This window comes from Perca fluviatilis, chromosome 18, assembly GCF_010015445.1.
Source record: "Perca fluviatilis chromosome 18, GENO_Pfluv_1.0, whole genome shotgun sequence".
Taxonomy (NCBI): Eukaryota; Metazoa; Chordata; class Actinopteri; order Perciformes; family Percidae; genus Perca; species Perca fluviatilis.
The window spans coordinates 13249406-13321494 of record NC_053129.1 but is presented as its reverse complement, the minus strand read 5'-3'; the positions used below and the strand labels follow the sequence as shown (position 1 = coordinate 13321494).

At 42.1% G+C, this 72089-nt stretch overlaps 1 protein-coding gene across 4 annotated transcripts; it reads left to right on the top strand.

Annotated features, from left to right (window-relative positions):
• Positions 1-17710: 17710 nt before the first annotated feature.
• Positions 17711-65610, top strand: runx2b (RUNX family transcription factor 2b). Of its 4 annotated transcripts, none has more exons than XM_039782555.1 (8): positions 17715-18796; positions 19015-19138; positions 36805-37067; positions 38582-38738; positions 40722-40826; positions 55998-56165; positions 58343-58504; positions 62289-65610. In XM_039782555.1, exons 2-8 carry the CDS (start codon positions 19081-19083, stop codon positions 62765-62767), a joined length of 1392 nt encoding a protein of 463 aa, XP_039638489.1. In that variant the 5' UTR covers positions 17715-18796; positions 19015-19080; the 3' UTR covers positions 62768-65610. The 4 variants fall into 4 exon arrangements, with proteins under 4 accessions (XP_039638492.1, XP_039638489.1, XP_039638490.1 ...); XM_039782556.1 differs by having other exon boundaries at positions 17715-18800; XM_039782558.1 differs by lacking the exon at positions 55998-56165 and having other exon boundaries at positions 17711-18796.
• Positions 65611-72089: the final 6479 nt, after the last annotated feature.

Below are 72089 nucleotides of genomic sequence, written 5' to 3'. Positions count from 1 at the left end.
AGATACACTGGTAAGAATTGGTTTACATTGATAATACAGACTTAAAAACAGTTATGAAATTTAAAATAATTGAATTTCAATCATCTGATGAAACGTGATTAATCGCGATTAACTATTAAAATTCAGCGATGAATCGCGATTAAGAATTTTTTTTCATTTGACAGCCCTAATGTCTTAATTTGATAGTGACAGTAGACAGGAAATGACAAGAAAGATGACATGCAGCAAAGGCCCTTAACCGGACACGAACCAGGGGCATAACTCAAAGGTCACCAGGGTGCCCTACACTGCATCTATATATTATAATATTTGTCAAAAGAGGATAAAACTGTCTATGGACATATTTATGGAAACAGCATCTAAGCCACAAAAATGACATTTTCAGACGGTGAGCTACAGGTCCTGATAGAAGAGGTGCAGAGGCATTCCTCAAAACTTCAGGCAAGGGATTCAAACGTGACAGAGAAAAACCTTACTTGGGATTTAGTACTCTGTTAGTTGTGCTGTTGATATGCTTCTGTTACCACCAACTCTCTGAAGATGCTAATACTTTCACTGTAACTGCATGTGGCTATTAGCACTGATCTTTGTGATTTGGACTGTTTTCGGCAATGAGGCTCCTTTGCATAGAATTTAGTGCCAAATGTATGCATGTTACTTCATTTAAATATGTGGAAATAGCACCGGAGCACCGTGACGCTATTTGGCAGTGCAGTAAGGGGTGCATTTTACCCTTTGCAGGTGCTTTGAGAATTAGGGCTAATTTACACTCCCTTTACATAAAAAAAAAGTCCATAAAATACGTCCATTTCAAATGACATGCATGCATCTTTTACGTTGGCATGGGGGTTTCCCTTCTCCTCCCAGCTTTTCTGTTCATCCCAGTGCCCAGTCGAAGTACTTGCTAAGCATCTCCTCAAAAAGTTCCACCATTTAAAAATAAAATGTGGTCGCGTCTCGCTTGAACTATTAGCTACACTGCTCCTGAGATTTCCAGTGGTACTGCTTTGTTTCGTCCGTATCCGTAAGCTTTCAAAAAACGTGCACAAATTTGGACAAAATGAACGCAGAGTATGGACAGAAGGCTCAGTCCATATCTTTATACGTATCTAACGTTGAGCATAAATGAGCCTTTACACGTCTGTCAAAAGACTGTCAAAACTCACAGTAACAGTAGTCATGTACTATAATCTCAGCACTCTGTACATTATCCCTGGATTTACATCTTGACACAGAGCAACGTAGGCCTACAAAGTCAGTGAACGTACTGTTTACTTCTGGAGTAAACAGTATCTTACAAAAGTGAGTACACCCCTCACATTTTAGTAAATATTTCATTATATCTTTTATTGGGACAATACTGAAGAAATTACACAATGTAAAGTATTAAGTGTACAGCTTGTATAACAGTGTAAATGTGCTGTCCCCTCAAAATAACTCAACACACAGCCATTAATGTCTAAACCGCTGGCAACAAAAGTAAGTACAACCCTATGTTAAATTCCCATAGAGGCAGGCAGATTTTTATTTTTAAAGGCCAGTTATTTCATGGATCCAGGATACTATGCATCCTGATAACGTTCCCTTGGCCTTTGGAATTAAAATAGCCCCACATCATCACATGCCCTTCACCATACCTAGAGATTGGCATGGTTTTATGTCGGTTAGCCTAATTGCTGGTTTGATTTGCATTGAGGGATGATTTTATGGAAAGTACCCCATGCCAATCTCTAGGTATGGTGAAGGGCATGTGATGATGTGGGGCTATTTTAATTCCAAAGGCCAAGGGAACTTTATCAGGATGCATAGTATCCTGGATCCATGAAATAACTGGCCTTTAAAAATACAAATCTAAATCTACATAGGGGTGTACTGACTTTTGTTGCCAGCGGTTTAGACATTAATGGCTGTGTGTTGAGTTATTTTGAGGGGACAGCACATTTACACTGTTATACAAGCTGTACACTTAATACTTTACATTGTAAAAAAGTGTAATTTCTTCAGTGTTGTCCCATTTAAAGATATAATGAAATATTTACTAAAATGTGAGGGGTGTACTCACTTTTGTGAGATACTGTATGTACAAACAAATCTTCAACTTCAGTTGAACTGAAATTACATTGCATTTGTCTGCTACAGCACATACAGGGCTAGATTTATCAAGCCGTTTGCGCCTGTTTGCAGGCGCTAATTGGTCGCAAAGACGGACGTAACCGATGCGGGCTATTTACGAACAGGGCGCACTTGGGTAAAATCGCAGATTGTCTGCCACATGAGCGAGAAGAGACAAGTTGCGCTTTCAATATGCGTTCGTGGGAGGGTCGTGGGGGAAAGTGGGAGTTCCACCCAAAAGGTTGGAGGATAAGCGCCAAAGTGCACCTAATTATATATTCTGTGGTATTTACAAAGACTGTCAGTAAGAGCGCGCCTCTATTCTGGGGGGAGAAATTCTGCGCCTCTTAAAAAGCAGGTCTAAACCAGCCGCTAATCGAAGTTTCCTCGTAGACCTTTATGCCGCTGGTGAAATGGCAACAGTAATTTGAGCAAGACGACGACATAAGGCGCGAGGCTGAAAATATTTTTAACACAAGAATCACACTTTGTCAGTGAACACAACATCATTTAGCGTTACAGATCAAGCAGCCATGCAATATTAGAGTTACTGGAAGAAATCAAAGATGAAATTGAATCTCCCACTCAGCGTTCACATCCCATTCCAGCAGTTGTTAAACTCCTCGCTACATTACAAATATTGGCATTAGGATCATTTCAAACAGTCATAGCATCAGCAGTGGGAATATCGCAGTCTGCACTCAGCCGTATCATAGCACCAGTACCGCTTTGCTACAGCGCAATTTACGGTATAGTGGGCGGAGAAAGACGCTGATTGCCTGATGGGTGTCAGGGTTGATAAATACTACGCAAAATGTGGAAGCATAGCGTGCGCTATTACCGAACTCGCATAAACAGACGCAGCGCAAACTGCGCTAGTGTTAGTAAATTAGGCCGACAGTATCTGCTCCTACGCTTGTTGAACGAGCGACCAAACAAACGAGGTAAAAGTGCACTGCTAATGGCAGTTTGCATTCTAGGTAGCTAATTAGTTGCTCAGCTGCAGCACATTAAACAGCATGTAAACGTACCAGAAAATGTCACTTCAGTCCAGTTAGATACTGGTGTGCTCCTTACTCTTCAATATCACTAACGACACGCTGTCTAACTATGACATGTAGTCTTTACCGCAGGTTTATTTACTTTCCCTGTCGTTCTGCAGTGTAATACCTAATAATAGACATGGCTCTCCAGCCAGCTGAGACTGATATTTACCCAAAAATCATTTCTCTCTTATTGTTATAGAGAAGATACTATATACAGTGCAACATTGCAATGTCAGTTATAACAAGACATCTTTCTATTAACCCCATCCCACCCACAACAAACCCTTGTGCTGAAGAAAGGACAGATAAAGAAACAAAGAAAAAACAACAAAAAAAAAACAACACCTCTCTTCTATTATTCATGATAGCAAAATAGTGTAATCAGTGTGCTTTACAATTCCTAGCAGTTATTAAGAGGGAAGTGCAGTAAGTCTTTCAAAGTAAGCCAGTAAAGGGTCCTGATTTTTGTAAAATTTTCTGGTTGATCCTCTAAGAAAGTATTTGATTTTTTTCTATTTTTAGAAACATCATAATATCAGAATGCAAAAGCAACAACGCTTTCCTTACTATTGGGCATTACAAAATCACCCCCTTGTAGCCCAAACACGGCCATCGTAGGGCTAGGTTGTAGATCCAAATCAAAGGCTTCATTTAAGACCTTAAATATTGATGCCCAGAACTCTCTCAACCTGGAACATGACCAAGACATGTGAAGTGAATCTGCTCTGTCCATTCTACATCTGTCACAGATGTTTTTTTCCCTCTCTTTTAATGATAAAAAATATTAACAATGACTTTTTTTAAACATGTTGACACATTTTTTTAACCTAAAAACGGATGACTAAATTGGATTTGAATGGGACTTTTACGCAGGTTAGAAGAAAATTTAACAAGATACGTAGTCAGTTATTTCCTCTTTGTGTCAATTATAATTTTGACCAAATATATCAAACAAAGGATATTTTGGGGGGGAAAATCACAATTTCAGTCCAGCTTTAAAAGTTGAACCATAAAAAAATGAAATACCCTATACTGTAACTGTCAGTTGTTTGTCTCTCTATCATTTTCCTGTCTCCTTCAGCCGCTCCCCCAGCTCTGTGCCTGTTCCAGATTACTCAGATGAGCCGATGAGTCGTAAGGTTTAATGGGCCTCTGCTCTCTTTCATCAGCAGAGAGCCCAGTCATCACTACTGAGTGGAAAGCCTATGTGGGCTTGGCTGCTCGGGGAATAGGAGCGGGATTAAGTGATATCATATTGTTTAGCAGGGGATATCCCTTTCTTGGCAACAGCCCTGAGAGTCAGTCATGCCTTCAATAGGTGGGTAGTCATCGTGTCTTCTGATTCGGCTCTGTGAGCGGTGATATCTGCATTGGTGATATTTTATCTCACAGCTGTCATGACAATAAATTGAAGTTAAAATGAAGGCATTTGTTAGAAAGGGATGAGTCACTTGTATATCACAGAGTCACATTCATCCAGTTATATTACACACACAGAGCATCTGCGACAGTCTGTCTTTCTTCTCTCTCCAGCTGAGAAAGTGAGTGGGTGGGACAACTCAGCCAATTCTCTTGAGGCCTGTTTTTGCATGGAGAGTGGGCTATCTGATGAAACGAAGTTTTGTGAAGCGGTAGTTATGGTTTATATATTTTCTGTGTAAACCATTTAGCCTTGTTCGGCAGAAAGACACTTGGCCCTGTGAAGTTTCTTAAAAGCATTTTGCACTGAGATCATGTTGACACATCAGCTTACAGTGAAACCTAGATGTAAATTACTGAAGCGCAAAGATGCTTTAGGGAAACCTGGCCCTGGTTATAAGAGAAGGTCAGGGCAGATAACTGCTGCTGCTTAGATACTTTGTAGAAGCAGCACTAGGCCTCAGGTGGCTCCCCTGTGGCTTTTTAGCTCTCATGACAAAAGTTAGTCCATTTTTAGAGCCTTAATAGGATGTAACCTGAACATCCCAACGTCTTGCAGTATTTTGCAGAATTAAAGCGCCTAAAATAAATTTGTCTTGTTGAATTTGACTTTGTGCTTGAATAGTGCGACATGTATATCCTCATTAATTTTGAGGTATGCTAAAATTTATGAAATGAATAGATACTGTACCTGAAACAACACAAAAGTATTGCGGTTGCTTTGGAGGAAAGGATATTTGTGAATCTGGTCTGGTGGTTTGTGCCTGTGAATAAGCAGAGCCTTCCATCCACCATTCCACTCTAATTAGGTGCAACAGATTCAATATAAACGTCAAAGCGTTTCATATAATCCTGCCTATTAAAATAAGAACCACCATTAGGGAACACTGATGTAATGACTGTTTTGAATGCAAGCAGTTCTACATGTCATATGTCATTTATCATGGCCACCCACGTGTTTCCTGTGTCATGAAACCTTTAGGAACCTTTACAGAGGATTATCAGAATACCAAGTCAGTTATTTTATTGACCAAATACACAAGCCTAGACATGGTAAAAGTGGAACTATTAAAGGGAATAAAACAACACATTTCTTAAATTTGGTAGTAATAGTGTCTATTTTGGTTTTCTAAACCAAGCAAACCCAGAATATCAATGTCACCCCATATGCAGGTCAATTCAGCAATACATCTCCATGGATAGGGTTACTGTAAAACTGATTCAGATTGCCACCTCTGGAATATGTGTTCGAAGAAGAACTCACGTTAACTTAAAAACGGTGGCATTTGCTATATACTCTCTTAAGGAGGCAAATGTATGTTTTCTTTGTAAAATAGTCAGTAGCAATCTCCACAAAATGATATGCTTATTCTACATAAATATAAAACAATATTCAATTAAATGAATCATTTCTTATTTTATTTGGCATTTTTGTAGTATAAAGATATGCAAAGATGATTGCTGAGTAATATGTATGTTGATGTTGTCCAATGTCAAGTCTATTTGATCATATGACAAGATGATATAATACACGGTGGCTAGTTTGGGCGCAAATTCTGTCAAGACAGCATCTGCAAGCTGAGCGAGCAGTCATGCCTTTCAAACATAATAGGGCCCCCTCATTATAGTGTGCACTGGGGCCCCTCATAACTACCTTACGCCACTGTGCCTGCACATGTAATTTTCCAGCACCATACTTTTTAGCTAGACAGCAGTTGAGTTCTGACACAGCTAACGCTAGTGGATAATAAAAAAAGAGTCTGAATACTTCATTTATTTTTAAGCTCATCACATTTTAATCACGTTAATCAGGATCTTCAACAAAAACTGAACATTATAATATTCCTAAATGTGGAATTGGTGGCAGACCTGTTGTATTGGATTGCATTGAATTGAATAGTTATACGTAATACAGTGGCTAGGGGGGTGTATGTCTATTATACAGTAATATGTCAAACATCAATTCACATATACTTTTAATATAACTTTTTTTATAGCACTCAACTGGTGTATTACAGTTTTGCTCTTTGTCCCCCTTGATGGAGGAATTACCCCATAGAAAATGATTTATGGGCCCATTTGACCTCCTCCTTAAAAATCCTTGCTCAAACTCATTTCATTCATAACAATAACCCTCAAAATACATCCACATAGCTCATTGTCCTCTTTGGAACGACACAGAAATACGGTATGTTACTGACAACATATTTTAACATCTCGTTTTCTGTTTACTCTGTGTTGATGAGTAACATACAGTACATGTGTGTTTTGTACAGTGTGTGCATGTGTTTTCTGCAGTAAATTACTACAGATTGACTCTGCATTATTAGTTAATGAATAGCTTGTTATTCATGAAGGAATTTACAAGTACTTCCAACGCTTTTAAACCAGGAGTTGTATAGTGATTAAGTGTTACGACTTTTTTAAGTGAAAAAGCAGAACTCGGGTGTATTGATTGATTCCCCTCATGCTGTAACTTTAGTAGTGCCTTCTGGAAGTATCTATTCCTGTGTCTGGTTATCCAAAGGACAACACAAAGGACACTTTAGAACATTTCATCAAATTTCATGACAGGGAAAAAAATACAACAAGACAAATGTTATTTTTAAGATTATGACAGTTGACGTTAATGGTGATATATGAAGTGCAATGTGTAAGTTAGAAACTTTTTCTGTTCTCAAATATGGCAAGGAATCATCCAGAGGAAATAGCTTTAAGGATGAAATGTTCCTTCAATCTATTTTGAGTGAAAGTTGGTTCATTAAATATACTGGAAAATTACATTTTCTACGCTGGTCCGCAGTATAAAAGTCGAAGAGCGGAAGATTTAGAATTCCAAATAAAGACTGAGACAGATGTTTTCTTTAATGTCTCGTTTTCTGTTATTTCAGTTGGATCAAATGGTTATACTGTACTTTGCTTAAGCAGCAGTCAGTAAACAGTACAGCAAATATGTAAGTTGGACTGGATGGAATACTTCTGAATTTTAAATGTAAGTTTTGATTAACTTCTTACTCTTGAATAATCTCCTCCAGTGAAGACAAACTTACAGTTTATTGTGTAGTCATGATATCTGTGCACACATAAAAATGTTGCTTCCCCACCCTGACTCTTTAGGGAAAACACCAAGGGGAAAAACTGTAAATCTATCATATGCAAGACTCTCAACAATTTAGTCACCCTTTGAAATGTGCCTTGATGAGCAGTAATTGCCATCCAGGCCCTTCCATCTTCTACACACTTTCATGTCCCCTCAGTGGGTCTTGAATCATGGCATCCCGTGGTCTCCTAAACGACCCTTCAGGTGTCTGATCTCTGAGAGAAGACCACCAAAATTGCAAAATGTTGGCACCCAAGAGGGCTCTTTGGTGTGCCCATTAAATCATCTTACCCTATTCCCATCTCAATATAGCCACGTATTTCTGAACAAGATAAATATTTGACTAATACATACTGTAGGTGCAGGACTGAGCTCAGGTCAAAAACACCACTATCAAAACACAAGTGAAAGAGGAGCATTCACAAGTCGCTGATTATTGCAGATGCAGCGTTTGCACATCTCTGATAAGCCAGGGTCTTGTTTTTCTCACAGTGATTCAAATCAAAATTGCACATCCTAAATAAAACATCTAAAATTGACCTAAAGCCACAAAGTCAATCTTTGTATTTTGACTATTTATGGATACAAATTAGTTCCTTGCAAATAATATACCAACATCCAAAAACTATGCCTCTTACTTGCCCTCTTGATATCTGTTGGCCAAAGGACACATTTTTAATCAAATAGAAAAATAATTGCAGGCAAAATGTTCTTGGTTTCAAAAGAAACGTTGTCTACATTCAGAGCAGTTCCTTCAATTACAAACTGTTTCAAAAATATCAGATATAATGTGGAAAAAATAAACACTGATAATTTGTTGAGAGACAATTTTGAAATGTTTACGGTATCTCAGTTACATAATGCCTTTCGGGTTGTAGTCCAATTCAAGAGACACTGCTGGCTTTCATTAGCAGCAGGCATTTTTCTCCATCATATTGAGCGATGCTGCCAGAAGTCTGTGCTTCTGAAAACATTGCAGGGCCCTGCCAACAAGTCCCCCTCCTCTAAGGGCAGCCAGAGCGGGGCCAGATTGCTGAAAGGCAGCACAGGCAGCGTGGCCCTTCTCCAAGCCTGGCCACTTTGGAAATCGCCACACGCAAGTGCTGGCCTCCCTGTCGGTGGCGTGATGGGGTCACCTCTGGGGCCTGGGGTGGGTAAACACACATGACCCAAGACAAACTTTCACAATTCCGCCAGGTGTGCAAACAGGAGGCCGCAAAAATACCCGGAAAAGTCTGACCGTGCAAAAACAATATAACTGCCTCTGATGAACTCCTACGAATGCAGAGGTAGAGGCAGAAAGGCCGACCCGCGGCGAGGGCATGTTAGCATTGCGCATAGAAATTTCTCACGTCTTAGAGAACGAGTGGGTTTGATTGGTTTGGATGGGAAACTCACCTGTTCTTATTGGTCTCTAGTATGGATCGCATCCAGCCCAACTGGTCAGCTGAGAAAACTCAAAACTTCATGGAGGAATCGAATGAGAAACAGGAACAGGAGACCTTTTTTAACAGTATAGATTAAATCTGAGCAGGCCTGCATTTTGCTTGGTCTAGAATTCTAGCTCAATAAAGCTCTCCACGTGGCCAACGGTCTATTTAATGTCTCTCCAGTGTTCGTTTCATGGCCTGCACCAGCGATCCATTGTCTCTTGGGCCGGTGAGTCCTGAAGCTGACCCCTGTGGGGAGTCTTCCAGGCACCACATGTTGGTTTTGTGTCCATATGAACTCTTCTTGCTTGAGCATTTGGGCCTATGGCACCAAGTCTGAAGGACACAGCAAAACAAGGATTTAACTACAACCAGATGCACTGTCCTCCCAAATCATCCGTTATGCTTTGTGTTAGATGCGCCTCAGATAGTCATTCTGCCAGGGAAAGGGGATGCCTGTTTGTTTGTTCACGAGGGACAATCAAAGCGCTTGCGATATATTCACAAATGTGTTTTAATTCAGGCTGCCAGCTAATGCCATGACAAAGACTGAACATCTGGCTTTGCACTTTTGCAAATGTTATTTCCATTTGTGATTTCAGAATTATTCATGGTTGATAATTAGTGGATAATCTGACACACAGTGTAACGGCAAACAGATAATTCTTTTTAAACTGCTGTAAATCTTTCATCATAACAACATGCAATTTGAGCCACCAGATTTCTGCTTTATAATGATATCATTGTTTCAGCTTACCTCTGCTCACCCCTACTGCCAGACATTGAGTACGCACGTAGTAGCCTGCTGGTTATACTATTAGCAATACAGATGAGAGATGTCTGCATGTCTGTAAAGACAACCTGTAATTATCATGGCTGTATATCCCCGGGCGAGAGACTAAGTCAGATTTATAGATTTATTCTGTCTTCAAATTAGCATCATGCCTCAGATTCCAGCATTTCATCTCGCAGGCTGGAGGAATGTTTTGCGAGTAAAAAAGGAGTCATTGTAATTCACAAATACACATCCCAAAACCACCATCTGTAAAATAATGTTGGAGAGGAACAATATGTGTGCTGTTCAAATGAGACACATTAGAAACCTCATTTAAGTGCAGCTATACTCCTTTCATATTTGGAACAGTTGTGTTTGACTGTTTTGATAAAAAGGGCACCAAAGTATCTCCTTCTGTTCATTATTATAAGACTGGGCTCCGACCAAAGAGAGGCATGCTGCTGGACTTTTTTTGCTGATTTTTTTTCTGCTGCATTTAAATGCGTTGCAGCACAGTTCAGTGCACCCTCATTCACAAATGGCCCCAACTTTCCAGCTTAAAGATGTGCACCAAATGAATTACCGTATGTGATACATTTCTTTATTCTTATCTTTAGTTATTATAACACTTATAATGACAGTGACAATTATGACACATTTGTATTTATTTTAGTATTTCTGAATATTCATTTTATTTCACAATGTTATGATTGTGCGTGTGAGTGTGTTATTAAACCCTTAGGACTTACTCTAGTACATGAAATATAAATTGCATTGAATGTAGGTAGAGTACATTTAAAATTATATATTCCATTCTTGGACTGATTAAGCTGCTGTTGGTTTAATTTTATTTACAGATTACTTTTATTTTGTTATGTGTTGTTGCTACTGTGATAGTCCATATGTATTTAATATTTAGCTGGAAAATAAAAAAAAACACTGCAAAGACAAGATGATGAGACAAAGGAACCTAGTGCTTGCATATACTTTTACTCAAGCAGTGTAATAAAGTACAAATTTCAGGTACTACTACCTGAGTTTTATACTACCGTACACTTCTATTTCACTACATTTTACTCCGCTACATTTGTTTGACAAATTATAACTTAGTTGGTTTGCACCAATGATCATCTTATAAAATATGACAGGTTAAAGTATCTAACAGCATACAAAGCGGTTACAGTAAACTTCACCTCGACCAGCTACAACAGTGAAATGCTGCTAGGTGTAAGGTTTTGTGATGATTTTAAAAGTCTAAACCTGTACTATTATTGAAAGTTTAACTGTTTATTATCAATAAAAAAATGTATTTCAATAAACAAAACAGAAAAGAAAATGGTGAAATGCTGCTTACACATTGATGCACTGGTATCTGTAATCCAATATTACAATATACCACTCACACAGGCTATCCTTCTGCACAGTGAGTAGTTTTACTTTTGTTAATTATAGCACAACGTTATTTTACTTTACTAACATTTCAGTTCTGGACTTTTACTTGCAATAGGGTATTTTTTTTATACAATGGCATTACTACTTTTATTTAAAAAAACGGATCTGAATCCTTCTAACGGCAATGAAGAAACCCCTGATGTGGAAAACCACACATTGGCATGAAAATGTATTTCAGGTATGCATGTAAACTCCGGTTTTCTCCTGTGCCACATTTTATAACAACATAGAACACCCACCTCTGTTTAACTGGGCTTTTGAGTTTCTTGTTTTCACTTTAAAAAAATACTTCCAGTAGCACAGTAAGCCTTTTTTTTATTATTATTATTTTTTTTTTTACAAGCATATTTAATCTGCATGCGTGTTTTAACGGCACAAACTGGAATGCAATTTAATTTTAAGAATGTGTTTACAAGTGCTCCCTTACCCAGCCATACTATAATATATGCATTCCTATCTGTCAATATGCTGTTGGATTAGTCAAATTCCAGCATACATTATAATGTGATTTGTGCTCTCTGTTTGAAGTTAAGTGTTTTTTCCCATGAGGAGTAAATACATTCTTCGGCTGGCCTGTCTCGGGTTGATCTCTGCTGACTCAGAAGAAAGATTGCATACCTACCAAGCATCTAATAGACAATGCCGCAGGGTTTCTTCTGTGCACGTACAGTACATGTGCAGACGGCTTTGTGTGGATAACAATTTTTACAGTTCAACCCAGTCCTTGGGGTAGCAACACAGACTCTCATTTACATTCTGCAGACTGTAGTATACTGCTGTCAGCAAGAAAGAAACATTCATCTTGAAAGAGCTTCAGGTGATAAATATGAGCTTATAAATCCTTATACAAAACCGCTTTAAATATACTGGGTATACAAATTAGATATAAATGTCAGATGTAATATAGCTGTACAATTCTACACAGTATGGTAACTTCCTTTTTTATCCAGTATAAATCTGGGTTTGCTCTGGAGTATTCCCATCTGATTTGAATTTGATATTAAGACAGCAATAAGATATGAAGCCATAAACCATGGTACAGTTGTGTGAGCACTTTTAAATGATTATCCTAAGACAATACAGCCAGTGAACTCTATAAGCTGGCCTGCCTGCCTGTGCTGCAGGCTATATTATGACTGGTTCAAGTCAGCGTCCTGCTGATACATCTTTCTAAAATTATACACCACAATGAAGAAAAGCGGCCACTTCTAAACAATGTCAAAAATTCAGATTTAGATCCCCCCCCCCCCCTTTTTTATCTTGTTATTGTGTTACACAGGGACTGAAAGACGAGTCACAGCCCTTATGAAATCATGTGAGGAGGGCAATTATCCATCACAAAAGCCCCACAGAAAAAAAGAAAATAACCCACCAACTGGAGGAGACAACAGAGCCTTTTGTTTGCCCCATTGTCAGTGACACAGTGCCGAACTCCTCCTCATAATGGCTTGTTTCTCCAGTGAGCCGTCTGCCTTCATCAGGCATACTTTGTTCTCGACAGCAAGTAAACTTGAGTTTCTGAGACACATAATAGGCAGCTTATGTATAAGCTCATTCAGGTTGCGATTGGCTGTCGTGACCCCCAGATTTGAGTCACGGCCAGCGCAGAGTTAACGTATTCCTCCTCACACTCGCTGTATGCATGACACACAGTCATTTCTGTTATTGACATTTGCCTAGAGTGACGGCATCTTGTGACTACGGGCATCATGTGACCTTGCAGTGGAGTTGTATCATCAGTGCGATGTAATTATAATGCTGACTTAGCAGTTCAGACGCTTGAACTCTGTCGACCTCGGCCTCGCAGCTATTGTAAAATCTCTCAGCTGTTGACAACTGACCACACAATGACAGGGTTTCCAGTGGCTGCAACTATACTGTACCAACCTCAGAGAGGAGTTAGAGTAGAAGCAGGAGCATCACGAGGTCCTCAGTCATGGTCAGCTTGTCTTTGGTATGAAGAAGCCGCTGTAAGTCTCGGCTGGACCTGTCCTCACCTTTAACACAGCATGGCATATGTAAACCAGACAGCAGGACTCATGGAGGACCCGTATTGCTTTTCATAAAGTACCATAAAGTTTCACAGAGGTGGAGAAATAGCGGGAGAGTGGTATGTGTGCCAAGTGGGAAAGATATATATATATATATAAGTCCACCTCCAAGTCCATCTACTTAGCACACAAATTAAACCAAGTTGTCAGTGAACATTTAGAAATCATCGCTTGGGTCTCAGCGGGCCTCGCTGTTTGAACTGCAGTGTAGGTAGGCACTGTTTATACTGGACTGGGCCCTTGATTAAAATGAGGAATGGAGGAAAAAAAAAAATGGCCCAGTCTCTCGGTGGTCAGCCACAGCCTCCTCATCGCAGCCTTTACCAATGATCTAACTTACCCCCTTTTTGCAATTTTATGTAATCACAACTCCAAGAGCTATTTTTAATGTGTGTTTAGGTTGTGCGTGCGCCATTTGATATTAAACATTTCCCCTTATTACTTAAAGGCCGACTTTATTTTCCCTCGAAGCTGTGACTCCAAAAACAGCTGTCCAGACACCACAATAAAGGGCCTTAAGTCACTGGAAGCTGTAGATACCACTGCTGGACTCCAAAAGAAAAATATCTACTTTTCATTAAGATTATACTATAGCGTACTTTACCAAACAATTCACACAGAACATCAACATCCTCTTGGCGACGCGGCTTCGTAGATTAAGTTTCTGCACTTCCATGAGTTTTGGACCATGTTGAAGTGAACCCCTCCGTGACTCTTGCTTCAGTCTATGGGTCCAGGTCACCGTCCCGCCTCAGCAGCGCCGTAAGGAGATATTTACGTTCACACCAGCGGTGCAGCGGCCAACAGAAGCTGATTGCAAGTGGTGTTTGTTTCCAATGAAAGCACGTTAATTCGGGCTTGGCCGCAGTGTAAACTACCTTGGCGTTTTACAGATGTCGCCTGTTAAAGTGAATCACTGTACCTGCCTGTTTGCCCGGACGGGCCGTTCTGATGCCTCGCCAGAGAGACTACACAGCACGAGCCAAAAGGGCTATTAATAAGCCCTTCCTTTTCTAATACTGTAATACCTCCACGTGTGTAATGTCTGCTCTGGGCTAATTATGTCACATCCCTTTTAGCTTTCGCGAGAGACAAATACAGACAGCCTCAGTCGGAGTTAATTTTAACTCATCTTAGGTATCATTATTCCCCAATATTTTTCCAGAAATACTGTTGTAAGAAATAATTTGCTATGAAAACAGCCCACTGCAATGTCTGCTGCGACAAAGCGAGGAAAGAAGCAACACTGCATTACACACACACACACACACACACACACACACACACACTGTCTTAATAGCATGTGTAATTTTAAAGCATGTTCTAACACATGATACCTCTATTATGTTTCTGTGAGAGCTTGTGATAACAAAGCGAGTCCATTTGAAGGTGTGTGGTCCTGAGTGGTAGGAGAGAGAAAGTGTCTGGCAGGGTGGGCCATCGACCACAGTCCTCAGGGCAGACCTTGGCCAGAGCTCAGAGTATGGCCAGGCTCTTCTGCTCCGCACACACACAAGCATAGCAAGCGTAGTATACGGCCACCAGTGGAGAACCAGTAATGAATGAAATATTATATTCCACAGCATATTCTAGCCCTTAACATGATTACCTTCACATAAAAGATTTTTTTTTTGACAGCAAGGAGTACATATATTACAAAATTGTCCGTACAGCAAAATGAAGACAAGCTGGCAGTGTCTTGTATTGAACTCGCTCCACTGCTTCTACTGTACACATACACAGTATGATTGGATATGTTAAATCCATTAAAACACAGATCACTGGCTCCTCTTACAATACAATTGTTAAAATCCTTCCAATCAGGCAGGATCAATTCAATAAATACCTTATTTTCCAAATGTCCCAAAAACGTTATACTTTTCAAAACAAAATCAAGACTTTTAATTTGCATTTTTTGTGGATTAGCTCAGGGGTGAGTTGAGTTAAAATCGTTAGACTTGCTTATAGACAAGTAGAGGTTGTGGTCAAGGTTTCAGTGATGGAATCGATTTGTTGTGGTTTTCTTAAGGTGGGTGAACCGCTGACCTGACCAAAAGTTGGACAAGTAAAACAATATTTGGCTGACTTTAACTAAACTTTGTTACTGTGTCAGGGGAAAACATCATCCATTCCTTGTCCTTCCAATCCTTGCAGTTCGTAAAGAATTCATGCAGAGATATCTGAGACGACATCATCATAGTTCAGATTTTCACCATCAAGGTTGTTTATCACATGCCATGCCACCCAAGAAGTTATTTTTTCTGCCATACGAAAGTTGGGTTTGACATTTATGCTTTTTTTTTTTCATTCAGGATTTTAGATTCAATCATGATGTGCAAATTAGATTCCCATCACACTGCGTGTAATTTACTGTGGCTCGGCAGAGCTCACGGCGGTGCTGCACTCTGTCCTAAAGTTGAATGCTTCTGACAGCAAATCATCTATTCACAATAACCTTAAAAAGGTTTATACATGGCATGAAATAGTATTATCTAAGTATGAAGTACCAAACTAATCCTTATGAGCAGCTTGTCTTTGCTATTGCACTGGTGATCCAAACATATAGCCTGATAATCATTAAGGAAGACTGTTGATGAATAGTATATTAGGCATCAAGGTAAACTGCATGCATGTTGTGAGCGATTAAATCTGTAAATGGAAATAGGTACTGTGTACGTTCTGGCATAGTCAGTGTGTGCGCAGCATCTGAATAGGCCTTCCCTAAGGATTCTGTAACATGCGCTGCAACTCAAGAGGCATGTTCTTGTTTTAGACAGCAAATATTTACAAAGCACCAAGCCAAGGAAAATGTTTCACTGCACAAAAATAGGGTAAGTGGCAAAGACTTGTGGAACTGCTGTTGTGCCGTAGAATTTCTGGGGATTGTTTGTATTTCATGTTTGTTCACTACTTTATTAAAGGTCATTTGGATTTGAAGTAAATATTAAACCTTGATTTACTTTATTACTCACACAGATGTTTTTATTAGTCATATCTTTAGCTCAAATGTCTTTACATTGTGCAAACTTGAGGTAGAGTTACTAATTTGTTCATTGACCTCACTTGGATATAATGCAATAAAATCAAAAATCATTGATTTACATTGATTAAATATGTTATCTCGGGGCTGTGATGGAGTACTTGCTTCTTAAACAATTTAAATCATCAGACTTACTGTAACATTTCTTTACCATATACTTTAAGACAAATGATCAAATGTTACTTTTAGACACGCTAAATGTATTTCAAATAGTACACCCAAACAATGTCCTTATTCTGCTTGATTTCATAATGTAACAGTTGACCCTTTAACAGTTCAAACAAATGACAAAACTAAACATTTTATCACTTACCTCTTGTGGTATCTAGCCTCGAAAAGGTTTCGGTTTTGAGATATACGTCTCTGAGATTTCTGCTGCCACCCCAATGCAATAGAGGTAAAAGTAAGTTTATTTGTGATGCTCACAGCAATAAAGAAATAATTATTTTTTTTTAAATGCAGCAACACTTTTCTTATTATTTACTATTTCTATTATAGAAAGTAGTTCCAATTAAACCTGTGCATAGTACTGGTGCCATTGTTTCTAGAAAGTCGTATTTTAATTCTGTCAGCAACAGAAACGGAATTCTGTTCACCTCCGTTCAAGAGGGATATCTCGAAAACATGGCCCATAAAACATGCCATTCTTTATTTGGATGGACCAGCCCTTTTAAATTACAGGCTATGATTAAATCGTGATAGATGCAAATGACTTGATTAAAAGGTAGTTTCCACTAGCAATAACAAATCATGAGAAAAGTGCCCGAGGCATTGTTCTCTTCTTTACTGCTTAGTCATACTGGCCAGTGACACGACGACTTTCGAATCTGACTGAACCCCCAGCTTCATTCCACACATTCCTCTGCTTCTGTACCAACACCCCGTCTGTGTTTTTGATCTGTTGAAACAAAACACCTATGGTCCCTGATCAAAGACGAGCCGTGACGTGTGATGGGTGTGTACCGCATGTGTGTGTTTGTGTGTGTGTGTGTGTGTGTGTGTGTGTGTGTGTGTGTGTGATGATTCACCATTAATTGTCATGAGCTGCCTGCACTACATGTTGGCAGGCCATTCTTGCAGGGTGTGTGTGTGTGTGTGTGTGTGTGTGTGTGTGTGTGTGTGTGTGTGTGTGTGTGTGTGTGTGTGTGTGTGTGTGTGTGTGTGTGTGTGTGTGTGTGTGTGTGTGTGTGTGTGTGTGTGTGTGTGTGTGTGTGTGTGTGTAGTCTGCCCATGCCCAGAGAGGAGGGGGGAAAATTTTAAAAAAAAAGAGGTGGTGTTTACAGCCTCTTACAGGAATCGCCCCTGTCTGTCGCTTCTATGAGAGCCAATTAAAGGTCAGTACAGGCTTGCATGCATACATGCACACACACACACACACACACACACACACACACACATACACAGTTATTACAGTAATGACACAATAACATGACTACTGTTTGTGACACAGCAACAGAAAAAGTGTGAAACGGAAGATAAAAGCTTTCAAATTCAGGCTGAAAAGTGACACTGAAGCAGCTCTCGCACACTCCTCTGTAAATAAGCAGTTTCACACCACCTTCGCTTTCTCTATACACACGCACGCACACACACACACACACACACACACAGCCTTTCTGTCTCTCTCTTTCCCCATTCTCTCTGCTGCACATGTATACACAGACAAACACACACACATACACACCCAGTCTCACACCGCGAGCCAGCCAGCCATTCGCTCCTCACTCACACCCTCAAATCTTACCAAGCTCAGCTCTCCCTGCTCAGAGGCAGACAGGAGCAGCACAGCAGCCTGTTAAAGGAGTTGAGGGAAGGAGCAGCAGATTCAGAGAGAGACATATAAAGAGCGAGGGAGGGGGATGAAAGAGTGAAGGGAGAGCAAAGCAGAGAGAGCGCTGTTCCCCATATGCTGAGGAGGCATGGGCGGTTGAACAAGCTGCCCCCACTGAAGCCTCCTGACTCATGGGAGCGTCAGAACCCAATCCCCCAGAGAGCCTGCAAACGCTGTTGAACCACGCGTAAGAGAGAAGGAGGGGAGCCAGAGAGGAGAGAAAAAAAAAAAAAAAAAAGTCAGAGGAGAGGAGAGACGAGGGAAGAAAGCCACAACGGTAGGCTGTCCCACTCAACTGCTGTGCCGTGATGACATCAGAGGGCATGTGACCCAGGCTCTCCAGTGACGGCACATGGAGGGCAGGAAAGAGACGAGTTTTAAAGCTGGTGCCTTTTGGGTTGTGTGAGGGCTCTGCTCGCCTCCCAAACAACCACAGAACCACAGACGTGCGGCTCGGGGTTGGTGTTTGAGGGCGAAACCTGGAGTGTAAATGGTTAATCGTCGCGGGCCAGCACCAGTCACAAGGACGGCGCTAAGCGAGTAAGTACGTTCCAACCACACTCGCCAAGCAAGCAAGTCCGACACCATCTGATGTATCCGCAAAGGCGATATTTGCCTCTGCAATTTTTTTTTGCTCTATAAAACCAGACCTGGTTGTTACTTGTGGTCGTTCAAATAGTTGATACATAAAAAGCATGTCTTGTAGATGGCTTTTTCCATTTTTTTTCTTCATGACACGCTGCGTGCTCTTGGTTTAGGACGTGTCAAGGGTCACGGAAACCACAGAGGAACAAAAGTGGGACTTTCTGCAACCAGAGGCAGCTATGGCATCTAACAGCCTTTTCAGCACAGTGACACCATGTCAACAGAACTTCTTCTGGGGTGAGTACTTCTTCGTTGGTTGCTGTTGTGTCTGGAGTTGGGTTATAGGGGCTCGGGTCATGGGGAGGACTCGGGGGTCAGGTGTTGAGGTTTGGATACAGGAATGAAGGGGTTTGGGTAACGGGGGGTAACAAACTTGGATCTGATCGAAGGATTTGTGTCCAGATGAGTGGAGCGTGGATCAGCCGAGGTCAATGAGGACCCTGCTATCAAGGTCCAAGCTTTTTGTGGTGGAAGAAAGACCAAACTATCATCAAGGCTTTTTGTGGTGCGCGAATACAAAACCAAAAAAAAACAAAAAAAAAAACAGATTCCACTATTTACTCTACGTTATGTTTATAAATATTCCTCAAAGAGGAAGATGACATGTTTGTGCAACATACCCTTAGATTTACAAAGCGATGCCATTGCGGAAACCAAAAACAAAAGCATGGGTGATATTTTTGACAAACGTAAACAGACACTGCACCAGAGAGTTTACAGTTGAGCATTGAAACAAGATGTGGGGATTACTAGATTGTGTGTGTTGGGTGTCTCTGTTGTGCGTATGGAAGAAGTATTGATTAGTTTGCCAAGAAAGGTCTGTAATCGTTTCCTGAAACTGTTCGGGTCATGCTGCTGTCATTAATGAATTAATCAGTGTAGATTTCTGCAGCCTCCAGGGAGCATTTCATCGACAGACATAAATCCGCTCTGAACAAGAGGTTGCTCCATGTCGACTTCCATGATATGAATTTGTAATTTAAGTGCTGGAATATTTCATTTGAACTTAAGTCTTATCAATTTACCCTGACTTATTGCTTCTCCTCAAATCACTTAAAAAGATGAAATATAAATTTGTTTGCATAATAAACTCTTTTCCCTTCCCTTTCTTGTTTTCAAATAATTGCACAATTACCCTTTTATATTCAAAATATTCTTCATATTCATCTATATTTCCTTTGTCTAATCATATATTCTAAATCCTGCTTGGATCCCGAAGTGGATCTATAGGAAAAATAAGCCCGCAAAAATTGAAAACCTGTGAACAGTAGCAGTGTCAACTTTATGATTTTCAATTACATGTTAAGGCCAACTTGCACGCTCCAGTTTGCGGCCTCTGTTTTGGGTTTGCTGTATTCTATTGTGACAGCTTCTTTACACAATCTAATTTAATCAGTTTTAGGTTTGCCAGATGAATTTTCGAATTTAAACAAACATTTCCATTCCTGTGCGACACAAGGAATAGACAGTATAATAGTCCCCCCCCACCCCCCACCCCCACCCCCTCGCCTTCTTCGCTCCGGTCCATAGCCTCAGCTCCTCTGTCCAAATCAAATGTTTAAAAGATGTTTTTAAGAAGCCGCTCCGTGGTCAGACACAGCTGTTCTGGGCTCCTGCTCCACACAGAAGCAGGGTGGCTCCTAATACACTCTGAAAGCCGGGAGAGAGTGAGCGTCTTCTACCAATCACCACCACCTATTACCATGTTAACCCCTGACCCCTCGGTGTGTCTCTGGGGTCGGAGCGCGGGAGCACCAGAGGAGACGAGCCGCGCTGCAGGAAATTGAAAGCATGCTGTGGCAGAGGGAGAGAGGAGCAGATGTGTACAGATGTTCAGGTGGAGCGACTCGGAGGAAAGATAATCACTGATCAATTCTCTCGTTTAAAGTATTGCTGATTGATATTGTGCTGCGGCTCATTGGTGTTGCCCCTGTTTATGAACATCTGGGTAGTAAATCTGTCCGCACAACCACAAAAAGCCCCCTCGACAGCACAATGTGGGTTTGCAAGACCACCAGTGCTTTCTGTAGTATTTATGATATAAAATAAATAAATGGAGTGCACTGTAGTGTATCAGTACTGGTCAAAATTAGGATTGGCGCCGTGAACATTTTTGTTTAGTTCAGACAAAAAGAGGATCTAAGTTTGAGTGAAGTTGAGTTTGATTTGGAATATTCATTCAACTGAAATAGGGTGACATTTGATATACAAATTTGCTTCACAGATTTTAATACCGGTACATATACTTATTTCTTTTCATCTTGATTTTGGAGATTTAGGACCAATTGTCTATTGCTCGCAACTTGAATTCATTTAGTGGACTAAAACGTGAAATAACTGAGCTCGAGTCTCGCCTTCTGTTGATTTTATATATTTTCTTCGAGTTCTCCTGCTCCCATGTTTCTCCTGGATCATTTTGTCCGGCGTCAGCCAGTTTTATGAGAACACAAAGTTACAAAATATGTTTTGTTAGTTAGAAAACCACATTACTCCATCCCATCCGTAGGTTTGTATTTAAGGACAGTTTTACTTTAGGACTGAGTGTACATTCCCAGCGATAAATTGAGCTGACTTGAATGAGCGGGCAAATATTCCAAATTGAGAAAAGGGGGCTCATTAAAATTTGTCTTGGCATTTACATCAAGCACGTTTCATTTAATTGCCTCAAATACATTTTGTGTAACTTCTCAGACTGGCAGATCAGATGAGGAGGGCAGAATAATCTTCAACATGTGTGGCACCCACTCAACCACCATGCCTCTCTGGCGAACATTTAAGTGCCTATTTTCTCTATTACAAACTTAATTACATATAGACAATTAAGTCATGGGAGCAATTATCGTTCAGTAAGGTTGTGCAGTCGCAGTAGAGAAGAGAAAAAAAAAAGTGCTTACACAGACGGACCCAAATCAACACGATCAAAAGAAAAGCGGGGCGATGTGGGTAAATATCTGAAGACTCCGGGCGGAAAACTTTCCCCTAAGAAAATGTCAGATAATTTGCAGGGAAACCGTATATGTATTTGAGAAAGGCAGCTTCTGTTGCATAAGTGTTGCCTTAGATCTAACCACATGCCTGCTTCTTGGAGACATCTTAAAAGTGAACCAGACATCCCCCACCCCCACAGCCAGGGAGAGACGTGAAGCCCACTCATCAATAGGTAATTTGAAAAAGCCAGGGGGGAAAATCTGAGCGCTTCACTGGCTGCTACTGTGCAGAGAAGACTCTTCCCTTAACTCCATGCTCAAAGGAACTCTATATAGCAATGGTTAATTGTACCTCTGAGGCAAACATGTTATTTAATCCCGGCAGGGTTATATTGATGGAGTAAAATGGTGCTGTGTGTCTTTGCACCCGCTATTAGGACTTATTAGCACTAGAGGTTCACATTAGTCTACAAAATTCCTGAGGGTAATCAGGGAGGTGCCGAGTGTTAATGTGATCAGTGTTTAATCAAAGATAGATTAATTGGTCTGTATTTTCACTCATATGTACCAACAGTGAATGGTGGGTTAATTATGGCCCTAAATAGGCTGTAGGCACTTATTAAGGTCTAAATGAGAGAGTCATGGGAACACTTCTCCTCAAGTTTGTTTTTCTTTTCATTTGTAAAGGTATTTGCATGGTCATAAGAGCATATTTTGAATCCATTATATCTGAAAAAGTAATACCTGAAATTAATGGAAATGAGCGTTGCCTTTTCCAAGAAAACGAGAGAACGCCTGATTGTGAGGCACATTTTTTTCTGTGGTGTCCACTGCCCCACCAGAACAACTCTGAACTGTAGTGACATGAACAATATCTGCTTCTCCTCCTTCCAAATGAAGCAGTGAGGAGTTATTGAAACATGGAATAAATGGTATAAATAGTCTTACTGCAGAGGGCGATCAAATTCACTCCTGTACAATGGAGACTGCAACAACAAATGGAGCGTTCAGTGTAAATACTCACAAGGAACTGTGTATTATCTCTTCTTTTATCCCCATATTCAGTAGCTGGGGGGCTAATTACACTGTTATGATAAGGCAACCTGCCAATTGAAGATGCTTATTGTAGGTTTCTTCCTGTGTTGATAATAGACTGAAAAACAATTTTCCCGATGGAGCGATAAAGCCTATTTGTTGAACACTATGAGTGCTAACATCTCTGCTTTTTTTTCTCACAAATCATTGCAAACATTTAATATGTTAGCTGTGTTTACTCTAGCTACATGCCAAATTGGTGTGTGTTTTTTGGATAGCTCTGCAAACTCACCCTACAGTACGCAAAGCTATGATTTTTGAATGCACCATAATTACCAGGTAGTTTAATGCCATTGCGTTAGCCAGCGAGGCTTTTAATGCAGCGCTGTGCTATTTTCACACTTAACAAGATCCTGCAGCCCTTCATCCATTTCAATTGCATCATGCTGGGCGAATTACCGTTATCCGATATAAGCCCTCAGAGAGGAAGTAACTACCTAACACTTTGAAAATTGGTCTATCTTGGAACCGATTCACTCTAATGAAACAGAACCCCAGTATTATAACCCAGATTCATATACCTCTTTCACATTGCCCTGTCCGTTTCATGTCCTCTCTTTTTCTCTCTTCCATGTTTTATTTGAATTATTTCAGTCAGAAGATGGCTTTTAGCAGAGCTGATACAGCAAACCACAGAAACCTGAACAGCATTGTTATGCGTTTCCCCTCGCTTTCCTGCGAAACGGCCAAGGCGGCTTCGGTTCCACGCTCCGTGTTTCTATAAGGGGGAAATATGGAGTGTCGAGTCTCCTGGATGTTTGGGTTCAGCCTGTAACGATGTGAGTGTGAGCGTGGCCGCAGCACCTACACAAGGCCATACCTGTTCTGCCCCACATTGGAGAAAAGGGCAGATTTTTCCCCTTGTTAGTTTAATCTTAAAGGAATGCGGTATCCCCTCTGACTCAGGCCAAACTCCCAAATACACAAACCTACTTACCAGCAGGTCATGAAAAGAGCAGCACGGGTTGGATGTGTTAGCCATATTTTTTAGGAAATTCTGATTATTATCAGGTAACCCTCACTGTAAACTGCCAGAGCGTAAACATAGAAGGGCAGGATTCTGCTTGATTTTTTGAAAAGGTAACACAAGATGAGTAAAGGAGTATCAAAGAGTTCCAGCTCTAACTGTGATCAATAGCTTGGCAGCAGATCAGTGGGGCTGTCTGAGGGGATAAGTACACCTTGTTGCAACGTGTCTTCAGACGTTGGTATCACTGCTCACTTTCTCACAAGTCATAATCATTTGTCACTCAGCACACATTTAAAAAAATTGTATTTTTAAATGGGAGTTTGGTATCAATGTCATGGAATAAAGGGGTTTGAAGTTACTTCTGTGTACTGTAAAGAGTGTGTGTGTGTGTGCGTGTGTGTGTGTGTTGTGTGTGCACACACTAAAGGTGTCTGTGACAGGAAGATCTGTCCGCTTGATTAATGCTCTCACTCAAACTGGCACCTGGAACCAATCCCCCCTTCTGCCGCCCCCGTCCAATGTGCACCGTTTGTGTGTGTGTGTGTGTGTGTGTGTGTGTGTGTGTGTGTGTGCGTGTGTGTGCGTGTGTGCATGTGTGTGTGCATTCCATACACTGTGCCTTCAGAGGGGCTGAAGGTGGGTGTTGAGCAGGAGGCACAGATGGGACCAAGGGACTCGGAGCGGAAGAAAAGAAAGGTGCTCGCAGAGGAGGGAACAATAGGTGGGTGTGCAGTGGAGGGTGTGGGGTGTCATTAATAACACACAGGCCCCATCTCCTAATTTGCTCAAATTACCTGCCCACACAGTTGGCCCACCGCCAGGGCCGAGGTGTGAACACAACAGATCAAGTACACCTGAAAATCAGAGTGCCCACCTACTCGGCAACGCCCACGCAAGCCTTTAATGGCGGTCTGACAACTCTGATGGCCTGTGTGTGTGTGTGTGTGTGTGTGTGTGTGTGTGTGTGTGTGTGTGTGGTGTGGAAGAGAGGGGTTCCATGTTCTTTAATGTGAGAGTGAGGTATAAAAAGTGTGAAAATTAGAGAGTGAGAAAGAAACATTAAAAGGAGGAAAAAGAGTAAGTGAGACAGAGATATGATACAAAGGAAAGGATCGGTTTGCACTCATGAGGCATACAGTAAGAGCAACACAAGACTGACTCTTTCAAACCACCTCCCATATGGCGCCGCGGGGGTGGCCATTTACCATCATCTACCTCCTCTTCTCCCTTCTTCCCTTTCCTTCCTCCTCATGTGCTCCCTCCATCCTTCCCCTCCCACCCACGCTTTCAGGAAAAGGGCGATGACAAATGTGACAGGGCAGCGATGCTTTGGTCACCGCAATAATCAGAGCAGAGTCACCAGCACCATACCACCTGTGGCACACACACAAACACACACACACACACGCATGGAGACATAATCAAATGTGTACACAGACACTGAAATTAAATATGCCCCAGAGATACAAAAGGGGCCAGGAGAGTGTGTGTAGGTGTGTGTAGTGGGATGCTAGTCTTTGAACTTTGAATAGTGTGTGTAGCTGATATTGACAAGTCTCTGGGGAGAAGAGAGAAGCTAGAAATGGTAGCTCTCATTTGTAAAGTGGCCTCCAGAGAGAGAGAGAGAGAATGAGAAAGAAAGAAAGGAAACAAGCATGCAGATAGTTGAGTTTAAGAACTAAAACATTATGTGGTTATGTAGTAACACTTTAACCCCCTTACTTAGCCTAGAAAAATTTTTTAGAACCCACTATAATGGAGTCGTAAGCCGATATTAGGATATTTTAAGGCTTTATTAATGTATTTGTGAACAATTATAACTCCTCCCATAAAGCATCCATAAGCTATCCGTTCATTTGCCAGATTTCTCCTAGGGCTTTCAACCGCATTTCATGGCCTTCATCAGCAGGCTGAGTTTGATAAGTTGTTGTGGAGAGTGAAGGAGAGGTATTTGTAAATGAACACTGTTGTTATACATACTAAACTAGACTGGCAAGCAAGAATTACGGGGTTTAAGCACCCCGCAAAATTTGAAACCAAAGGCTGACTGAACCAAAGGGAACAAGTTGAATAATGACTTCATTTAATAAAGATAAACAAATACTTTCAAATATTTCATATGAAGATGTATTTTAGATGATAACAATTGTGTTATCTTGTATTGTCAAGCTGAATGCTTCAAAGGACGAGTTATAGTTGTTGACAAATACAATAAAAGACACTTAAGAATGTACTTATATCTGTTTAAAACAACATCATATTGTGTTATAAGTTGGTTATTGAGTGTTAATTACTGCTTATAAAGCCTAAATATGAGGTTACAATAAAGTGCTGCTGGTTAGGGTTAGGTTTTCTGTCTTACAACTTTGCTGCAAATTTCCAGAAGTCTGCACGACTCTTGCTGTGAAAAAAAAAGAAAAAGAAAAAAGTTTTGGACGATTTCTGCTTGTACAGCAGTGTTACAAGACTGCAAAATCCCCTATGTTACATTTCAGGTTGCTTCAAAGCTCTTTTCCTGTGACTGAGGCTGGCATCTCTTGAGAACTTGTAGCTGGTGTGTTTTATGCTGATCCCCGAGCTGTTCCAGTTTACACATATTCAATCCAATCATAGCGCTCCGGCAAGCAGCTCTGTGTGATCGAAGTCTACATACATACACATTGTCTGATCCTCACTGCAGCAGGCTTTCAGTCTGGAGTCGAATCCTGTCACTCACCCAGACAGCTGCCCTCTTACAGTCGTCTGTAGTTCATTTTGTTGTCGCAGTTAAAAGTTTTCCGTCAACTGTTGCGCTGTTCGTTCTATTTTTTCCCCAAAGGAAATAGGTCTCTCTCTCTTTTCTCTCTTTCTCCTTTTTGGATGGAGACCAATAACAGGCGTTTTCCACTTCACTTCTCCTGATGCTGAATGAGCAAAGGAGTATCCCAGGGGAGCAGGAATATTTTATTAGAGTGATATTTTGAAAGTTCCTCTCCTCCTCTGTCTTTCTTCCTCTCTCGTGGTGGAATTTTAGGATGCTGCAACAATTTTGTGTGTGTGTGTGTGTGTGTGTGTGTGTGTGTGTGTGTGTGTGTGTGTGTGTGTGTGTGTGTGTGTGTGTGTGTGTGTGTGTGTGAGAAAGAAAACAGCGCACGCAGAGCAAAGACAATTCAAAGTTACAGCTAAATGACAGGCTGGGAGCTCCGGCCTTTTGAATTGCATTGTTTTCTTTTTATTCCTGCTTGGGAGGAGGATTGTTGGAAAAAAGAAAGAGCCCAATTGAGACAGAAAGCGCGCAGTTTAGTCTCTGGAGAATTACTTTCGGCACAAACAAAAATAGCAGTCATTTTTTTTGCTGACAAACACTTCTTTTTTTTATTGTGAGGGTGTTTTTTTGTGATGTTGAGCTCTTTTTGTTTTCTTATTTATGACAAAGCTACCATTTCAGGAGTGCGTATGTGTATTGTTGCCTTGATTTACTGTAGCTTAAAGGTGTAGGAGGAAAAAGAAGAACGAGGGATGTCAGAGTTCTTTGGCTTAATTGGAAGCAGTGGTTAGAAAATATTTACTTACTTTAGTTACTTTAAGGAAATGTATGGTCCAAACGATCTTTACAATGCCCACAGACAAATGTATCTTTACCTATTCTACAAAATGTCACTTTCACATGAATACTACATTACACACATGATTACACCTACACACACATACACACATATGCAGCCAGATGGCTACAAACACACACACACACACACACACCCTTTTCCTGCAGGACCCTGCAGATGCAGCAGAAACAGTCGAGTTGGTAAACACACAGTGAGAGGCTGCTGGTAGTCTTCACTGGGCCTCCAAATTATAGTCCGGTTAACCAAAGTCTCAGAGCCAGCCCCTTGACTGCTGCACATACTGCTATACACATAAGCACATGACCTATGCACATTAAAGGCAGCATAGAGGCAAACTTTAAAAGCACATATACAATCAGGTTCTAATGGGACCTTGGCTGTGCTGCTGTTGAGCCAAGAGTAAAAGATTTTATAGACATAAGAGAGACTGAGAGGGAAGCAGGCCCTAAGGGCCTATCATAAATATTACCAAATCGTCAGGCTCACAGTGTGAGGCAATTACTAATGAAAAAGAATCCCTTGCAATGTAAACACAGGTTTAATGTTTACAGCTTCTAACCCTGTATACCTGTATTATGATTTAGAGGCTTTCTTTACTGATAATGCTTTGTGGTTTGTAAAGTTTTAAATGTTTGGCCATTTTGCAAGAAAGTTGCTTGAGAGCACGAGTTTGGTGGAGGACTTTTTTCAGCTAGATAGTTCAGTGAGAGGAGGTTGGGTTGTTTAGAGCTTCTTTAATTGTCTGCAAATAAGTTCTGCAACTACTGGGGACAGTTTTCAGTCTCCTGAGGACACAAGAACATATCAGAGTGATCTATGACGCCATAAAAAAAACATTTAAGATGATCATTTCCCGCGAAATTATTTGCCATCAATCTTGCGCTTCCAGAGTGACAGTATATTCCAAGCGGACAATTTAATTGTCAGCCCGAGACCACATCCCAACAACCCTATTGCCAAAGAGGGATTTTTTTTTATGTGTGTGACGTTCAATTTCTTAGCTTTGCTATAATGCAACACCACAGAATAGATTGTGTTTGAAGGACAGCATTTCACAACGTAATTGATGTTCCCCGTGGGACCCAGCAGTCGATGAGTCTCCCTGCTCAGGACTCGATTTAGGCGCTATAAAGATGGCGTCATCCGAGTGTCAGCTAGGGGCAGAGCCGACACGACATGAAAAGGCCCTGTCCTGGAATAACCGGCAACTTCTGAGTGAGTGTGGAAATTACAGGGTCATAGGTCACATAGTCTCACAATAGTCTTTTATCTTCTGTGAAATCATGTCCCCCACACACACACACACACACTTTTTTTCTATCATTGATCCCACTTTTCCAAAGATGAGTGCAATTGATTTTGTCTGAGGACGTCTCTGGCTGGAAGCTATGAAAGTGAACTCCATCCACCCTTCCCTTTCTGCCCCTCCACACCCCCACCTTGTTGTGAGTCATTTTTGACCAGTAGCTTAATAGGCTCAGTGTAATTACAGGCTAAGGTTTTTGGCAAAGGCTCGTCTCTGAGTGTGCTGCATCAGCGGTGACACTCTCAACTTAATTTGTTAACTCGTTCAGCACACAGGGCATCAGATGCTCTATGTGAGGCCACTCAACGTTTTCACAAGCCAAGGCTTCCCGCGCCATTTCGACGTCCAAATGGTTTGGAATCCGATCTAGTATGTATGGCTCCAGGTTGCAGAGTTCAAGCTCTGTGTTTTTGGAGCGGCCCCCGAGCTGGACCGTGATCAGGAAGAGATCAGGGAGAGAAAAAAAAAAGAAAAGGAGAGCAAGATCCAAACCCTCGGAAGTTGAGTGCTGTTGCCCGATGCACGCCCAGTGCTGTGGCCGCATGCGGTGCCTGCCCAGTACTGTTTTTTCATTTCCTGTTTATCTGATTGGCTGTTGTCTCAGAGCTGGACACGCTGCCTGGCAGTTTTGACATTGATTACCCCCCAGAAATGAAGTAGCAAAGCAATGCCAGAACTTTTCGAAGTGGGCTCACTGACTGTCAGCAATATTCATGATATACAGTCTGTGACGATGGCCAAGCAAAACAGATAGTATATTTAACACATTTAAACACTCCGAGACAAAAAATGCATATGGTACATTTCAAGGCGTGGGTTTACACCGTTTATGTTTATGTCTGCGTGCAATTGAGCATCCATGACAGACCCCCCCCCTCCCCTTCCATCTGGCCCTCCTCTACACCTCCTTATATCGATTTGGACCCGGTGCACCTGGACATTCCTCCACCCTGCCTCCATTCATATACATACATACATCCTTACCTCCTGTCTCCTTCCTCTCCCTCCCTCGTCTCCAGCCGCTGTCCGTCCTGTCTTGCCTTCCTCCAATCTCGAAACAGGAGCAGTGGAAAGGGGCGAGTGATAGCTGATAGCCCCCCTGCGAGTGCTAGTCTGGGCCGCTGCGTGTTTGCCTCTCGCCGTGTAGTCACGCTATTTATCTCGCCTGTGCCTCCGTGCCTCGCATAAATCATCCTCAATCGCACTACACGGACAGGGGAGAACAGAGAGAAATCTCCCCCTATAAATCTGGTATTAGTTTTACCTCGCATAATGAACACAGGGCTAAACGGTCCTGGATACATGAGAACAGCATGTCTTGCAGATGTACTATAAATATTTTGATACTAGCCGGCTAGTTTGCAGAGGGGAAGTAGACCAGTGAAATACACAGAGGAAGGGAAAAGTGTAAAGTGGAATGTTGGCCTAGCCCGAGTGTCTGTATTGTCTTTAGCACCTACAGAGGGTCTCGATCCAAGAAAAACGCTCTTTACAGGGTTCCTGTTCCCAGCCGTGGTCCAGTACCACTCCTGGATACGCTGCGTTTCTTCAAGCCAATCCTTCAAACTGGTCTCCGAGGAGGGGGGCTCATTGTTTGATTAATAGCACGATCAGACCTGATTGAGTGATAGATGCTTTGAAGGGGAAACCAGCGCGCCTTAGGGACACTCTGGGACCAAGTCTGGGAAAGGCAGCTCGAGGGAGGGTTTGATTGGTGGAACGACTGAATTAAAGTGAAGGACTAATAATAGCATAGCTAATGACACAATGGCTGCATAGAGTGGGGCAGCTAAATATGACTGACCACTGTACATATATTGTGTTGCAGCAATGTAAAGACAAACTGTAACATATATATACACACACACACACACACACACTCACATACAAAAGTGGAAAAACTGAACTCCCTCTTTTTGGCTTATGTCTGGCCTCAGCCCCGGGCACTGTCACTCTACCCCATCAAAGACCCAGAAACACAACCACCCACCCACCCACCCACCCACACAAAAAACCTACAAATACCATCTTACACATGCACAGTGTAGCACTGTGACAGCAGGTGGTGTGTGACACGTCAACATCTGAGGGTTCCCTGGCAGACCGAGAAAAACTTCTCAGCTCTGTGCCCCAGTCGCTCAGATCTATCATTGGGACTCTTTAATGGCAGCCTTCGTCACATATTACTGCTTTATTTTCTCCTCTCCATCTCCCAGCCCACAGAAGTTCCTTTTTTGTTCCTATTTTTAAGTACAAGTGATCTCAATTAGGGACCTCCATGAAGGCGGTAGGCGGCAGACAGTCAGAGCAATAAGAGCAGAGAGGAAATTGTCTTTATACCCCTCCTCCTCCTCCCTCCCTCCCTCCTCCTCTACCCTCCTGCCACAAGCAGTGAGCAGCTGCCCCCTCCATGTCTCCATCTATTTCCATGCGCCTCTCTGCCATTTCAAGAACAGAGTGAAATATCAGACAAACTCTTTCTACATAGAACTTTCTCACTAAGTTAAATACATTAAACTCTGTAGGCACTAGCCACTCCAGCCACCTCAAAGTCTAATACAAAACTTGGATAGTCGCTCAGGGAACATGCAAACACACACACACACACACCGCAGAACGTGCCGTCCTCGTCTTAACAGTTCACAGTGATGTCACGGGCTCTGTGACAAACAGTCATTAAGGGCTTAGCTGTGATCTAGGATGAGTGCGTGAGTCGGTGAGGTTGTGTCGATGAGGTCACGAGGAGTAAAGTTTCTGCCCACCGTCGTCCTTTTCGGATGGCTAGCTGGTTAGCTAATTGACTGCCTCGTTGGCCAGCTACCAGCCCGACTAAGTGACCTGCAGGCTAGTTTTGTGGTGGCTTCTCTGCTCTCCTGGTTGGTTTAGTTGATTGGCTAGTAGACTGGATCTTAGGCTGCTCTGCTGCCTAGCCTGGTGGGCTCGCTGATTGGTTAGCTGGCAGACCGGTTGGATGGCTAGCCTGCCAAACATGGAAACATCCCGTTAGAGCTTAAAAGGCCTGGGCCTCGTCACAGACCTCCTCTAGAAAGCTATAATTAAGTGTCTTGAAAAATGCACCACTGTGAAATGGAGCCTTTATCCTGAGTCTTAAGTGGTTGTACTTTTCCTCTTGAATCATGAGAGAGAGTGTGCTTTCTTAAAGGAGAAGGAGAGATGAAGAGTGTTGTTCTCTTTTGTTTTTATTATATAGTCAAATATATGGTTATTGTCAAAAAGTGCATTCATGTGCATGAACCCATAGAGGCGGGTCTGTCCTGCCTAAACTGTTGCACCGGACTACTGATGTACTTTTTAGCATCAACACCGAGTTTTGTTTGTCCCGCGTCTATCCTAATGAGAAGTTATTAGTGAGGATAGATGGGCCATTAAGTGTGTGTTTGTTTGCATCTCTGCGTATGTCAAACAGCAAGAGAGATGTAAAGATGTTGACAGATGCGCAGTTGTAAAAAAATAAAGATAAAAAAAAATAAAGACAAGGGAAGAGAGAGGCATGGTTAGTTTGCTGACAACATTAAAGCGTGTGTGCGTAAATATTAGCAGTTCACACAGTCTTTGTCATTCAAGTGGGAATGAGAACAGAAACTTTTATTACAGGCTTGATATCTCGACAGGAAAATTAGTCAGTGAGTGTCAGCTGAGTTTGATTTTTATTGAAAACAAATAATTGAAACTGAGCGGCAGAAATACAATATTACCATAAATCATAAAACGCACATCCTGCCCAATGTGGTATACTGTGGTTCTTCACTGTTAGTGACTTCTCCTACTGTGCAATGACTCCAAGCCAGTGTAACACAGTAGATGAATAATACCAGAGCTGAGAGAGACGATCCAGCTGTGCACCAGGCGAGCAGCAGACACACTGACTGAACAGCTTTATGCTAGATTCATTACTACATAATATTAAGTTGTTTTTGTTTTTTTATACTGAGACAGATAGGTCAAATGTCCTAAAAGTCTACAAAAAATACTGTGTGGAAGTTACAGCATTCACATTTAATCAGAAGTTGATTTTTGGCCGGGTTAAATCCAGAACACTGAAGCGGGGAAGTGGTATTTTTTGATTGAACAGTGTATTCTGGCACATTAACGCCTTCTCTGGTGTCTCCCTCACATCTCCGGGACTTCAAACGACAGATTTCAAACTCGGAGGTTGGCCTACCTCTGAATGACAGAAAGCCAGACAGCAGGCCTTAGTGTACGCATGCGGGCCGTATCCTGTAGGGAGCTGGAAGACAGATGCTGGACAAACAGCGGAGAGGCAAAGTGGAGTCAGATGGGACAAACACTCTTTGATGAGCTGAGCTTGTCAGGGTTAAAGTCACGACTACACAAGGGTGAGGGCGGGGGCCTGGGATCAGTCTGGAAAAATCAAGAGGCTCTTCCTGTCGCTGCTTCTGATGGGACAATAACAGGGTGCAGAAAATCCAAATTTAAGACTGATTAGTTGGCCTGAAAATGAGTCTAAGTTGATTGTCTTGATAAAATTGGGATTGTATCTATACATGTACTCATTGATGTGTCTTTTAGGAATAAACCATACAAAAATCAATTCCAAAATTAAATTCCAGTTCAAATTTCAGTCAAAATAACATAAAACACATCTGCATTATAAATAATTAGGCTGATTAAATTGATGGCATGAAATTGACTCCGAGGTTGGTATTATTTCATCCCTAACATTTCCTAAATTAAATTCCACTACAACATTAAGGATGTTTTCCACATTACCCCAAATGTATTCAGCGGTGAACAAATGATATTATCGGAGCTGAAACTTAACTCTGTTGGAATAACCGGCTCCACGGTTCCTGCAAGGCCATGTTTATCACTATTACAGATTTAATTACCACTATTCACATTTATCCATCCATGAATTGTTAGTTGATCTTTGAGAATGTTGGACAATGTGAACCATATTTCTGGTGTTTGGGGCACACGGAGGGGAAGTGTAACTCAATCACTCTTTTTTTTCTCTCCCTCCCCGTCCACATGACGAGGTGCCAGATGCATGTCAATGCTTTCAGACTTTATATATATCCCTCCCACATCCTCACACACACACACACACACACATGCTAACAGACATAAATGTATGTGCACACCCACATACATACATACATATGAAACACAAGAAGTCAAGTTATTTCAAGTTACAGTGCTCGGGCTTTAGGCTTTTTTCTCTCAACACAGAAACCTTATTATAAAATGTATAAGACTGTATTCAACTTTACAGCATAAAAACAAACTGCAAAAGCCCTGACAGGACCCAAATAACTTGACAGCTGTGCCTACCAGAGGTCTCTTTTATTTTGAAATATCAAAGGCTTTTGTCTTAAAGACTCTGCAATAAAAGCCTGTTTGGGAGTAACGGAAAAGGAACACAAAGTGGCAAATACACATGCTGCTGTGTGATGTGGCACTCAAAAAAGACTTGTTGGGAGACTGTCAGACTGATGGGTAATCGGGGCAGAGGGTGGGGTGGGTGACGAGAGCCGGCTGAGATATGGAGTCTCACAGAGGGTGGAGGATGCCCTCTACAGTAGACACAGGAGGGGCAGGCCAAGCAGGCCTTCTCAGTAACTGCCTTCAGAGCAGCATCCACCCTACATATGACATATTTCAGTACTAAAATAAAAGCATACAATTATTCTTTTTTCATTTGAATAGATTTTTTTTATTTAAAAAAAAAGACAGAGAGAAAAGGCTGTAATTATGTATGGATGTAATTAATGCCATTAATGTTTTATTTTATTTTTTTTAAATAAGATTTCCTCAGAATGTTTTTTTCTTTTGTTTTTGCCTTGGTTTGGGAAATTTTTGCATCCTTCATTTTGCAGTGGTGGAATAAGATCCTTGAAGTATAAGTACCAATACCACTGTGAAAGCCCTGCGTTGAGAATATGACATGATAAAACATACTTAAGTACTCATAAAGCAGGAAAAAAGGCCCCTGCGAGTGTATTACTATTAATTATAATCTTGATGGAGTATTATCACTTATCATCATGCGCTGATTTGTAGGTATCATTTTACTGTTTAACTTGGTGAGGAGGAGCTCATTTTAAATGCTTTAAATACTGTTGGGCAGTTTATTCTAAAACAAAGCATCATATTTTATCAACTCATCATATGTTTTGTGTGTAAAATCTTTACCTGCAACGCAACTAAAGCTGTCTAATAAAATGTAGTGAAGTATACAGAACCATATTTCCCTCTGAAATGTAGTGGAGGACAAATAGTAGCATGACATGGAAATACTCAAGAAAATACAAAGTACCTCAAAGTGCAGTACTTGAGTAAATGTACTTAATTGCATACCGCCACTGTCCTTTTAAGATATGCATATGCATAGGAGTTGTGCGCAATTACCTATTATCGAAATCATCTATTGGCTCATCTTTTTGCCGCTGCCTTGTCAAGTTTACATGTAATTGTAAATTGTAGATGCAATACAGTACGTTGTATGAGACACAACAGATTGTGAAATTAGATTTCAAACAGCTGACGTTTCTCAAAAGAGAAACGGCCACATGGTGGGTGAAGTTAAATGAAAGCCCGGAGAATACCTGTACACCTGCACAACAGCTCTCCCCTGCGACCGAGTGAAACTCTACTCCTGCGCTGCGCCTCTACCTGACTCACCGCTCTCCGGTGACTCACTCCCTCCTGTACCTTATGGACCGGAGCTCACTTCTCACAACAGGCTCGGCTCTCTGAACGCTCCTCGGAGCCGCAGACAGTGTCGGGACATATAGGTGGTAACGCGACACGGCCTGACGGACTGATGCGTGTTTAGTGACTGGAAATGACCGTCCCCGGCACAGTTAGGAGCGCGCTGATGGTCCAGGGGAGCGTTAACATGTCGGTATGTACTGTGTGGAACTCGTACTTGTGAATAACGACAGAGATGAAAGGCGTGAAACGTAGCCCCGTGCGTGTTTCACGAAGGTATAGACATTACACCGAGACCTGTCCGGCCGTCCATATAGGCGTGATAGATTATGGCAGAGGGAATGGATCTGATTCCAGACACCACGTGTTGGAATCGCATCAGCGCAATAATTGCTGGGCGCTCGAGCTATATAAACCACAAAAAGCCTGAGCACGGGAAACCCCGGCCTCCAAACACTAACCACATTTACGGCTACAAAAACGGGATTCTATTTTCCGCCTCCTTCATCTCGCCGGCGATGCATTTTTTTTTACCGACTTCATCAACCACTTTAACCCTATAGGCATATACAACACCGGCCGAGACTTTACCGAAAATATGTACACTTTGCAGCCGCCGCGGTGTTATAAATAGCTCTTGTTTAGTATTGTTAAAGCTTATTCCTTTTGACTTTGAAAACTTTTTGTGTGTGCGTGTGTGTGTGTGTGTGTGTGTGTGTGTGTTCATCGCCTGCGGGCTTTCAGAGAGAGCCTTTTCAGTTTGGCACAAAGACTTCAATGACACACCTGGAGCAGCGCTTTGACTTTTCACTAAAGGAAGACAGACAAAAAGTTTTCTGAGCATCTGGGTCGACTCTTCCATTTTAGACCTGCCTTTTTTGTTGTAATTGTATAGCTTTATTAAGCGCTCGGACCTTTATTTGATGTTATTTATATCCACACGCGAGAAACTACGCCTGCGTTGTGGCGCATGCATGGACGCTTCCCCCGATCGGAGGTTGAAAAAAAAAAGAGCTCGTCATTTAAAACACCATCAAGTTTTCAAGGGTTGTTTTCCTTTGCCGGAGAAGTGTATTTTATGTCTCTTGAAGGCGCCCACTAAAGTTTGTAGTGGAAAGGGTTTTGAAACGCGGTGTGTGCGCGCACGAAGTCCCATTTTCCATTGGCAGACGCGCTGAGGTTCAGCGAGCAGCGGCGGAGTTTCTCCCTGAGTGTGTGAGAGAGAGAAAGAAGGAGAGGAGCTGGAGAGCCTTGGGTGCCTTTTTTTCTGATAATCAACGCTGTTGTGATGCGAATTCCCGTAGATCCCAGCGCCAGTCGGAGGTTCAGTCCGCCGTCCAATAGCCTCCAGCCGGTCCCAGGGAAGATGAACGATGTGAACTCTCCAGGCGGGCAGCCCGACGCAGCGGCGGCGGTGCCAAGACTGCGCCCCCACGAAAACCGCAGCATGGCCGAGATCATCGCCGACCACCCGGCCGAGCTGGTCCGCACCGACAGCCCCAACTTTCTCTGCTCGGTCCTGCCCTCCCACTGGCGGTGCAACAAGACGCTGCCTGTCGCCTTTAAGGTGAGCCCCGTCTCAGTCTTAGTGATGTGCTGCTAAATTAAAAGGAGGGTAAACCACAATGGCATTCAGTGTTCTCTGTGTGACAAACAACCACTAAGTTAAGCCCAAAAGAAATCATTTTAGAAGAGTGAATGCATTATTTTTCTTTCAAAACCCCAATCTATAAACTTATATTCATGTTATACTGTTGGGTGCCGAGTTTTGTGTTGTGTTTATCCTCTTCCCTCATGTGTCATTTTACTTTTTAATGATCACAGTTTCTAAAAAAAAAAAAAACATTTAATCACAAATGACACAAATTGTAGTCTATTAACATTACAAGTCAGACAGAAGCTGTGATCTGTGATTTTTTTTAAAAATGTTTTCACAAACAAAATATTCAGAAAATTGTAATGATAAAGCTTTTAGGAAACGTGATGTTTAAAGGGCCAGAAAAAAATCGTTAAAAAAAGGTTTTGGTAAAATAAATCTCGATGTAAAAAAAGGAAAGGAATCACATGTTCATACTTTTTTTTCACATTTTGTAAACAAACACAATTTACATTTTATTTGTTGACAATAATAAGGGAATGTAGTAAACTATAATGATTATGATCCCCCAGCCAAAGAATAATTCCACAATCAAAGCTTTGTTTTCATGGTGATTAATTACAGTTTTCATATGTTACAAAATTATAAAAACTATATTACAACATGTTACTTATGTTACAACCACATCATGGCCTATTAATAACAACTATTTTAATGATTGTAATAAATTATTGTAATTAGTCTTCTCATGTTGATTTTACTGAACTTTTATTGAGCAAAAAAAACTATAATTCAACTTGCAACAAAGACTAATTGTTTATACATTTAAGGCCTCTTAAGGAATTTTTGAAGTCTTGATAATTTTTTGCTCCCATGATATTTCACAGGAAAGACTATTAATTACTTGACAGATATTATTTAAAGGATGGATCAAAGACACACCAAAGTGGAAATGTGTAGCTGTAACCCTGGCTCCAAATCAAATGTGACACATGTTAAAATATATGTGTTATTTAACCGTTCTTATTACTACGGCTCTGTAATTATTGCTGCTCTGTAGGCCTACTCATTCACTTTTATCTGCATCCAGGAATCTAAATGATAACACGAGGCCTCCCCGCTTTTGTTTTAAAGACTGCATATGAGAAGTGAAGTGAAAATTAAATCCATTCATCAACATGATTGAAAGGAAGATGGCATGATGTAAAACAAGTTCTGTCGCATTAGCTTGATGGATTTTATCAGTGAAACTGGGAATGAGGTTTGATTTCACTATAGATTTTGGCTTTTAAACTGAAGCAATTCCTTTATTAGATTATTTTCTATAATAATCTTTCAAAATGTCTTTATATATTATACTATCTTTATATGTACATGTATACAGGATATCTAACCCATTTTGAGTCTCAAGGGAGTAAAATGTGCGTATTCCTGTAAAACGTCCTCAGCAGTTCCTAAATTTCTGCCCTTTGTGCCCCCGACAGGTGGTTGCCCTGGGAGACATACCTGATGGGACTGTTGTCACAGTAATGGCAGGCAACGACGAGAACTACTCCGCCGAGCTGCGGAACGCCTCGGGTGTGATGAAGAACCAAGTAGCCCGTTTCAACGATCTTCGCTTTGTGGGCCGCAGTGGCAGAGGTGAGGCCCGAAACACTCCATGCTCCATTCACTGTACACTACTACGACTCAGTAGGAGCTATTAGGTTCAGTGGTGTGGATTAGTGGTCACATTCCCTTCGTGGCAACCACATAATGATCTCTAACTCCGGGCTCAAGTCCCACCGCCCGTCTCCTAAAGTCTGAGTGGTGAACCGTTTTGCTTTAAAGTTAGGGTCCTTGATTTATTTTTTTTATCTTTAAACCCAGGTGGGACATAAAAAAAAGCTTGTATAACCAACTGTTTCCTGCTTGGGATCTTTGTCCTTTAGTTTCAAAAACAAAGCCTTCGACAAAAATAGGACGTGTGATCAGTCTAGTCAGCTGCATAACACAGTGTTGATCTGATAACAAGAAACAAGTAATGATTTTAATCCTCTCCCTGTTCACCTGACGTGACCCAGCTCAGTTCTGGCATATTAACATGTTGGGTGGTGCTGCAGCCCCACAGCTGATCACTCTGCACATATCCTCAGGCAGTGAGGCAGAGGCACACTTCTAATGGGTCAAAAAGCATTCCCTGAATATTTTGGCATCGCCGAGGCGACTCTTTGCATCATTTACCGTCTTGTTGGTAAATCGTCTTATTTATGATTTGACATTTTTTTGGCAGAGAGGATGTGCTCTCACACTCTCCAAACTTACTGGAAATATTTTCTTAGACTTTTCTTTTCTGCAAGTCTCACAGAAAGTGGTCGCCGACGATAAGTTGATGGTGATAAGCCCTGTCAGCAGCTCAACCAGTGACTTTTCTTCTCAGTTTCCTTCTGTGTTGTAGCTGTCAGAAAGGGAGAAGGCAAAGGCAGTCAGGAGAGATGAGGGGTGAAACAGTACAGAGAGCCGAGGAGGAGGCATGGGGGCTGGGCCTGTTGCCACAGTGACCTTGCGTGCGTCCCTCAGATGTGACACAGAATCTAGTCACAGGAAGTGACATAGGAGCCAGGGGAGATCAGAGTACGAGGTGTCTGAAATGAATACCCCGAGATAAGTACAAGCAGGGCGAAGTGATAGGATGTTAGATAGCTAAAAGTCATGCACACAGAGGCGGGGAGAGCCAGTAGAGATGGACAAGGACTGATAGTCACAGGGCTGAAATGGTGCCATAGTACGATGACAGCAAGGATAGATGGGGCAGGTAATGTAGAGAGTAATCAGATACTTGTGATAACATCATTAGAGTTAATAGTATAGCAGCGTCCAGGATTGCCTCGACAGTAAGCCCGAATTAGATCGCAGGTAGCAGATGACAGCAGCGATGATTGCCGGGAAGCAGGGATGTGACGCTGTAGGCGTCCCACTTTATCATAGATCACCCACATGCACCTCAGAGCAGGTATGTGGGACACCTGTTGCATCTGTGCTCTGCTATCTCCCCGAATCATCTCATCCCTTCTTTGAAAGGGTCTAGAGCTGGAGAGGGGAGTGGAGGACACACACGTGGGGGTGGCTGTGACTGAATGGACAGCTGCTCCAGTGAGTCGCTGCAGCAACCTGCCCCCCACTTCCTGTTTCCTGTGCGTAGCCATGGCTACGTGATGCGTCTGCATACCTCAGACGTTAGTGCTGCTGCTGACTTGGCTGTTGCTCTCTGATTCATAGTGTTCCTTAAGCACGCACATAGGAGCATACACACACGCACTCACCCCCCAAGGCAGCAACTGCTGGGGATTATCGAGAAAGGAAGTGACTATTAAAATGCCTCTCGCCCACTCACACTGGGAGAAAGTCTGGATAACAAGATACTGGCTCCTCCAGTCAATCTTCCATTTAGGCTCTGCCAACAAATCTAAATAGATCCTCTCAAACAGCCAATGTTGTCTGTCGTTAAAAGTAGATTTTTCCCCGTTTGTATTGGCTATTATGTGATCACAACCACACTTGTGACTTGGGGATGGTTTAGCAATGAATGCAGGTCATTGTCTTTGCAGATGGTATGTCATTTGATGTTGTTTGATGTCACAACAGGCAAGAGCTTCACGCTGACAATCACAGTATTCACCAACCCACCACAAGTGGCAACTTACCACCGAGCCATAAAGGTCACCGTGGATGGACCGCGTGAGCCCAGGAGTGAGTACAAAGGCACGCACATACAGTACAGTATGGGAAGATGCTTACACACACAGCAAACAACATACTTCTTCCTTTAATTCGCCTTTGAATGGGTACACCAGCGAATATAGTATTGTACTTAAAAATATGGGGGATTCACAAGAAAAAGAATGGTCAAACTTGAAGGAGCATAGGCCAAAATATCCCAACTTTAAGTCCCTAAGCTCCCTCAAGCACTGGATCCTCCATTTCCCATAATGCAACTCAATAGCATCTTTCAATTAGACACTACTACAACTTTACAAAGCTCCCGCCAGAGCCACAGAAGACATTATACTGTTTCCACAGGCTGAGTAGTCCACCTCATGATGTGTAAACTAAACATCAAAATCGGCGGAGTGCCCCTTTAACTAAGCAGTGGGTGTGGCTGACTGTGGACTCAGCCAATGGCAACAAATGGCCACCTAAAATGTTGACGAGGTAATAAAGCAAGTTAATTAACACAAAAAAAGTTTTACTGGAAAAGGTTCTGATTGTGTTAATTAGCAATCAACAGACTTTTAATTAAGTTGACCTCTCAGAAAGCAGCTCAGCCTCCTGTGTGACGGTTTCAGAGAAATATAAAGTGTGGCAGAATATTCCTGAGAGGGTACACTGGGTAGCAGAATGCTAGCATCAGCTCATTTTAATGGGCCATATAAAAACAACTGAGGAGGGAAAAAAAAAAAACTTTACTATAGCCTTCAGTGCCAACTGGTCTGGCATGCAGCTGTTTCCCCAACCCTCCTCCCTATTCATGAAAAAAAACATATTCTCATCTCATGGTGTCTCGGTGAACAATATCACATCACAAACAACACACCCGCCCGACTGCGCCGTCACATATGGCACCAGGGCGCACAGAGACACAGAGGAGCCGGGAGACAGTAGGATTAGTACCACCATTAGTCTCCGTTGTAGCAAACCTGCCTGTGGTGCCAAAAAATGCCTCAGACCCTCGACATTCAGCGTTCATCAACACGCACCCTGAAACAAAGGCACATGCTTGTCGTCAAACGCACATGTAGTCACAATCACACCCACTTTTTCCCCTCCATCCCTCCTCGCTCTCTAGCCATCTTGTTTGATCAAAAGCATTTCCTGTGCATCTGCCGTCCCTCGTCAGATGACTTTCAAACAAGTCCTGTTACTTGGTGGCGAGCAGATGGGAGTCGGAGAAGATTTTGTTTAGAAAAGCCCCAGTTTGGTCTCAACAAAGTCGCAGTCTTAGATTTGTGTCTAGAAAGCCTTCCTGTAAGGACATATGTGAAGTGAGTCACTAAACTAGACAAAGGCAGTACTACCTGATATCAGGTGAGGGGATTCTGGCATTGCGAAGAGACTTTACACTTTCTTCCATTGTTCTTCTTCCCTTCTAGTTGCTCAATTTGTAGTCTGAGACAAAGCTTTAAAAGTCAAAGTGTGCATGTTCTAACTTCCGTCTCAGGACAGTCATTCAAGCAATAAAGAGTATGTCATCATACGTAACCCCTGAACTTCTTTACTTTGCTGTTAAGTGGTCAGAATTGCAGCGGCGGTGTAATTTACCCAGAAACTACAGCCAGAACACGTCTCCCTCTCAGGGGTCATTAAGCCGAGGTCGGAGGGTGGCAAAACACACATGTGCCCTCTCAACCGCACCTCCCCTCCTCCAGGTTTTCAGCACGGAGAGACTCGGTGCTGAGAGCACCGGCTGTCTCCAAAACTGTGATTCTATCTGTGAACGCTTCATTGACACATGGGGGGGGGGGGCTTCGTCGGCCATTACAGCTCTATTTTGTGTTAAACGAGTGGGTAATTAGGAGGCCTGTGGTACACCGGGCCCCTACAGGGAGGGGTCCACTCCACACAGAGACACACGTAGAAAGAACAGTGGGCTGCCTTAAGCCTGACATAGACTGGCACTCTGTGGTCCTCCTCTGTAAAGCTGTGTTCTTTATGGAAAATAAGCTGACAATAAAACTAGATTTCAATGTGGGCTGGTAACTGGTCTGAAAAGCTAAAATTAGTTACAATACTCTATGCTTTTATTTATGTTTTTTACACTTTTCCTGATGTTATTGGCAGTTTTTGCTCCCTGTTAATGACTTGCCTGGTTGTGGGTGTCTCATTCAGGAAGGACATTTTGTGTCGGCGTGTTTGCTAAGCCTTATGGTAGCCATATGAGTCTTCCTGAGGGATGTCATTTCCCCAGCGGTTCCGCATCTAATATCAATGGGTGGATAAAGTCGGACCACCCACGAATGAAATGGGGCTCGTATCTCTGAACTATGGCGCTGAGCTTTAGCTAATTAATTGCGTGGTCAGAGTGACGAATATCAGTGAGGCCTAGTTTAAAGATTTGCGGTATGATTTCCTCAGAGGTTACAGTGTATGTGTGTGGGTATGGTAAGTGGTTAGTCAGGTCCCTCTGGCCACTGTGTTATTAGCGGGAGGCTAACTCGGTTTCTGTGGCTTGCATTGTGCTTAATCGCTTGACAGCTCTTGGTTACCCTGTGGTTTGCCACTGCACCAACAACTCAGAAAGTGTGTGCACATGTATGTGTCTGTGTGTGTTCAAGTGTATAGGCATGTCTGTTTGCTCATGTAGATATGATTGCAAATGCATGTATATCTGTCCCCTAGCGGCTGCATCTGCATGTGTACCCACATGACATGTTTTGCAGAGAGAGTGTGTTACTGGTGTCATTAGTCTAGTGTAGCCACAGTGCTGATTTGGAGCAGAGCTAATAGGCCTCATTAAATGTCATTTTGAGCTAATAGACAGGGAGTGGTTGTTTAAACCAATGTGCTTTTATAGGTGGTTCTGTCTCCTTTCAGCTGCTCCTGACGCTGGCTGCGGCCAGCTGAGACAAACTTCCTGAGTGATAATAGCCGAGCCGTAATAACACAATATACTAGGCTTTCTGTCCAAACCCACTGTTCTCATTATAGGTAATTGATGACAGACAAACATAGGAGGTGACAAAAACCATTGTGGCGTCACACGTACTGGGTCTTGCTGTGGCATATTGCAGTGGTTACAGTGCATAACTGAGTGTAAGCGACGTGTGTGTGTGTGTGTGTGTGTGTGTGTGTGTGTGTGTGTGTGTGTGTGTGTGTGTGTGTGTGTGTGTGTGTGTGTGTGTGTGTGTGTGTGTGTGCGTGCGTGACAGTTGTGTGTCAGCAGTGGAGGTTAGCGGTCAGGCTCGTCTCTGGTGTTTGAAGCAGCTGGGTCTGGGGGGTTCTGGGCTTGGGGACAGGGTCGTGTTTTGGTTCGATTTTGGTCAGGGTGTTAACAAGTCTGGTGAAGAAGCCCTGGTTACTTACAGGCCTGCAGACAATATTAGTGGTTCAGGAGAGCTGTTTGCCAAGCCAAACTCTTCCTGTACATACTCACACTCACACACATATTTGTATTTTGTAACTCATGTTTCTTTTTATTTATTTATTCAGATGTATTGTGCATGTGTGTGTGATACTTGCCGATATGCTTCTGTCTACATTTACAATAACAGCTTCAATAATAATGTTACCTTTATTTGTATGGCATTTTAAATAAATAAGTTACAAAGTGCCTCACAGAGCAAATATTAGGACAAGATAATGCATAAATATAACAAAGATGGGCACTTGGTTGTGAGGTTTACCCCTCGATGCATCGGTAATGGGTTCGACTCCAACCTGTGGCCCTTTGCTGCATGTCATTCCCCCTCTCCCCTTTCATGTCTTTAGCTGTCCTATGAATAAAGGCCTAAAATGGCCAAAACATTTTCTTAAAAAAAAATATATATATATATATATATTAGGGCTGTGAATCGATTAAAAAATGTAATCTAATTAATTACATACTCTGTGATTAATTAATCGAAATTAATCGCATACATAATTAACGGTGCCTGAACCGATACTTTTTAAGAAAGTAAAAAAAGAAAAGAAAAAAGAAGGGTACTAAACAACAGTTGGTGACATTAAAGAAGGGCTTGTTTATTGCTAAGGCCATATGGTCAAAATGAAATGATTTGATAATAATCTATAACAATAACAATAACTTATTTCACTAGTAAATTGCTGTTGAACGACAAAAACAACCACCAGATGGGAAAAGGACATTTACAATAACTTCAAATGCACCACGAGGCTGTAGTTTACTAGTTTCATTGAACGCACCGTCTGTGTTGTTTTTCCGACGGCAGCTGCAGATTATTAGCCTAGAAATCTAGACGCACCCTAGGGGCAGCTGGCTTGTCAGGCTAGCAGATTGTTACATACCGGTGTTGAATCCTCTACAGTAAAACAGTCAAACTTTACACCGTTTAGCGTTAGCTGTCAGCATTTTAACAGTGTTTAATCCAGCTACTAGCTAGCGGTAGGCTAACGTTAGCTGCTGTCGAGTATAGTGTTAACTAGCGTCCGCGTGCAGCGGTGTTTGTGTTGCCTGTATCGTCCGTTTCAGAGCATCAGAGAGAAGAGCAGACATATCAGTGGCACCAGATTTCGGTAGCCAGGGTTGGCAGGAAGAAGTAACAAGTAGCTAAATGTTCCAATCAATGATCCAGGCAGCACATTCTCGTCTCCCTCCTTCATTTTACAGTCGAATAGTGGCTAGAACGGCTCCGGGTCAAACGTCAATATGGAATGGATTAATCAGCGTTATTTTTTTTAACGCGTTATTTTTTCTCAGTTTAATTAATCGAAATTAAAGCGTTATTTTCACAGCCCTAATATATATATATATATATATATATATATATATATATATATATATATATATATATATATATTTATTATTTTTTTAAGAAAATGTTTTGGCCATTTTAGGCCTTTATTCATAGGACAGCTATATATATATATACACACACACACACACACACACACACACTACTGGTCAAAAGTTTGGGGTCACTTAGAAATTTCCACTCCATTATAGACAGAATACCAGCTGAGATCAGTTGCATTGTTTTTTAATCAGGGCAGCAGTTTTCAGATTACATTATGTGCTTACATAATTGCAAAAGGGTTCTCCACTGTTGTAGAAAGAAATGGCTGATCTTTAATGCATAATCTACATTGCCCATTATCAGCAACCATTCATCCAATGTTCCAAAGGCACATTCTATTTACTAATCTGATATCATTTTAAAAGGCTAACTGAGAAAACATTGGAGAACCCTTTTACAATTATGTAAGCACATAATGTAATCTGAAAACTGCTGCCCTGGTTAAAAAAACAATGCAACAACTGATCTCAGCTGGTATTCTGTCTATAATGGAGTGGAATGGAAATTTCTAAGTGACCCCAAACTTTTGAATATATATATTAGGGCTGGGCAACGATTAAAAGTTTTAATCGCGATTAATCGCACGATTTCCCTGATTAATTGCGATTAATCACATTGTTATACGCAAAATCCAATAATGAATTCAAAAGTAGTGTATAGTGCAATTTTATTTTAAATGTTCTGCCATATGAACGAAAGTGCCATAACATTTGTTCTGCAAACACTTAACATCAGCATTTTGTTCATACAGTAGCAGTTAAATAAAATATTTAGTGTAAATCTCAACTTAAACAATGTAATCAAAGCAAATACAAAATTAAAGCGTATTGCCACTGCCAGGGCATTAATGTTATCCTGTTTGTTTTATATAAATTAAAACTGCCCACAAAATCCTGAGCCACAATCATAACATTAAAAGAGGTAATTTCTGAGATAACAGCAGAATGTTTTTTTTTCTTGTTCAGTACCAAATGTCCCTGTTAGAGTGAGGTGAAGCACAAACGTTTCAGCATAATCTCCTCTGTTTTCATTACAGTCAGAGCATGTGAATGCAGTGCCCACTGTTCATCAATATAATGCACTGTAACTCCAAGGTAATTATGGTTACCCAGTGATGTCCAGTAGTTCCCAGTGAGAGCAACAGCAGGTGCACGTTGTAAAGTTGTCGCTTTTGCGGTCCTCTCCTTTTCATGCAACTCGTGTATTCTTCTTGTGATGGTGCGAGGGAATCTCATACCTGCCGTCATTTGTTGCGATTCTCAGAATGTTCCTCCACAACACTAATCGGCCTGCAGTCTGTAGCTATCCACTTCGCTATGGCATTTGTTAGCTTCTCTTGCCTTTGTTTATCTCTACTTCTCCCACACGCTGCATCTAAAGTAGTCTGCTGAAGCCTTGCGCCACTGTTTGTTTCGTTGAATGATTTGCTGGTATCAGCGGAATGTATTTCATTTAGGTGATATTTCAGACTGGAAGTACTCCGGTGATAAGAAAATTCAACTTTGCAGTGGTTACAAATAACTTTGGTTCTGTCAATGAAAATGGCCATGTAAAAGTTCTGTACCCTTCTCCATGTTTGTTGGTTTGTTTACCCGCCAGTTCTTTTCTTTTCCGGTTCCTGAACGCCCGGCAGCAGTCAGCAACAGACTTTTACAATAATAAAAGAAATAATAAAACGGCGTTAATGCGCGATAAAATAATTGTCGGCGTTAATTAATTAATGAGTTAACGCGATAATAACGCGTTAACTTGCCCAGCCCTAATATATATATATATATATATATATATATATATATATATATATATATATATATATATATATATAATGAAGATAAAATAATAATACTATACAGACAAAAGGGGAAAACAAAGTAAAATGTAAATCACACTATATAATACTGTGGCTAATAGCAGACTGGAAATTATGAGCATGAAAATGCCTGTGAAGGGACTTACGAAGTTGACGTAGAAGTAGCAAGCCTAAGTTTCTCCAACAAAGAATTCTAAAGGCAAGAAGCCCTCTCAGCAAAGGACCTGTTGCCTCTAGATACTAACCTGGGAACCTAGGAATAGCCAGGAGACCCTTGCCAGAGGACTTCAGGCTGTGGTCCAGCTCACCAGGGGTCAGGAGTTGACGGATGTATTTTGGAGCTAGACCTAATGATGTCATCCCACTCCCTTAAATCTGTTAAGATACTTTGGACCAACTGTAGTCAAACTCTTAAATATGAATAAAGTAAGTTACAGTCGTTGAAATGGAATAAAACAAAAACAATGGATACTTTTCTGGATGTCATCGGCATAAAAAAAAGGACACTTAATATTATATTTGTGAATAGTGTCCCCTAAAGGAAGCATAAAATCAGAAAGCTATAGTGGGCCTAAAACTGAGCCTTGTGGCACACCACAAGTGAGATAGGCAGTAGAGGATGATGCATAGTTCATCTATTAAACATACAATATGTAACTTTCTGCCACTAGGGGTCTCTCAATCAAAACAATGGATGGTAAACACAGACTTTTGATGAAGTTGGGAAGTTGTGTGGAAATGGGAGTTGTAGTTTTTATTGTTAAACACCATTGTCGATTAGAATGCATCTGTTCACAGACGAGTTTACCCATTCAAGTTTATTCACGTTACGTTTAGTAACGTTTATTCATGTTATTCCAATAAACAAGAAATAACTTCCTCAATATTTTTTTTTTTTTTTTTTTTTTTTTTTTTGTTGACGATTTATCTAAAAAGCCAGCAAGCTAACATTAGCCAGTGGCTAAAACTACACTATCACAATATATTTCACATGTCAATGTCACCTTTTGGATGTTTTCAACACCGGGGCGGACGGGGTTTGTTGTACGTTATTCAAGGAGGCTGAGAGACGGGTGTGGGTGGGGATTGCTGGGGGAATCTCCGGGACAGCAAGGACTTTCGATGGCCAATGTCGGCAGCAGAAGATCTCCCAGCTGCCCGGAATTATCTCTCCCTTTACTTTGCTGTAATCTTAACTAGTCGTTTTGGTGCTTAACCCACTTTTTGTCAGGTTAATTTAGCTAACTGTAAAGACAGCTCAACGCGAAGGGGGGAGAAATTCGGCAGGTAGGAGATTTGTGGCACGAACACCGGTAGCGCTAACAGAGACGTAACTAACGTTATGGATGGCCGCTGTTCTGACTCCGGTGCCTGGGTCTGATATGGTCTGTTTCCCAACGCTTCATTAAACTGCCGTTAGCTCGTTACCATCGTTAGCAACCGGCACTGGAGTTAAGAGCTGGCCGGGTTCGGATTGCTTTAATGATAGTGGCTTGCTGCTAGCTGGCTAGGTGCTAACGGTAACTATATGTCCCGGGGCTGTTGTCAGCTGTCATCCCGACTGAAGTCTCTCTGCCCCGGGGGAGTGAGACAGACCGACCGGGGTGTGCTAGCTGGCTTAATTAGCATTAGATTAGTCGTCTTATCTATACGGTTAACGTTACTGGTGAACATTTGTGGGTTAGCCCAGTGCTGTTATCTGTGGTCAAAACATACTAAAAGTAACTTTATGAGCGTGTTGAACGATGTTGTAACTTTATAGCGTTACCCACCAAGCATTTGCATTAACGTTAGCTACTCGTAAACCAGCACATTGTAGTAACGTTAAGCTGGATCGATATTGAAATGTATCAATAAATTAGGTCTCTGCTGTATTACTGTGTTGCAAAGTGGCATGTAATTAATCACAAAATGATGCCGTGTGGCAAAAAAAAGCAGTATTACGTTACAAGTATTTCTTTCTGTGATATTCTGTGACAAGATACGAGTAACTAGAGGGTGAAAGGTTATATGACGCCACTGACTAAAGGAAGCGTCCTCTGGCTATGAAATTTGGTGGAAACATTTGGGATAGTGTAAGAACACAACTCAAAAAATATTTTACATAAGTATGGTCATTTTTAGACATTTTAATTTAGAAATGTTACATATTGTACCTTTAAATGCAGCACTAACACCCATACTCATTTAAATGCACTCAGACAAACACCCACACACCGAAACAACCTTATAGGAGTGGTCACTAGGCTATGTCCCATTAAAACTCTTTAAAACTGCCACCTTTGGTGCTGCTAGGCTGGAAACAGTATGAGTAAGTGAGACACCTTCATTAACATGTCTGTCATGATGACACCATAAGGCCTCCAAACAGTGTCATCACACACACATGCCTTTACATGCGCTAGTAGGGTACTATTACCTGCTGTTAGGCCTGGGCTTTGTTTCTGACAACAGCTGTTTATGCTCAATGCTATATGCTAAGATTGTCTGGGATGCTACTACATAGTACCACTCTATTTAGATATAGGGATATGAGGGCATTTTTGGTTTTGGATTATAATGCTTTGTCAGTGACGTCCTCAAGCAACATGTCCAAAAAATAGAATATACTTTTGTATAGCATCCAGGTACTTAAAGATGACTTCAGAAGACTCAATACGCTGTTCTCCCTCACAGACAGTTACACACCCATACCTATCTGCTGCTGCCTTGACTCGAAACAGCTTTTAACAATGGGAGCCGGACAAATAAAACTCACCAAAACATCAGGAGGAAAAGGAATGAAAAGAGGGAGGGAGGAAGGAGGGGGGGGAAGAGAAAAAAAACGGCTGCAGGCTTTTCCAGAGGCAGTCAGTCAGTTGAATGTCTTATGAAGTTCCTTGAAGAGGTGCCAAGGCCTTTACAACGCAAAACACAAAGTCATTCAGTGGGAGGGAGAGACAGAGAGGAAGACAGCAGAATAAAGAGTAAGAAATGGAGGCAGAGAGTGAATCATAAAAAAAGATAAAGATTATGAATGAGGGTCCGGAGTTGGTTGGCCCGGAGCTGCAGTAAAAAACATCTCGGAGGGATTTGTTCTCCACTGTTCTGAATCAAAACACTTTAATGTGAGCAGAGAAGTGCAGAGGGAGCACACACAAGCCAAACTCTGTGTCTGTATGTGTGTGTGCTCTTTAAACTTCGTACAATATCGTACAAGTGTGTATATTATGTGTTTTTGTGTTCAATAAATGTTTCGCCTTTGGGAATTGTTTGTGTGTGTGTGTGTGTGTGTGTGTGTGTGTGTGTGTGTGTGTGTGTGTGCGCACTCGCGCGCGCCCTTCCCTTGCCTGGCTTGCTTCCTCCAGGCTGGAACGCATGGACCACACAGACGGCTGGCAGCGCTCCACGACAGCCTGGCTCCCCCTTTCTCTCCGTCTCCTTCTCTCCTTCGCTCGCTGCCTCATCTCCCGCACCTCCTCTCTTTTTCACTTCTTTTCTCCCCCACCCCTCACCCCCCCACCCTCAATTCTGTTTTTATTATCTCCCCTCTCTTTCCCCTTCTCTTTCTCTCCTCCCTCCCTCCCTCTCCTCCCTGTATACCAGACCCCCATGGTAGACGGGCGTCTGGCTGTCACCCACTCAGCGCTTTTCCTTTCGAGCCACGCTCTGCCAGTTTTAGATTGCCACCTGAAATAATTCATTGTTTCTGACCGCTCACAAAAACAACATGGCCACTGTGAGGGCTCCAAATAAAAAAGTGAAATATGGACCCAGTGTATTCATTCATCGACTTTACTGGCTGTTCCACTGTGAGATGACTGACACACATACACACACACAAATACAGACTGGCTGATTCAACCCAGGCTCCATGAGCATGGTTTTTTTCTGAATCGGCCCCAAAGATACATTCATCCAAGCTCACCCAGTGATCATAAACCAGCCTGAAGGGCTTAGAGGGCATGACGTGACACCAAATTTATAAATCATCCCATTTATTCAGGATTTTCTGGCGCTCAGCAGTTTCCTCACATGTTTCTTAGTCAGTCTGCAGGCAGGAGAATTTGCTAGTGATGTGTCTGTAGTGATAGCTGAAACTTGATGCGTTGGTGGGGGTTCGTCAAAGGAATAAATCAAGATTTTGGAAACATTTTCTCGCCGAGACCTGAAAATCAATTCCACTCTCCAGTCTGTACAGTAAAAGCTATAGCCAGGAAACGTTATCTTAGGTTAAAGACCGGAAATGGGGAAACAGCTAGCTTGGCTTTGTCCGAATGTTACAAAATCCCTACCAGCACCTCTAAAGCTCACTCATTGACACTTTCTATATTGTTTTTAACTAATTTTATTACCTTTAGGTGGAGCCAGGCTAGCTGTTTCCAGTCTTTATGCTAGGCTGTAGCTGCATATTTACTTTACCGACAAGAAAGTGGTAACAATCTTCTCTTAATCTTCTTCTTCTAACTCTTAACGAGAAAGCAAAAGAGTGTATTTCCCAAACACTATCCCAATAATCTTTTGAGCATTTGGAGAAAAAAAAAAATGAAAACTTGGGTTTTTGAGGAATATTTTCAGCCAGGACATATGAGGGAACAGCTAACTATTCGTCAAAGATCTCTGTGCTCAGGCTCAGATCCAATCTGATGCTGCCATTAATTACAGAGGACTTATATTCTGTTTGCCTACTTGCTCTTACTAACTGTTATCAGATCAGCAGGGGAGAGTTGAATCCAGACTTATGTATCTGGGACGGCTGAAATAATACTATTCTAGGATCAGTGTGCAACTGTGTGATTAGATATACTATCTATAGCGGTGTTATCTAATCATGATTAATCTTTTTTAGCCTGTGTGTGTGTGTATGGGCATGCGTGAGCCTGTACTGTACTTGTATGGGCAAGGGTGTATGTATGATGCATGTGTTCAAATGTGCATTATTGCATGCACAGATGTGTGTTTGCATATGTCTATTCTTGGGTGTGTGTGTGTGTGTGTGTGTGTGTGTGTGTGTGTGTGTGTGTGTGCGTGCGCACGCACGCGCAAGTTGCTCACATCTGGTCTGAATCTGTCTATGTTTCCGGCCGCTGGCTGGGCAGGGAAGTGGCAGGCGCTATCGAAAATCTCCGCTGTTTTCACAGAGATGATGGGAATCTCAGGGACTTTCCCTACGGCAGTGAAATCATCCGCCTTTCCCGCTCCTTTAAATACCCCCGGCTCATTCCTCCGCCCTGCTAGGGTTCCGATAAAACAGCTGAGACGTCTTGTGTTTGGCAATAGTTGTCGTCTAAAAGGTGTAATTAACTTGTGAAAAAAACTGTATTTACTGTCAAGGCAGGCTAAACTAATAGACTTGAGGTCTGGCTGTTTGGAGTGTAAATTGGACCTTAATGTGGTGGTTGACATGCTGCATTGCTATAGGAGGAAAAGATACATTGGTTTCCTTTTAACTAGGTTGCATCCATAGGTTTCTTGACAATATGGTTGTGGGTGAAAGCTGAGAGCTACTGAAATTGCGACAACAAGTCTAAGTTACCAGTGACAGAGAGCTGGCTTGTCATGTCGATCAGAATTAGCTTTATCTCCTTAAATATACATGTTAATATATGTCTGTATTTTGGGATCTTCCTTAAAGATGTCGAAATCCTAAACCCTCTCTAACTATTTCACCATTCACTGTGCTCTGTGCTCCTGACTGATCCAGTGATCTTAATTTACTAGTCATCAGGGTCTCTTCCTCTCCATGTGCCTCCTCCCCCTCGTGTCTGTCCCCCTCTGTCTCCCCTCATCTCCCTCGGTCTCCCATTGCTATTTATTCCCATCACTAGGAGACGGGCTATGCACAAAGCCCGCACTGTATCCCGAGGCTTTTTTAGAATAGAAATTCGGTCTGTTGAAAATGGAAACGCTATGATTGACTGGGCACAGCTTGCACAGAGAGATGAGGAATGCCAGCAAGAGGCACAAATTATCCGCAGGAACGATGGAGAAATATTTTTAATGAAATATGGCCATGAATTATGCTAGAAAGCAAAAAACTTTAGTACGCTGAGGTTTTCAAGTGGACTATATTATGCGCGTTCCAAAGCAACTATGCAAAGAAGCGGATGATGAGATTGTCTGTTTGTTTTGAACTGGACAATGCTAGTCCGGTAACGTCATTGTAATAAAAATCATGGTCTGTCTGGCTGCATTTTCACTCCTGTCATTTTCAAATTGTTGTTCCAGAATAAATTAATTTGAGTCAGAAAGAGTCCGATGGTTTCATAAAAGCATTTATGTGGCTGAAATATATATATTTTAAACTTGCAGTAGTGGAAAAATGACACACCTAAGATGAGACCATTTTTGAGAGATTATTTTGTTGTCATTTGATGTTTGTTTGATGGTGAAAGTGACATAAAATCAGCAGGGAGTGAGACAAAGGTGGGGATGGCCTGCGACAAAGTTCCTCAGCCGGAAGGTCAATGTTACACATTTTAAGGTGCTGACACACCAGGCAGACAGCCAAGAACTAGTGGCGATGAAGGCCGACTGGGGCATCGCCTCTCATCGCCCTGTGTCTTGGCCAAAAAGTTGAACACACAGCAAAGACAGCGGTCAACGACCAACTGGCACGTACGTTAAATAACGCTCAATACCAGCAGCCGGCGGTAATCTATTCGTCATCTAAAAAGGGAAACTGGATATTAAAACCGTTGCTATGATACATACAACAAAACAGTGTTTGCCAGAATCAGCCAGCGGCAGCACAGAGCCTACGGTCCCTCTGCTTCACTCCCCACCGGGATGACAACAGACACAACCCACGGCTAACCAGATTGTCCATCTGCCGGGCTGTCATCCATTCTGGCTGGCAGGTTAGCTTTTTTGCTAATTCCACCCAACATGCCTTCATGCTACACTGGTTACAGGAAATTTGCCAAACATAGTTGTCACTCATCTGGCCATAGCAATGTGCTTTCCTATGTTGTGACAAGAGTGTGTGAATGAAACATTAAGTTGTTACATTTTTCCAATCTAGTGGCCGGCTAGCCGGCTGGCTAGTTAGCTAGCTTGCTTGCTTTGGGGCTCAGTTCTCCGTCTCGCACAAAACCATGGTGCACAGGGAGAAAGGTCTACGGTCTTTAACTTAAGTTTTGCAGTAGCCTATAGGACATTATTTATTAGTTTATTTTGTCATGTGTAGGTATATAGACATGTTTATGTTCAAATAAATATACCTACACAAGTAGTTATGTATCTTGTTGTACCTTTGCCGTATTATGGACATAATGGACAAAAATAGATATTCCAATTATATTAAACCTCTGTGGGTTTTTTTTTAGAAAGAACATTGGAACGTCATTTTTGACAAGTTTTGACAGCTCTATGTGTATTGGATGAGATGAAGATGCAAAATGAAAGGAGCCTTCTGTGTGTGGCCTCTCGAAAGTCGTTTGCTTGCTTTCCTCACTTTTTTCTTCTTGTGTACGAAATGGCTCAAGCTGAATAGCCAATCAGATGGATTCCTCTCACTGACGTCTCCAAAAAGAAGCCGAGGAGGTTCGACGAGTAGCAACATTGTGTGACAGATCGCAAAAACTACGGCAAAGAATGCTCACCGATGGCTGACGATCTCCTTGGTGTGTCAGCACCTTTATACAATTTGTCCACAAGGACCCCTGCTGAGGCAATTTTTCTTTGGTCTTTGATCTTTTCTGAAGATCTCCTCTCCTTCCATAACACCCACACAGTCCTGTAGATATAGTGCCAGGCCTTTGTTCCCAGCACAGGCAGGTTGGGCAGGATTCTGAAGTAGCTTATTGTTTCTGTCTGAGCCAACTGGAGCTCTGCCAAGCACAGCAGGAGTTTCTACTCTTGATATTTACTTTACCACCTTTACAGGAGAATTAGTGCGAGACCAGACAGACGTACTGACACAGACCTGTGTCAGTGATAAAAAGGACTGTTTGTGCACAGGCTTCTCTTTCTACCCCACCTTTGCTTAACTATAGTCTACACCTGGGCCCCTGGGCAGGTTTAGCTGCAGGCCCAATAGGGCTGCTGGGATAGAGATGGGCTGGTTACCAGCCCGAAAGAGTGATGAGAGTAAAATCAGGATATAAAGGGTGTTAAGGTATTGGCAGAGGAATGCAGGAAAAGATATAATATATTTGGCATGAGTTACAACTCCTGTGGGGATAATTGGGCGATGGCGTGAGAGCTTGTGTTTACCTGAGGAAGAAGCCTCAGGTTAAAACTAAACATACATGCATCTTCTCACTCTCACGCCTAACCTTTTCTCTCATGCAAGGTGATCGGAGATAATTGCCTTCTTAATTAGCAGGATGTAGCATCCCATTCCCAAAAGCCTCTCTTTACCCCCTCTTTGTTTAGGAGCACAAACTATATTTACCAAGTTAAGCATGGCACACAGAAGAACTGAGTCATTAAAACATTGTTGAGGATAACTGACAGGCTGCATGCCAAGAGAACAAACTTCAGATCATTTGCTTGCAACATCACAGCGGTAATAAATAATTATTATCAAATAAAATCCTTTCTTACTGCAGCCTGTAACCTCTTTACCAATAAAACACTGTTTTTGTGTGTCCACAGGACATCGTCAGAAACTTGAGGACCCTCCCAAGACTGGTCTCTTCTCAGACCGCCTTAGTGAGCTTGAGAGGATGAGGGTGAGGGTGGCTGTTCCCATTCAAGGCCCCCGGCCAAATCTCAACACAGGGGCCAACTCCTTCAACCCGCAGGGACAGACACAGATAACAGGTGATTCTCAACTTTGACCTCAGACCCAGAAAAGATCGGTTTTAAGCACCATTAAAGCAAGCAGCCACCCCGGTGAAATGTCATAGAGCAGGACTGTAGATGATTTTTAAAGTTCTGACCCCGCTGTGAAAAGATCCTCTGGGATTATTATTGCAAAACCTTTGCAGGTAGTTAGCATCAGAGGTGTCTTACCGTGAACTGATACAAATACCTTATATCCCTGTACTGAACAATGAAACCTATTTTTTATGTAGAATGAAAATAATTTTAGGCTTTACCTATTGGGTTATCCTGTTTCTTTCGATAAATGAAATCATGTTTTTATGGCCTGGTTCCAATGATACAAGGCATTTAATTAAGGCTGGCGATCAACATATATAGACTTTTGTTATTATTGTATTATGATTTGATCAAAAGTCAGTTTGCAAAATTTACATTTTCAAGAAAATTGTAAATTGGAACACACTTTATTGCTTTGAACATCAATTTGATTATTTTATATGCAATTATGCATTTGCCATATTGTGATTTTTATTATTATCAAAAAATAATCTTAATAGTATGTATTTCAGATGGGCTGCCAGCCTTACCATTTACATGACTTTTATTCCAAGAAAATGCAAATATAGAATTCACTGATAAAGTAGGAGCATCTGCAATATGTACCACATGTTTTCTGAACAATAGCCTAAAGGGTATCACTGAATAAGCAAGCAGGCTTACTGTATGTAAGGTGAAATATCAAACCCCAACTGGAGCCATGTGCACATCCTGATGGGACCACAGAACGCCCAGTGCAGTATGTTACATTGCCTCCGAGATCGTCTGTCTTTCTCTACTCCGTCACTATATCAATCTACATCCTAGAAGGTAACACCATCTCTCACGGCTGCTACCTGATCGCTCCCACACCTCTGGAGGCTCGTCACAGGTCGTCATTTAGCTCTTAGTTACTCTCTGGCATGGCTTTGAGGTGTTACTTTGTGGATCGTTTGAGGGATGGCTAAACAGCGTAGCAGTGTGGCCACGAGCGAGAGCGAGTACATTAATTAACTGCATGTGAGCAAACTGATTCTCAAGTGTAAATATTTTGAGGTGAAGCTTGAACTGTATATCTAAGTACAGCTTTAATTAGAGCAGTGGTTCACAACCCTTGTTGTCTGACGTACCCCCCACAGCCCTGTCACAGAAACCCAAGTACCCCTTTACCACCCGACACATTCCAAATGGTTTTGAATGGATTTTAAATAGGATGTTATTTAAGACTATTAAATAAGATATTAGTTATATCAAAGTAGATAATAATGTTTTTATACAATTGAACTGGCAATGATTAGGTCTTTTTGGTCACGTTCGCTTTCTTACTACGTTACGTACTGCTTGGAGTGACTGCTGGACGTTCAACCATTACTTTTGGCTAACTTTTTCAAATGTTTATTCATTACTTTAAGCTTACTTTTTTAACCATTTATCCATTTTGTTTTTGTTTTGATCCCTACTACTTTTCATGCACTCTCAATCTCAATAGCGTTCAGGAGTTGTAGCTAACTCAATATGTTCTTGATTTCTATTTTTTTTTCAAAGGAGTTCAGCAAGTCCATAATCTCTCTGCAACCCCTGGCAACTACCCTGCTTGGGAATCACTGAATTAGCGATTGTAAATCACTACACATTTGTTCACAAATTTCACCATGAGAAATAAAACGTAGCTCGCATACAATGTAATATAGGCCAACTTTCTTGCTCTACAATAGTGTTGCAACACAATAAAGTGTGTGTGCTTTGGTTATTTTCTTGGTTGTCTGCTGGTGTGTTTACACCCTGGTTGTGTGCCAGCAAGGCTCTCTGTGCCTCAGCTGCAAGCACAATGTTTTATAAGGCAAACAGGAAGATCTTCTCTTCGGAGGTAAACATTAGATGTGTCATTAAGGAGGATGTTGCATAACGAGTCCAACTGATACTTACCTCAAAATCTAAGCACAGTGAAACAGAGACGCTAGTAATGTCTACAGTTGTTGTTAATGTTATTACACATTTTAGCAAAAAAGAAAGAACATTTGAACCATCAGATGGGCCACTGGTAATTATTCTTCCTTTCTTTTTTTGTCTTTGTATGTCTTTCTTGGCTATTTCTCTTCTTCCTCATTTCCTTCCCTTGCTTTCCTTCTTCCCATCAGACCCTCGTCAGTCCCAGTCCTCTCCTCCCTGGTCGTATGAACAGACGTACCCGTCCTACCTGAGTCCCATGGCGTCCCCCTCAGTCCACTCCACCACCCCCCTCTCCTCCAGCCGAGGCACGGGCCTGCCTGCCATCAGTGACGTGCCTAGACGATTGCCAGGTAGAACCACGACTCTGCCACTGTGTGAAACCACCCAGTCTCCTTGTCCCATCAGCACTGCCTAAACTGCCACAAATAATCCAGATTTCTTTCTAATGCGAAAGAATGAGGGAAAGGGAGAGAGAAAGACGGACATGCATGCACACAAGCTCACACGCAAAAGCAGAAACATAAACAAAGACTCCAAAAGAAATCCCTCTATGTGCTAGTATTTACCAGAGACTTACACAGCACGGCGAGCTGCTATTAGCTCATTCTCAAATGAGAGAGGAATGAGGCATGTAGTCAGAGTCCGACTGTCTCTCCAGAAAGTGGTTTGGATGGCGTGGATGACAGTAGGGAAAAAAAATGATTGTTTCCGTTTTTTTCCTCGCTCCGAGCCTTTGATCCCAGATGAGTACGGGTAATAACAGGCCCGGGATAATAACAGGCTCGTGACTGACAAATAAAGTGTCTTTATAGCAATACACTTCTCTCACAAGGTATTCTGGGTAATTGTCTAGCCAGTTTGTTTGCCTGTGTTCCAATTTGTCTCTGTTTTTCCCCCAATGTGAAAGCTCCTTTAAACTCCCTACATGCCGCCAGACAAGTTTCTCCCCCGTACACCTGTTTGACTCACTGCCATGTGTTTTTTTTCCTCCATTTTCTTTTGCTAATGTACTACACCCTACTGTGTGTGTGTGTGTGTGTGTGTGTGCGTGCGTGCGTGCGTGCGTGCGTGCGTGTGTCTGTGTGTGTGTGTGTGTGTGTGTGTGTGTGTGTAAAAACGCCCCGAGCGAGGGTGAGTGATTACGCGACGCGGCCGTGTGACTCTGCATTAGAAAGGGTTTAAAATCCAGCCAGCTGCCTTGTCAGCCTTGATTAGTTTGGTCTTTCCCTTCAGCTTTCATCTTTTGAGCGTCAGGCTTTGTTCTCAAAGTGTCACGCGCGCATGTGCGAGCACACGCATAAACACAGGCCCAAACCTCGCCGCCCGCCTTCACCCACTTGCACACCTCGAGCACTTAATGCCTTCTAAGTGATGTGACTAAGGCTCTCAGATCTCTGGAGATCATGTTGACACCTTGCCAGGCTGCTCTGTAACAGTATCCAGCCACAGAACATACCGAGAAGTACAAGCAGAAGCTGATATGGATGCTCCAATGCAAACTGTGCACCGTCCCGCCTCCTCCCCTCCACACACACCTTCACACAATCCAGCTCATGTGTTGAAATGTTACAGTTGCTAAGAAGCGGTTGCAAAATAATCATCAGTCAAGTAAAACACCTAATTCGGAAGTGATGCTCTAGAGTTTGTAAAAAATCCTTCCAAATATTTAGGCATTGTTCCACTCTGGTTACATTTAAACTAATAAAGTTCGATCTGGCTCATCATCACAGGGCCCCTTTTAGCACTCAAATAGGTCCAAATGTTAAAAGCAGGAGTCAGAAGTTTATTGAACAGCGCCGGTCCCGTCTGAGATCACACCGCTGCTCTACAGCGGAGACAATCACCTCCTATTTCTATTAGAATCAAACGGAGCTTGTGGAAAGAGGAAGTTTAAAGGCCTTAATTGGCAGCATATGCTATCTGACGCTAGCGACAAACCGGCTTCGCAATTCCCCCCTGCACATAAACACTGCGTCCCCCTCCTCTTCCCCGCCACCCCCTGTCCTCTCGCAGCAGACATGGTGACACGGAAGACGCCTGGTGATTTATGATAAGAGCGCCATGGCTGGACTAAACCACTGAGAGGAGACGGGAGGGAGGGAGGGAGAGAGTGCGAGAGGGGGAGGACCTCCTATTCTCCTTAAACTCTGCGCCCAGCGCGAAGCTCGCCGCAGCCAGTTAGTGGTTTTGGGGTATTTTTTAAGGGATGAAGCGGAGAGAGGAACGAATGGTGAGATGGAGCAGCTCCTTCTCTGCTCTCTCTCTCTCTCTCTCTCTCTCTCTCTCTCTCTCTCTCTCATGCACACGGACACACACATACACACACACACACATATACACGCACACGCTGGAGCCGATGGGAGGCGAGGAGAGGAGCCACATCAGAGCTCAGCCCTGCCTCATTATGGATCTCATGGAAACTGTTTCTGCTTAAAGTGTTTCCACATGTGCAGCTCCTGATTCATCCCAACTGCTTTTTTATGTGCATACAGTATTCACACACACAAACACACACATACACACACACACACACACACACACACTGTTTTGCGCACACACATTTGCATGCATAAACAGTCATATAGATACACATGCGCCTACACACACAGAAACATAAATATGCAGAGGCGTAAACATGTTAAGGCAGATGCATGCGTGGGACTTCTCTGATGTGTTTGTTAACTTTATCAAAACTCAACAGTTGACGTGAAAAACACCAGTGAAGTTGATGAATGTAAAAATATTTGTTGATGAATGCTATTCTTCTAAATCAGGGGTTCTCCACTGGTCTCACCCTGTGACCCACATTTTCCAAGGTCATTAAGTCGCAGCCCACTTTTATAGAAGTCAAACCAATTCTTTCTTTCTTTTTTTTAAAGTGCTCATATTATGCTCATTTTCAGTTTCATAATTGTATTTAGAAGTTGTACCAGAAAAGGTTTACATGGTTCAATTTTCAAAAAACACCATCATTTGTGTTATACTGCACATTAGCGCAGCTCCTCTTCTCACCCTGTGTGTTGAGCTCTCTGTTTTAGCTACAGAGTGAGGCATCACACTTCTGGTCCTATCTTTGTTGGGAGTCGCATATGTGCAGTAGCTAGGTAAGGACTACTAGCCAGTCAGAAGCAGAGTATGAGGGCGTGCCACGCTAGCAGCTAGGCGAGCATTATAACACGTGTTACAAAGTGACGCACGTTCGTCATGGAAGAAAAGGCTGGACTACAACAGAGCTGTTTGGAGCAGTTTGTGAACAGTGTTTTCTGTTGGAAAAAAGTCCCTTTGGGGTGGACTTTGGGCTTTTTCACTTTGTAAACCTATAACGTGCACAAAAAAGATATATAACACAATGAAGGAAAGCCAAAAAGCCAAAAAGCATAATATGAGCACTTTAATATAAAATATTTATAATATTTAAATAAAAACACATGTACGTCATCTTTAAAAAAAAAAAACATAAATACACATATTTACATGTGCAAAGTGCATTTCAGAGCACATTAAAAGGAAACTGGGGAGGAACATGACAACCTCATGGACAAAAGTGACTAAAATAAATTAAATATCACAACTGCACAAAATAAATAAGGCCACAACATTAGATATTAATAATTATCCTCAATGTACAAAAATCCACATTTTAAATACTCTGGGTCATATTTGCGCTTCGCCATCTTGCCTCTGAACATCAACACAAACTTAACGTCAACGTTAATCAAATGGTGGTTACCATGGCTACGGCGCTAGACTGCATCACGGATCTGATGCATGTCTGTCCCAAAAAATTCAAAATCGGATGCGTATTAAATATTATTTCTTTTTTTATTGACCAGCTGTCCGCAACCCACCCAGAAAGGGTCTGCGACCCACCAGTTGAGAATCACTGTTCTAAATTATATAATACACATATCTGACTCTGAATATTTGATTACATACAATTCCGTTCCGTGTTTCATTTCTCAAGGGACTTATTTGTTAAATTCAGTTACAAGACAAAGTGCGTAATAGTTAGCAACAATTCACATGATCAAAACTGACAAACTGGTGAGAAGACGTGTCCTTATTTCTGCTTTATATTATTATTTATATGTGCTGTTGAATCCTAAAGAAATGAATGTGTCTGTGTGTCGATAGGTTCTTCTGACCTGAGCCCGTTCCCTGGTCAGTTTGAGCGTCAGTTCCCGGGCCTCTCGTCCCTCACAGAGAGTCGTTTCTCCAGCCCTCGGATGCACTACCCGGCCACGTTCACCTACACCCCGCCCGTCACCTCCGCCATGTCGCTGGGCAGCGCCCACTACCACACCTACCTTCCCCCTCCTTACCCGGGCTCCACCCAGAGCCAGAGCGGACCCTTCCAGACCAGCAGCACGCCCTATCTCTACTACGGCGCCTCGTCCGGCTCCTACCAGTTCTCCATGGTTCCCGGCGGGGATCGTTCGCCCTCCCGGATGATCCCGCCTTGCACTAGCGCCTCCACGGGCACCTCCCTGGTGAACCCCAACCTGCCCAGCCAGACGGAGGGAGGGGTGGACGGCGACGGAAGCCACAGTAACTCCCCGACTGTTCTCAACTCTGGAGGCCGCATGGATGAAGCTGTCTGGAGGCCATATTGAAGAACGCCAAAGGGGGCGGAGATTAGAAGTCAACTGATGTCATGGTTTGAAAGCACAAAACCTTTTTCTTTTCTTTTTTATTGAAAAGGGGATTTTTGAGCTCTCATCAGCTATCTCTACCTTTTTGCTTGGAAATTAAGGTTGAGATAAAACAAAACAAAAAAAGAAAAAAGACCAGACTTGTATGGACTAGTCTTCCTGGAATGTGTTTTGACCAAGGCACTACAAAGGGAGTCATTCTCACAGCAATAATGAGAAAGACAATTTTGGTTTATTCGGCCCAAGTGGATGAGACATTATTTCATTTTTATTATAATCCACAAGCGAAGGGATGCTTCAACAATATTTGTAAAAGACTGCCTCTTTTGTATAGTGTTTGTATTTCAATAAGGCTTTTTGCAGAGCATGTTTTTGTACTACGACAATATCAAGATGCAAGTTAGGCACTGAGTAGCAAGTGATGAGAGTAACACATATGTTACCTTAAGTGGTATGGACATTAAATTTGCTTTAAAAACAATTAATTTAACTTGTATATTGTGGGTGAAACGTTGATGTAGATTGAGGCGTTTTCTTAGTTTTAACTTATAAAGCCATAAATTATGTATTATATTTGAAACTTGAGTCAAAGAAGTGTAATCTGAATATTTTTGATGCATCTATATGACTAAGTTAAATTGTTTTTTTTATAGGTAATTTAAGAGAGTGAGAGGTTTAATTTTTTTTTTGTAGTACCCAAAGATTTAAATCGTTTCGAATATGAAATGTAATTTCCAAAATGTTTTGCAACATGTTTCTTCTGGTGTAACTTTCAGTTGAACTGCTCCGCACGTCGAGAGCCCAACATCCTCGCTAGGCGTTGACACACATTTGGCTTAGAATTAAACCTCTGGTATTTATTGAGCAATAACTCGTATTGTGCCTTTTGGCAACGTACCATGAAAGAGAGCTTCAATAGGGAAAAATAATTACATGTTGGGGAAATTCTGCTTGATTTCTTCAGTTTGTGTAGTCTGACATGCGCCCAGATACCGTACATATGTATTTCCTTGTCCAAATAAGAAATGGTACATTTATATACAAACTGACATGTAGCCCACAGGTGATTCTGGCGCTGCCACGCCCAGCAGGTCAGACTTTAAGGTTCAGTTATTTTTTACGGTACATGAACTCCTCAGGACTGGATCTGAATCTCTGGATGATCTCAAATCCCACCGATTTTGGTAAATCTGCAATCTTCTTTTCATATCTAGTCCGGCTGAATCCTCAGTCTAGATTATAGGGAAAAATACGCCAAGGCTGTTCTAACTTTCATATCATGTGCAAAAGTTGGCTTTGAAAAAGTTTGTCTTAGTGTGTGACACACACGGGTACTTTTTTTGTTTGTTTCTTTGCTTTTTTTTCTCCTTCAGTCTCTGAGACTGAAAAGGAAATATCACAGTTAGAGACAAAAGAGACTGTGACATTCCTTCAGACATTTATTTATTTTCCTCCTTTTTTTTCTGCTTTTGTCGGCCTGGTTTGGATCCTTACCGGTGTCACAAATCATGTGGCATGAGGGGAGGTCTGTTCATTTCCAATTTGAAATTACTATGTGAAATATAGTAAAGAAAACTGTTGCAGTTAAAGGAAAAAGTGCAAAAACCGAGGTGATTGGATGCAGCTGCTGGCAGCAAACTGGTAACCCAAAAATATGGGAGACTTGTGTATGTTTGTTTCATAAAGCACTTATTTCTTGTTTTATTTCTAGCAGCACTTACGGCAGGCTGCCAGCAGGGCTCGTGGTTTTGGTCCTCAGTGCAGATATAACGCCACTGGAGTCACACACGCACGCACGCACGCACACATACACACACACACACACACGCACACTCAGAATGGATAACACTTGGCCAAACAAGCCATTTACATTGGAGTTGAATCTGATCTCACAAGGCAGTTGGTATTTGTTTGGGGAAAAAAAGGCATTTTTCTTGCTTTCATACAATATGATATTCAGTACATGTAGGTAATATAATAACCCAATTTGAAAAAGCTGAGAAAAACATGGCCCTGTCCAAGGATCAGACTTCAAGCTTTCATTGAAGGTTTGCACGCAGTGCCTCTTTTCCAGTCTCTGCAGAGGATGTTCTGAACTCACTTAATGGAATCGAACATGTCACAGTACATTTCCCCAACTGCTTCAGCCCAAACGAAAAGTCTTTTTGCTGTTACAGTGTAACATAAGAAAGCAAATAAAAACCTTTTAGATTGTTGTGATTTATAGCTTTTTTCCAATTACAAATTTATTCAATGTCTCCATAGTAACTATGCACATCTGTTGGGATTTATTTAATCCGCTTCTTTCTGTCCAAACTTTGAACAGGAAATGGTCTTTTAAAAACTGTTTACACATCAATGCAGCACTGACATCCCATTTTGTCCTCATCTGCTTTAGTTTGTGTTGTGTTTTTCTTCTTCTTCTTCTTCTTCTTCTTCTTCTTTTTTTCTACAGAAAACAAGAGGTTCGTCCTTTTTTTTCTTTCCTTTGGTTACATGTTGCGTACAAACTGTCACCAAAAACCTTGTTTCATTTAATGATCAACATGTATGATATCCAGGAACCATACCTTACCCTGCTCTTATGTAAAGTTGACTTGTTATGTCTATTGTTATGCTTCTTCTCTCATGAACACTTGTCAGGAAACTGAAACTAATGATTTTGCTGGTACGTTTCATATCATCATCAAGTGAGTTTTTTTTTTTATAAAGGGACAAACAGACCTGACAACAGTGAGTGAAATTGGCATTGTGATTGTACATTTTGTTTATTTTAAGAATAAAATAGGAATTTTGTAACTTAATTTTCCCTCTAAATCTCCTCTTTCCACTGAAATAACAGTTTTGTTTGATCTAAAAAGAAAAAAAGGCACTATGCATGTGTGTAGAGATTATCTACAAAAATGTTCTGAGTGTTTACATTTTTATGTTGGCTGAATTTTCATTTAAATCCCCCCCCGTCCGCTCAAAAATGTGTTTTGCTTTTTGTAACTTAATGAATGACGTAGGTGCAGAGTTTGACACTAGAAAGGCTGGTTTCAAGTTCATCTGCTTGGAGGGGGAAGATTTATTTGTTGTTCTTTGCTTACTTAAAAACTATTTAAGACGTGTACATACAAGCAGGATTTTGTGACATCACAGCTATCCAATCGTGGTTCCAATATGCAACTTAGGCATTACAGCTGTGATGTGGAAACTTGAAGCCTCCAGTGTACAAAAACCTAGAATTTACTTTTCAGTGAAGTAGGAGACCTCTTTAGTCCAGGATTTAAAATAAACAATACATTACAATACAAATTTTTTTCTTCTTTTTTAATGAGGGCGACTGAGATGTGCCTTTAGGATATTTAACCAAGGTAATTGAGCTTTTTTGGACAGGACCTTTAATTTCAAAAGTTTATGCGTGTGATTAGAGCTCATCAACAATATTTTCTGGATATTTGGATTAGATTTCCCGGTCTGCTGATTCCTATTTAAATATTATGGGCCACCATTCAGCACACTGTAATTCCCCAAGAACATTCAGCGGTGTTATAATCTTTTTTTTTTTTTTTTTTTAAACGAGCAGATCTCCGAACGTGTCGTGTGCGAGGAAGCACGTTGAGCGGTGTCATCTCTGGTCTGCCGCTCCGTCTGCACCAACATTGTCTTTGGACGGGGACTAAGGCGGGCTGAGGCTCCGGGCACGCTCAGCCAGACTACTACTGCCACTGCCACTGCCATGGCTTCATTTCAAAGGTACACTGGGAAACCAGAGAGATGGAGACAAGGACAGAGACAGGGTGAACCCAGGGAAGCTGTTTTACATTATTCCAAGACATAATAGAGCCAATCTAAGTGTGCTCACACACGCACGTACACATGCTGAAAGAGAGAGAGAGAAGAGATGGTGAGCTACACCGTCCCATGTGTTTTTTTAAGGTTCAGATTGGGAGCATTCTCGGGATTTCCCTGAATATAGATTGCATGGAAAAAGCTCCAGCTGGTTTCAGGTTCACATTCGCAGCGTTCTCAGCCACGTCTAGCAATTATAATAATGAACTCCGGAGGAGCAACGGGACCCAGACACCCAGAGAAATTAGCATAATGTCCTACATGCACGGGAGAGACAGCAGAGCCGAGGCAGACTCATTTAAGAGGGCTTGCTATAGAGTTTTTGTCCCCGTTGAATTTGGTGGTTAAGGAATGATGCCAGCGATGATGTGCGCTTGATTTTTATACCAGGTCGTAAGTAGTCTTGCAGCAGCAGCAGACTGCCCTCTCTTCCTTATGTTATGCACTCAACAGAGAGCAATACAAACAGGAGTTTATGAGGATACAAACCCACTCCAATCAGATGAATGTGCACACACACACACATACACACACACACACAAACCCAAACCCACTGCTGACAGCCCATGCAAACTGTTTACTTGACCTCTACAAAGATTTCAGAGGAGCAGCTCAAGCGGGAAGTGATCCTCAGGGGTCCCATACCACTCACAGAGCGGTATATCTCTGCCTATGTTTCCGTCTCCACTAACAGCTCTTTGTGTGTGTGTGTGTGTGTGTGTGTGTGTGTGTGTGTGTGTGTGTTCTGTGGGAATTCATGCATCTTGAGTTCTCATTTACTCCCTAGATAAACTCAGGGAAGGGCATGGAACTCTCCTGTCGAATCAGCGTGAAGCGCTGACCTCCCTGAACCTTTCTAATCTGATGTCATCTGATTTTAACCAATGACGACGGGCCACCTTGATGTCTCAGAGGAAGACCATCTTTGAGCTCAGGCCATGCCCACCATAAAACACACAAAATTGATCTTAATTTGATCTGAATGTAATTGAGCAATCCCCCTCCTGCTCCAGGAGAATTCCGTACCGAGTCAACAATAACCATGTACTTTGGCGCACTCTAGTGGCTTTTTCTTTTTAATTTAACCTTAGGGACCCGGGTGAGGGGCCCACCCATATGGTGTTCCATACAGCCAAAGGCAGGCTGGATGCGGCCAAACTGGCTCTTTTTATGTTAGTGGTAAAGTTCCAACACCCCACGTTTTGTCTCCAGCCTGTACAAAAGGTTTCGCTCAATAAATGAATATCAGATATGAAAAGTTCTGCACCCTCACAGAGAGGGAGGAGGAGGAGGAGGGGGGGTGTAAATGACGACTTGTCTTTTGACCTGTAATAAAAGACACGATCAACTGGCAAGCGAGCTGCATCCGGGCAGCAGCCCAGAACCTCCCAGACATGGTAGGTTGTAAGGCGGCCTGACATCCAGCACCACAATCCATTCATCACTAGATTAAAGCATGCCTTTTCTTTAGCCTGCTTTGGAAACATTTGATTCCATGAAACCATTTGCTGCTAAGTGAAACGCAACTCGGAGAAAAGTGCACTTATGAAACATAAAAAGCCTACATTTAATGAGTTCTGCCAGTTCATATTATGCAATCTGAGACATGGCCACACCGCCTGAAAAAAAGAAAAAAAATAAATAAAAAAGGAATTACTGCGAAAATGCGAGTGTCAGGACCATGGACAGCGACCAAACACACAAACAAAAGGCCTCTTTGTCCAAGGCCTCCGCTTCATGTCAATGTTTCAAATTATACACCATCTCAACTGTCAAAAAATGGCAAACTGTTGCAGCATGACTGAGTGCACAGAACATAAGACAGGATAAACCTCCGCTCGGTGCCAAATATTCATGCAAAACAGGCCTTTTCCATAGGTTTCAGCCAGGCAATAAAATTTCAAAAATTTGGGCAGGGGCCCCATCTTTGCCTGAAACTCAAGCATGAAGGAGCCTTATGTGTTCTTCCTGTCAGATGAAGCGCTCTTAAAATGTTATCAGGCGAGTGTTAATTGAGAACTAATGGACTGGTAATTCAGAGCACTGAGATCCAGTTCACTGCTGAATGACATACAACCCTGGTGACATTTCGATCATGTTGGGGCTTTTTGGAAAATCCACCACACGACCATAGCCACGTGGGATCGCCATGCGGGGATGAAGGATGCCCGCCATACTGTCTGGTTCTGCTTTAGACATTCATCCTCTCAGTCTCCAAGGATCATAACTCGTGTTAGAGGCAGGTTTTATGGTTTATGACTGGAAAATAAAAAAAAAGCTCCGTGTTTCCTACAAGCGAAGCAATGATTTACAACTATGAATGATAAAGTGAGCGCCCGCCTGACAGTGCGGATGTGTGAGGGCTGCTGAGGATCCAGACATGTCCGACATGTGGATGTGAGTGTGGTCGTATAGCGAGTGTGGTCACCGCAGTGCGGTTATATACATTGGAACGCAGCAAAGAGGGGAAAGTTCTGGCTCACTAGTAGGTATCAATACCTGACATCATCATCTCACATAATTAGCACAGTGTCCACATCCTTCTCCAGTGACCATGGATTATTTCATGTGGTGCGCAACTGGAACTGAAAACCAAACCAGCAAGTCTGACCAAGACCATTAATGCCCCCGGGCTCTGCTGTCTGCAGACATAGTTACTCATTTAACCGACTCCTCTCCAAAAAAAACAAAAAAAACAATCCGATATGTTTATTGTTATCTCCTGCCTAAATTTGGGCCTGATTATTTAAATACACAGAAAAATGTCTTGATCACCTGGCTCCGAGCTCAAACAGTACACACTTCTGGCCACGACAGGCCTGTCCCAGCCTCCGCGCGGCTCTACCACTGATCTTAGACAGGGCCCGGCGTGTGCCAAGAACTCTCTCTGGTGAGGTCGTCAGTCTTTACGCCCAAACCGCAGGCGCGCGCCAGGCAGATCGATAATCCCCATCAAGCTCCACCACAAGTCACTCAAACCTCCAAGGGCAGGCGAGCGGAGGAGGATTGAGGGACCTGCTGAGAATTTGATACTCTCTTAGATGCTCTCTGTCTCCGAGTGGAGGAGATGAGGCCTCGGCTTCCGCAGCTCTGTCTGCCCTTTTAAACATGATCCCCTGTTATGACATGGTTCCTGTCGTAGGCAGCCGTGCTCTGATTAGACACTTCCTTCTCGAGGCCTGCAGGACCTCAGCTGTCACCTTCTCAATAGGTTGATGTTGATGATGTCACATGTCAGTCATTACCCAACACCAGGAATCAGTGATTGGCGTAGTCCGGTGGCAGAAGAGAGTTTAATCCCCTGCTCAAACTATTTGTGCCATACATGCAAACATTCAGGCAGTCGGAAAAGCACTTTCACGTTGATAACGACATAATAAAAAAATATTAAAGCATTTTTTTTTTATGAAAATAATAGAATAGAAACTAAATTCATTTTTTAATGAGAAATTATTTTCATTTTTGTTTTTATCGTACAAATTAGAGTGTCAATAAAATATTAACAAATGATGTTCGGGTTACGGTCGGGTTCGGCCTACTTGACATGGCGCTTCAAGTTCTTTTTTGTGAAAATATTGTGTCAAAATAAACATAAAAAAATATATGGACCTACTGTCATGCGTTGGGCTACTTCTGTTATGATCCTGGGTTTTGTTTAGTTCCTGTTTTATTTTGTAGGGTCACTTCCCATGTGTCATGTCTTGTTTGACTTCCTGCCTCGTGTTTTCCCGCCTTTCTGACGGTCTGCCCTGTCCTGATGTGTTTCACCTGTCCATCAGCCCTTATGTCACCTGTTTCTCATTACTACCCCCCTCGTTGCCTTATTTAGTGTGCGTGCTCCCTTGGTCTGGTGTCAGTTCGTCGTAGTACTTTGTGTCGGGAAGTCTGCCTGTGTCTGGTGCTCTGCTTCCTGTTTTATTGATCACTGCCTGCTTACTTGGACTGGTAAGTTTATTTTTTTTATTATGAAATCATTGAAACTCTCCCTGCTACATCCTCGTCTCTTCTACTGCGTTTGGGTCCAAACCTGATACTCCTGAAAACATGACAACTTCTTGTTCAGTGCTGGCGTTTGTTATTTAGCCTACACAACAGCGCATGAACGCAACACAGTCTGTTTCAAGGGGTAAATATTCATGTAACACAAACTCAATGCTTGGGCTTGAGTCGATTCAGATATAAAATACAGAATACCTGTCTGGTTCGGGTCAGGCTGGGTTATTCCTGGGGTCGGTTTCGGACAGAAATATGCAGCCTGAGCCGCACTCCAGTACAAATTGCAGCCATCTTTGGATTACGAAAAAGGGGCGTAATTTGTTTTCGTGCAATACACGGGACATTATTTCATCCAGCTGATTAGAAGAGTCTTTGAGGATTCTGGAAATACCTTCAATACAGCGGTTAAGTGTCAAACAACCTTCAGGGGTATTTATTCAGAAAAACAGATGTCTGATGATTACATTCTGTCACTGTCAAACCGGGGGTTATGTCTGGTCTATGTACAATCATACAGAAAAATCTGAAGTGCAGAACAGGATATTGTATGAGATTACACAACAAATGAAGCCCTTTCTGCTGCTCTTGCACTTAAAGGACATGGATCATACAGGGTTTTGACTAAAATAGCGAGACAGTATGAGGTAAACCCAAACTTCACCTCAGGCTGAAACATATGTGTCTGTCTCCTGGGTACAATATCTATGGAAAGCAGCCGCTAAAGGAGCACTGAGGTCTATGTATGCAGTATTTCTTAAACTATGGGTCTGGCCCTTAATTGGATCACAGGTCTGTTTCTGGTGGGTCCTCACACGTCAAACACACCAGTTTGTTTTAATCAGCTCAGGTCTCAAAGCAGGGCTCAATTTAGACAATTTATGCCTGAGCTGAAAAGGTTTACTAAACCTGGCTATAAAAGTGCGCTGTGTGTGAGTCCCTGTCAGCCCATGTGGACTCCCTGTGCTATGATGGCCTAGCCAAGGCCAGCGACTGGTAGATCCACTGGGAGTGTAATAACAGATTAATGTGGCGTGCCAGGCCCCATGACCAGACGTGTTTGACGTTAATGCTCCACTGTATATTATCCAGCTTGCAGAAATGTTGGATGTGAGCAATGGGATCCAAGGACAGGGATGTTTAGGTACTAATTACCAAACAGCAAGGCACAAGTTTCGCTCCATATTTCCTTACTCCTGTGGAAACACTAGGCAGGCTCCATTTATTTTCTTTGACTGTTGTTTCTGGCAAGGCCACGTCTCAGTAAACACCACTCGCCCACCATTGTAAATCCGACAGGCGCAGATCTTTCAAGTTAGACTCCTTTGAGGAAAAATGGAGACAGATCGGATGGCGGCGCTCGGGTTTTCCGTCTTAATGAGAGAGTGGAGAAGAGGGATGGCGTTTGATCCCTGGCATGGAAGCCTCTATTTAAGCCTGTCAACGGTCATCACTC

Bases quoted from the DNA above. Each gene is read 5' to 3' on its own strand.
- runx2b (XM_039782555.1), top strand. From the start codon at position 19,081: ATGGCATCTAACAGCCTTTTCAGCACAGTGACACCATGTCAACAGAAC. The intron at 40,827-55,997 runs GTGAGTACAAAG...GTGTGTCCACAG, and splicing joins TGGACCGCGTGAGCCCAGGA to GACATCGTCAGAAACTTGAG. The intron at 58,505-62,288 runs GTAGAACCACGA...GTGTGTCGATAG, and splicing joins CGTGCCTAGACGATTGCCAG to GTTCTTCTGACCTGAGCCCG.